We start from the raw sequence: 72,089 nt of genomic DNA on the forward strand, positions 1-72,089 counted from the left end.
TTCCGTCCCTCTTCCCCTTTTCCTTCCCTCTTCCTTCTTTTCCTTCTCTCTTCCCTCCATTCCTTCCCTCTTCCCCTTTCATTCTCCCTCTCTTCCTTCCCTCTTCCTCTTCTTTTCTTCCTCCCTTCCTTCCCTCCTCCTCTTCCTTTCTCCCTCCTTTCCTTCCATCTCCTCCTACCATTCTCCCGCTTTTCTTTCCTTCATTCTCCTTCTCTTTCTCTTCCTTCCCTCTTCACCTTCCCTCCTCTCTCTTTTCCTTCCTTTCTTCTCCTTTTCCTTGCCTCTTCCTCCTTTTCTCTCTCTTCCCTCCCTCTTCCTCTTTTTCCTTCTCTTCCCTCTCTCTTCCCTTCCATCCTCCCTCTCTTCCTTCCTTCCTTCCCTTCCATCCTCCCTCTCTTCCTTCCTTCTTCCCCTTCCATCCTCCCTCTCTTCCTTCCTTCTTCCCTCCCTTCCTTCCCTCTTCCCCTCCCTTTCTTCCTGTTTCCCTTCCCTCGTCATTTTTTCCCCAAACCAGTGGCCAGACACAGGAAGCGACCTGCCTCCCATCAGTAAACAGATTCATGTCATGTCCACCACCCTCCCAGTCCTCTTCCTCCTCTTCCTCTTCCTCTTCTTCATCTTCCTCCTTTTCCTCTTCCTCTTCCTTTTCTTCCTCTTCCTCTTTTCCTTCTTCTTTCTCTTCCTATTTTTCCTCTTTTCCTCCACCCTTTTCTCTTCCACTTCCCCTAGATTTTTTGCTACTCTCTCTCTCTCTCTCTCTCATCATATTTTTCTCCCTCCCATCTCCCTCCTCGTGTTCCCATCTCTACATTTCCTCTGTGCTTCCTCTCCTCCTTTCCTCCTCTTCCCTCCTTGTCTCCACTCCTCCTCATCCCTCTTTCTTTCCACTCCTCTTCCCTCTTTCTCTCCACTTCTCCTCTTTCCCTTCTGCACTTGGAAAGAGGAAGCCTCTCTACATTTCCCTCCTCCTCCCTCCCTCCCTTCTCCCTCTCCTCCCTGTCTTCCCCTCCTCCTCTTCCTCTTCCCTTCCTCCTCTTCGTCTTTCTTCTTTCTCTTTTCCTCCTCCTCATCTTTATACAGGATTACATAGGAAAGCAAACAGCAACAGACCTTATGGTCCTTTCGAGGCTGCTTGTTACAGAGAAAACTATGACTACAAGATCTAACTCTACATGCTGAAGGATAAGGATAGTAAAGCAAGAAGGCTCCCCCCACCACCTAACCCTCCAGGAAAAAGTGAGAAAAACCACCATGCAGCATGGAAAAACTGACATGGAAAATTCTCAGGAGAGACTGTAAGGGAAAAGTCACATTCTGTAATACTTTATCTATAAGCTACCCGTTTGAGTAACCTGAAAGAGAAAGTAGTCAAATAAACTAATAACTATGGCACGACATTATAAACCGGTACGTTGAGGCACAGAGCCCAGTGTGGGTGTTTAGGGGTGGTGTGGCAGCCTCGCGTGGTGCTTTTATGGTAGGCAGCAGTCAATCAGGCCCCAGTTCGGTTCACTCCACTGAGCCAAGGAACCCTCCTGTGTGGGACAAGTACACAAGTTTCCTCCTGAAGCAGTGACCCCTTCCCTTCTTTCTCTTCCCTCATCCTTTTCGTCTTTATCTCCTCTCCCTTCCTCTCTTTTTTTCTGTTTCCCTCCTCTTCTTCGTCTTCCTGTCCTCCTCTTCATCTTCCCCCTCTCCATTCCTCCTCCTCCTCCCGCCCCGTTTCTCTTCATCTTGTCCACTTTCCTTGACACCTTTCCTCTCCTCCTTGTTGCTTCCTTCCTTCTTCCTACTCATCCTTCTCTCTTCGTCGTCCCTTCTTCCTCCATCCACCTTCCCCTCCTTCCTCTTACTTCACTCATCTTCCTCTTCTTCCTTCATCCATCTTTCTCTTCTTCCTTCACCCATCTTCCTCTTTGTCCTCCACCCATCTTCCTCTTCTTTCCCTATTATCTTTCTCTTCCTCATCTTCCTTCACCCATCTTCCTCTAACTTCATTCATCTTCCTGTTCCTCTTCTCCTCCCACCTTCCTCTTCCCCTTCTTCCTCTTCCACCTCTTCCTCTTTCCCCCTCTTCCTCTTCTTCATCTTCCTCCACATTCCACCTTCACACAGGAAGCCAGCCGCCTCCAGTCAGTAAACAAATCGCCTCCATGTTACCACGCTCCCAGGCCCCACGCTCCTCTGGGAAGCACGTACTAACAAGACTACAAACACGACGTATCTATTTTTTTCAAGTTATTTTTCCCCTTCAGTCACTCAGGAAGGTCTGTTGTTCCACCAGGCATGCAAGGAACTTTTTTTAATGCAGGGAAGAAGGAATGGAAGCTTGCGAAGTTCTTCCAGGGAAAATTGAAGAGAGAGAGATTCCCTTCCTTCGCTTTGAGATGCCTTGACACTGCGTTTAAAGGGAGAACAGCTGCGTTTAAAAGGACGCTACATTGACACTGCATTTAAAGGGATAATACATTTAAAGGGACATTACATTTAAAGGGATAATAAATTTAAAGGGACAATACATTTAAAGGGATAATACATTTAAAGGGACACTGCATTTAAAGGGATAATACATTTAAAGGGACACTGCATTTTAAGTGACACTACATTTAAAGGGACACTGCATTTAAAGGAACACTGCATTTAAAGGAATTCCAATATTAACAAGTATACAGAGAACTCAGTCTTAGCCGTTACTCCCAGTCCTCCATATATGCAGCAGTTGAACTCTGGAACTGTCCCCCTCTGCCTGTATATCCTACTGCCTTTGACCTCCAGTCTTTCAAACGCAGTGTGTCCAGGCATCTCGAAATGAACAGATCTTGAATGTGGCTCTCTGTTACCTTGTTTTTTTTTTTTCTTGACGGAAACAGTCTTGTGGGCTCCTGGCCTTTGGGTTCTTCTTCCTTGCATTAAAAAAAAAAAAAAAGTAGAAGAATACAGAGCTCAGTGTATTTCTTATTTAAACAGGAAATCACTCCATTTTTTTTTTCTCGACAAATATCCAGCTGACTTTTTCATCTCTCTCTCTCTCTCTCTCTCTCTCTCTCTCTCTCTCTCTCTCTCCTTATATATTTTTTTCCTAATGCATTGCAGTTGGTATAGTGTCAATAAACGTGAGGAAAGAATATTCGTGAGGTATGCGCCATGCCTGACTCCCAGCCTTCAAACTGTGCGATTTATTTTGATCCCTAACACTCTTCCTTCACCGATTTGTTCTGCTGTACACACCTTAATCTTCACCTGTTAATTTTACACACCTTGACATTCACCTGTTAATTTCATACACCTTAACATTTTCTTTTATGCTACTTATCCGTGCTGTCATTTTTAGCCCCTTCACCCTTAGGACCTCAATTGTTGCTCTTGCCAGATGATTTTATTCAGTTAATCGTCTAAGCGAAACCCATATTCTCCCTAACGCCTCTTCCTTAGCGATTTATTTTTAGATACGGCTGGCTATTATCGTTTTGAACATTATTTATGCAGAGGATGGTGATACTGGAATGATTTTAGTAACACCGAAGAAGACGACAAGGTGTAATAAGCAATATAAGTCACTTAATAAAAGGTGTTAGGGAGCGTCATTAACCTACGAGAATACGGGTCCAAGAATTTACCGACGATGATGATGATCATGATGATGATGATGATAAGTGGCAAAAGGAAATGAAATGAGAGGAAGAGGTGGACAGATGATGATGATGATGATGATGAAAAGTAGCAAAAGGAGATGGAGTGAGAGGGAGTGGTAGACAGATGATGATGATGATGATAACGATGAATATTTTCCGCAAAGGTGTAACAGTGTAATAATCCATCCCTCGAAACTCATCACTATGCCCTCTTTCACGGCGAGGTCTTCTGAAAAAAACTGACAGTGGAAATTAGATCACTCGTCCTTTCCTTACTGTATCCTCGCTGCTGTATTTGCTGTATTTTTATCCTGTATAATGCTATGATACAGGAGAGGCCAGCTTGAAGCCTTGTGTGGTGGTGTGTGATCTCTGTAGGCTGATAAAGAGGTGCGGTAGCCGTGCTGGGGCTAATGCGTGTTTGTGGTGGTGGCCCCCTCTTGGTGATGTTATGTGAGACTTACCCTTTACAGCTGACACACACCACAACCACCACCACACACCGCCACCACCACCATTGCCACACACCACCAGTACCACCACCACCACCACCACCACCACCACCAATTCACTCTGTCCTACTCTCGCCCATGGAGTTGTGGGTATCACACTGGTTAGATTAATTCTCTCAGGTCAGCCCGCAGCCGATATGGACGCTCTGAAATTAGCATCCATTAAATACTGTAGCCTTTTCGATCGCATCCATGAAGAGCCTTGAGTTTTAGTTTACAGATGATTGTCCGTTGTCCCTGTGCATTTATTAGTAAGGATGTAATGTAAACTATTTTTATTGTACAGTAAAGGCTACGATAACGATAACGGTGATGTTAATGATGTTCGTGGTGATGACGATATTAGTGGTGGTGGTGATGATATTAGTAGTGGTGGTGGTGGTGATGATGATGATGATGATGATGATGCCAGGATGGTCCTTGCACCACTCCTCTCACCACAAGGGTGTCAAAACACACACACACACACACACACACACACACACACACACACACACACACACACACACACACACACACACACACACACACACACACGAAACAACCCCTTCAGCGCGAAGACGTGTTTAATTTTGATCCCTGCTGCCTGTACGCGATTAATTATTATTTTTTTTTTTACATCGGACATACTTTTAGTAGTTTACCTGCCACAAACAAATCGCCTCCACGTCACCCTTGCGTCATCAGGCCGCCCTTTCTCCATCTCACACCCTTGTAATATATCTCTCCACCCTGTCCCTGCATCTCATCCTCGGTCCTCCCCTCTACCCCCCCCCCCGTCTCCATGTCACCCTGTCCTCTGTCATCAAGCTGCCCTTCCCCCCATCACACACCCCTCTCGTATCATATAGCTCTCCGCCTTATCCCTTCATCTCATCCTCGGTCTTCCTTTCCCCCTCCTCGCCTCTATCCCACGAATACACTCTCCTAGTCAGTCTCTCATTCTCCCCACATGGCTAAACCATCACCTCCAGTTTAAAAGGTCACCAAAACCAAAAAAGAAAAAAAGTTGGGTGGTAACAGTAGCACGGAATATAAAATGTGTCCTGGGAATGAAGGGGTAGTTTGGAAGGACCTATGGTAGTAAAGGGGGGGGGCTTTATTTACCCCTCCCCCCGGTCCAAGCACCCCACCCCCTAAAATGAATGAAGACCCCCATAATACTTTGTTTTTTATTGTGAGAAATCAAACCTCCATCCATCCATCCATGATCCACCCGTCCATCCATCCATCCACCTATCTAGCCATCCATCATCATCCATCCATCATCCACCCATCCATCCGTACATACATACATACATACATACATCCCATCCATCTAACTACCCATCCATCCATTCCATATCCAATCACCCAATCATCCATCTCACCCATTTATCCATCCATCCATCTCACCCATCTATCCATCCATCCATACATATATACATCCCACCCATCTAACTACCCATCCATCCATCCCATATCCACTCATCCATCCATCCATACAAACATGCATACATCCCACCCATCTGTCCATCTATCCCATATCCACTCATCCATCCTTCCGTCCCACCCATCTATCCATCCATCCCATATCCATTCATCCATCCTTCCGTCCCACCCATCTATCCATCCATCCCATATCCATTCATCCATCCTTCCGTCCCATCTATCCAGTCATCCACCCATCCATCACCCAGACCCGTATCGCCCCATCATCAGCATAGGAGACTGGAATCAAGCTCTTCACTTCGTTCCTTGTGGCGTCACTCTGGACTAGCGGAGGGAGCCGTAGTATAGGTGTAGTGGCAGAGGTGTCGTAGTATGAGTGTAGCGGCAGAAGTAGTCGTAGTATAAGTGTAGCAGCAGAGTGTCACATTCCAACGCGTCCCTCTGTCATTACCGGCCAGAGGCGTGAGGTTCCTGTACCAACCCACAACAGGAACGGTGTTTAGGGAGGACTGGACGAGTGGATGGCCAGTGTGGGGGTGAGAGGGTGGGGAGAAGAGAGTGGGGGATGGTCAGCGTGGGGGAGGTGGGGTGAAAGAGTGGGGGATGGTCAGTATGGGGGGAGAGGAGGGGGTGATGGGTCGGAATGTTCAGGTATTTGGAAACTGCTGCCACCAATGTCGTGATATTTGGTGACCATTTATCATTATCTTTCCCAGTTTTATTTTATCTTCGTCATCATCATCATCATCATCATCATCATCATCATCGTGGAGTTCGATTGTGTAGTTAGGGGGTGATTTCTTAGCGTAGGACGAACAAGGGAAGAAAGTGCACATTCTTCTCATATTCCGCATTCATCCTGCAAACAAATTTCAGAGCTATGTGATAGAACCCAGACACAGAATCGCAAACAAGCTTACGACTAATTCCCCGTCGTAACTAAGATTTGTTTTTGTAGGAATTGTGAGAGACAGGGAAAGACTCAAAGAAAGAAAATTTAGTAACCAGCATTTGCGTGCATTGAGAGAGGTGAAATCCGGGAAGCAAAATAAACCACAAGATCAAAGATGAAGGTAGCAGTTTGTATTTACTTCATATAGCAATCAGTTTGGTATATATGATAGGTGGGTGTGAGCTGGGAGCAAGGCAATGAAATGGCGAGGGGCAGGGCGACATGGAGGCGATTTGTTTGTGGCCACCTCTTACGGAATTAAGGCATCTGGCAATGGATAGATAGATAGTTTGGCGAATATTGGCTGGATTTTTTTAGATGCTGTGCTGTAATTGGACGCTTCACGAATCCACCCCACTAGGATTTATCATTCTCTCTCTCTCTCTCTCTCTCTCTCTCTCTCTCTCTCTCTCTCTCTCTCTCTCTCTCTCTCTCTCTCTCTCTCTCTCTCTCTCTCTCTCTCTCTCTCTCTCTCTCTCTCTCTCTCTCTCTCTCTCTCTCTCTCTCTCTCTCTCTCTCTCTCTCTCTCATTTTTTTTTTCTTATTTCCTTTCTTGTTTTGTGTACCGATTTGTTGAGGAAGGAGACAATAGCAATTTGGTAGAATCAGACAAGCAAGGTGAATTGTGTATTGTCGACAAAGTACAATGGTTTACACGAGAGAGAGAGAGAGAGAGAGAGAGAGAGAGAGAGAGAGAGAGAGAGAGAATTTTAGGCAGTCAAGAGCTATGGAAATCGGAAAATTGTTTACCCCCAAAACATTCTAAAAATAGTAGCCCCATCTCACCCTTCATGATCTTCGTCCCTTCCCACTCCCCTACCACCCCACACCCTACACCCCCTTTCCTACGCCCTCCATTCCTTCCCCACCCCCCTCCCACCCCACCTTCGCCACACAAAGAGTACCACAAGGGTAGGCAGGGATTTTGGCCAGTAAGGAATCTGATCCCTAATCCACTGGTGCTAATCCTCCGCTGTAGCCCTCACCTCATCCTCGTCCTCCTTCTCCTCCTCATCCTCGTCCTCCTTCTCCTTCTCCTTCTCTTCTTCTTCGTAATATCTTTTTTTACCTGCGACTTACGGGACATTTTTTTCTTTTTTGCTTTAGTGTTTCCTTCCATCTCTTGTCGAATATGGTCGAGGATGAGAATTCGTAGCCCAAGATTAGTAGCATTTTAAACTGTTGCTACCTTCAGACGATTGAGTGAGAGAGAGAGAGAGAGAGAGAGGGGGGGGAGGAAGGGAGGGAAGGAGAAAGGGGGAGATTCAGGCTGGTGAAAGGGTTAATGGCCACCTCTGTTTCCACTGTCACCTGAAATTCCTAAACTGGAGAATAAATGATTAGGGGAGGTATGTTAATTCTAGGTATGGGGAGGGGAGGGGAGGAGAGGGGAGGGAAGAGGTGGGGAGGGGAGGGGGAGTGTGAGAGGGTGTAGTCTTCCTCCCCACCCCCAGCTATGTATGCTTTATTATGGTTATGTAGGTGTTTTCAAGGTAAGAAATAGGGACAGTCCACCTTGATTAAATTATGGGAGGGGTCCAGGGGGGGCCTTCAGTGTTTGGCGCAGTTTAGGTTAGTCATTTTGCGGAGGTCAGAGATGTCTTTCTGTCTATCTATTGCCAGACCCCTTAATCCCGTAAGGGGTGGCCATAAACAAATCGCCTCCATGTCGCCTAGTCCCCCGCCATTTCATTGCCCTGCTCCCAGTTCACATCCCCCTCTCTCATATACCTCTCCACTCCACCCCCCCCATTTCATCCTTGGCCTCCCCCTCCCTCTCCCCTCCCTCTACCTCACTCACATACACTCTCCTCGTCAGTCTCTCACTCTCCATCCTCCCCATATGGCCAAACCACCTCAGTATGTTTCTCCTAACGCTTCCTATCACATCCACATCCACACTACAGCGATCCTTCAGAGATTCCGCTGCGATTTATTTTGCTTACATCATCTGGAGATAGAGGAAATAAATCACGGAAAAAAATATATAATGGAATGAAAGATGGTAACTGAATTATTACCATGATTTTTTCCTCTCTCTTACGATTTTTGTTAAGCGTAGGAAGGGCCTTTGTTAGGGAGAAGGTAGTTTATCGCACTGACATTGTTCTCATTTTGCTCTGCAGGTGTTTGGGCAGGTAGGAACGATGTGTGTGTGTGTGTGTGTGTGTGTGTGTGTGTGTGTGTGTGTGTGTGTGTGTGTGTGTGTGTGTGTGTGTGTGTGTGTGTGTATGTGTGTGTGTGTCTGTGTGTGTGTGTGTGTGTGTGTGTGTGTGTGTGTGTGTGTGTGTTTGCATATGTGTGTGTGTGTGTGTGTGTGTGTGTGTGTGTGTGTGTGTGTGGAATAATTGTTGTGCATTTAGACAAGGGAAAAAACACAGATATGGGAGGCCATTTTAGTACATAGGTCTTATACAGTATATAGTGTATTGATAGTAGAGGGAGTTAATACAGTACACAGTGTATTAATGTAGTTGATATATGTGGAGACGGATAAATGGGTCGATAGATACATATACGAATAGATAAATATATATTGATATGAACAAGTGGGTTGGCGGAGGGTTAGTGCCCCTCCCCGTGAAACAACAAAGACAAACGTCCACCCCTTATGGGATTATGGCGTCTGGCTATGAATAGATAGATAGATGGAACAGATAGTCAATACATCCCTAACTATGGAGAATATAAACATGATCCAGAAAAGCTAGACAGATATTGCTAGTCAAATTAGTGTTCCAACCTCGTCCCAGTTTCCTTTACAAAGACTGTGTGTGTGTGTTATGGTGAGGCAGGTTTGTCGTGTTGTGGTGAGGCAGGTGTGTGGTGTTGTGGTGAGGCAGGTGTGTGGTGTTGTGGTGAGGCAGGTGTGAGGCAGGCACGGCGTCACCACAAGGCCGTCACACTCACACCTCACTGTCTACCAACGCGCATCACATTTGCCATTGGGTTAGGCAGCATCTGTACTGTCTTGACTTTGGTCGAAAATGCAGTGAAGAAAAAAATAAATCACTTCCAATGAATCAAGTTCAAGATTAATATTATGCCCATTACTTTCCTGTCTGTTGCATAAAATCAAAGAGAATTATATATAGGAAGAGGAACATACCAAGCCTCCCTCAGCCTAGGAATACTGGCTAGCGAGGGAAGGTGGGACGTAGAAGAGGTGAAATATTAGGTGAGTTTTGTTCCTGAATTTACTGTCGCTCAAAGAAGTGTCTGGAAACAGGTGTGTGTGTGTGTGTGTGTGTGTGTGTGTGTGTGTGTGTGTGTGTGTGTGTGTGTGTGTGTGTGTGTGTGTGTGTGTGTGTGTGTGTGTGTGTGTGTTTCGTTATTTGTATTATTATTGTTATTATTATTATTATTGTTATTATTATTATTATTATTATTATTATTATTATTATTGCTTTCATGGGGTTCTCTAATTTACATAGCTTAGTTTATATGTAGCCTAATTCACATATGATAACCCATTCTAGGTTCATCTTCGAAAACCCAAATTGGTAAGAACTGGCAACCCACACCTCCCAATTATCAAAAGAGAGAGTTGACTGTTTTTATATACATACCAAATTAACTTTAATTTCGATTTTTTCTTTTTAATGTACAGTTCCGGACATTATTTTCAGTTCACTTCAGTACGATAATTAAGGAGGTAGAGGACGAGGAATTATGAAACTAATCATCCTATTCTTGGAGTCCAGCCAAAATTTTCTGAATATTGCGTAAAAGTTGCATAATGGTTCGACCAAAAAGTGGGGCGATAATTCTGACCGCATTTGACTAGTAACCAAGGAGACTTAATCGTGATGTTTTGACTAGTAACCAAGGAGACTCAATCCTGGTGGAGTAATTTGACTAGTAACCAAGGAGACTCAATCCTGCTGGTGATTTGACTAGTAACCAAGGAGACTCAGTCCTGGTGGAGTAATTTGACTAGTAACCAAGGAAACTCAATCCTGGTGGAGTAATTTGACTAGTAACCAAGGAAACTCAATCCTGGTAGAGTAATTTGACTAGTAACCAAGGAGACTCAATCCTGGTTGAGTGATCTGACTAGTAACCAAGGAGACTCAATCCTGTTGGTGTGATCTGACTAGTAACCAAGGAGACTCAATCCTGTTGGTGTGATTTGACTAGTAACCAAGGAGACTTAATCCTGTTGGTGTGATTTGACTAGTAACCAAGGAGATTCGATTTTGTCTCATAATTTAGGTTCACCGAATTTCCTACAACCATGACCAAGGCCCGTATGCTCGTCAGTCAAGGTAGCTCCCTAACACCTTTTCCTAAGCGATTTATTTTGCTTATTACACCTTACTGCCCTATTCTGTGTAATGTAAATCCTTCTAACATCGCCATACTCCACATAAACAACGTATAAAAGGATATTTAACCAGCCATAGCCAACAATAAATCGCAAAGGCAGAGGTGTTTGGGAGTATTCAAATGAGTGACTCAGTTCTGTTACATGAAAGCAAATAGCCTGTAGTGGTAGTTGCGAGAATTATACATACATACATACATATACATACATACATACACACATACATACATACATACACATACATACATACATACACACATACATACTACATACATATACATACATACACATATACATACATACATACACACATACATACATACATACATACATACATACACTTTCCAAATTGGTTCGTATCAATCATTACCGGATTAATTTTTTTTTTTTTTCATTTTACGCGTCTTTGTCTTTGTTAATTTAGAACGAAAAGAGTTTTATATTTTTCCCTAGTGTTTTCCGGCCATGTTATTTCTAGGAAGGGTGGTGGTGGTGGTGGTGGTAGAGTTGGGGTTATAGTGGTGAAAATGAAGATGGTAGCAGTGAAGATGCTGTGTGTGGTTATGGTGGTGAAGATGGTAACAGTGAAGATGATGTGTGTGGTGATGATGGTGGTGATGATGATGATGGTGGTGGTGGTTCTGGTGGTGATGGTGATGATGATGGTGGTGGTACAGTTAGAGTGATAGTGATGATGGTGAGGATGGTGATGGTGTGGATGGTTATAGTGATGATGGTGGTGGTGGTGGTGATAGAGTGGGTGTGAGAGTGATGATGGTGAGGGTAGTGATGGTGTGGGTGGTTATAGTGTTGATGATGATGATAAGGAGGAGGAGAGGATGATGATGATGAGGAGGAGGAGGAGGAGGTTATAGTGATGATGATGATGATGATAGTGGTGATCAGTGGTAATAAATGTGACGATAGTGGTGATGGTGATGCGAGGTGTGAAGGATGGTGAATGTCAGTGACCAGGGTGATGACAAGTGATAGTGTGTGTGTGTCTGTGTGTGTGTGTGTGTGTGTGTGTGTGTGTGTGGGTGTGGAGGTAGATATCATGTGCAACGGGGTGTACAACAGGTGCAACGTCTCCTCATGTGCACCCACCCCTCTGACACTCTCGCTCACAGTGTTGTTGTTGTTGTCGTTGCTTGTTTTTGGTTGTTGTTATAAACCTGAGACCCAAATGATGTTAAGTGGGAATTATTATCATTATTTATTTATTACATATAGACATAGATGGATAGATAGATAGATAACGGCGGAGAGAAACAGACATAGCCTGTTAGACAGCTAGATAGTTAGACAAATTGTTGGATGTAAACAGATACACTAGTAGATTAAGAGAGATTGACAGACAGGCACTGATAGATGATAGACAAATAGATAAAAGTTAAGCACAATTTATTTAGTGACAATAGAAAGTGAGGCAGGTGTTTTTGTCTTATATAAACACAGGTGGAGGTGACTATTGTACACACTTAACTGCTTTGTTCTGCCATGTGCATCGGAGCGAGTGTGAAAGGTGACGCTCTGCAAAATAAATAACTCGGTAGATAAGAGCTGCACTTGGGAAGAATGCAGTCTGATGTTGTTGCTCTTACAGGTTATAATTCTGAATGTTTAGTGTTCCAATTAGGACTGTAAAGAAAGTACGGTGTTCTAAATTCTGGTGTTTTGCTAATCTGTGTTTTTTTCCTCCTTACAGGCCATGGCAGGTGCTTTATTTTTCATCTTTTAATTATTTTCATACTGAGTTTCGTCTCTGCATGGCCAGCTGATGACGATGACGTGCATTAAGCAGGTTAACTTAATTTGCCGAGCGAGAAGCAGCGATGGTCATATGTTTTCTTAAATGAGAATGACTTTCAATAACAAGATTTGTGCTGTGCGTCATTAGAGCGAGAAGCAAGAGTTATTATTTGCTATATTAAATGATGATGAGAAGCAGTATATATATATTTTGTTTAATTTACTGATAATTGTGCCTATACCGAGAATGATTTAGCTGAATGAATTTTGTCCACATGTTGAAATTCAGTCTGTCAACATACAACAATTTCACTGTGCCGGTATCGTTCTTCTTTACTGATTTTTGCCTATTAAAAACACTTATATTATTTAGTAATGACAACGAATAATTTATTTTACCAAAATAATTCTATTCTTCTGCTGAATGAATGGCACCTCAAGTGATTTATTTTTGTTTTTGTAACTGGTAACGATGACTAACGAAAATGGGATCTGTTTCTGTTCTTAGGTAGTGTGAGGTGTATCGAAGGTGATTTGTTATTAATTAGGAAGAAGGCTTACAATGACTAGATTTATTTTTTATCGATAACAGAGATTCAGATTTTTTTTATGGCTAATAACTTAGTAACCATTTTCTCCTCTTCTTCTTTGACAGAGGGCGGAGTAAGGATGGTGGCGAGACATCCCTTGAGTGAGGGAGACTCGGAGGGCGCATGTTGGTAGGGTCAGGGCGGGCAAGTCCATCTGCTGAAGAGGGGAGGACCCACTGAAGTAAACATGCGTCTCTTCCGCCGCCGCCATAGTGACCCTCGCGTCCAAACCCCCAAAGATGTCAACCCAAAAGGGGAGAAGGGCGTGTCTATCACCTTCTCCGGACTGGTTAAGGGTCAGAATAAGAATACCTCAGCGACAGCAGCCCAAAAGAGCCACGGTAAGAACACTCCTGTGGTGCAGAAGACAGAACCAAAGGATGTGAAAAAGGAGACAACGACTCAGAGTTTTGAGACTGTAACTGCCATGCCAGCACGGGTTTTGGATCCCCCACCTGCAACCCCTGTCACTGCCAACACCACCCCTGCCAACACTTCTACCAACACCTCCTCTATAGCCCCCTGCCAGACCCCTTCTGCCAGTCATCCCACCACAGAAATACCCATCACAGAACCCCACTCTGGCACCAATCCTCCTCCTTCCACTGCGCCCGCAACCACGTCACTGAAAACGCCAATGAAAGGTGAGGCACACTTCATTTTGTGTGGCTTGGGGTGGTGGGAAAGGTGTGTCGGGGTGCTATATGAAAGATGTGCAGCAAAGTGTGGTAGGAAGAATGTGAAGGGTGTTTGACTGTGGTAGAAAAGGTGTATATCTTGACGTGTATTGAAAGATGTATAGTTAGGAGCTAAATTTTGCTGACAGTCTCTGCGAGCATTGTGTCCTTCCCTCCATATCTAACATTCCTCCTCAGACAGAAGAGAGTATCCTTTCTTCGTATACTCTTTTGTTGTGTGGTTCATATTGCAATCTCATAAAAATCATCTGTGTGACACCTTCCATTACAGAAAGAGAAATATCAATGAACTTTTGCTCATGGCTTTATATCAGAGTGTGGTAGAAGGATGTGGTAGGACAGATAACTATAATCCTGTATGTGGTTGTGTGTTAAGAAGGATGTGGTAGGAACTTATCTGATGCGGTAGGGTTGGTGTGGTAGGACTGTCAGCTAAAATCCTGTTCGTTTGTGCTGCTGTGTTGAGAAGGGTGTATTAAGATAGTGTAGGAGAGATGTATGGCAAAGTGTGGTAGCAAAAGTGTAGATGTGGTAGGATGGGTGTGATAGAACAGTGAACTATGGCCTTGTTTGTTGGTGTGATAATGATGTGTTACGGTGCTGTAGGTAGGTGTGGTAGGAGGGATGTGGTAGACCAGTAAGAAGGGTATGTTAAGGTGCAACAGATGTGGTAGGAACTGCCACCTAATTATCATATTTGCATTTATGTACCAGGTCTGGCAACGTGGGGTAGGCGAGTGGGGAGGAAGTTAGAACAGCTTACTCGCTCCCCAAGCAGAGAGAAGGTGGCTGGCTCCAGGTTCTCCAGATCATCTTCCACAAGGTCAGTTTAATCATCCACTATGGTACTGGTGAGGGATGCCTTCCCGTGGTGGCACTGATATAGCCAGGCGGCTCTGCTAGCTGGTTATACCAAACGTCCCTCAGCTCCATTCCTGTCCTCTGCAAGGAGGATGGTGAACTGTAGGAGATGGCACCTTCAATGTGCAGTTTACTTAGCTCACATTCAGATGACCCTGGGACTGCAACAGCACTTGCTTCCTAGACATTAATTCTTTCAACAATTAGGGGACGTATTGCCAGTTTTGATTATAATTGTTTGGCTTTAGCCAGAATTAAGTATAAATGATATATCTGGGCATTTGGGATTGCTGGAATTGCTTACTAACAATCAGATATTTTGTTTGTGACTTCTGTGTGATCATCATCCAATTAGTTTTTGATACAAAAATTGTTTCTACAAGGTCCACGAGTATGCCAAAGTTTCATAGTCCACCAAAGCTTTCTTTCCATGCACATGAGCCTGATACTACAGATTCTCATATATTTTCTTAATAATGATACAAAGATTATCTTTTTTTTTTCTGTTGGACAAAGTTTGTATTGTAGGGGTTAACATTTACTTTGCATTGAGGTAACTGTTCCTGATACATAGCTTACGGCAGTCCAAAGGGTCTGATAAATAACTTCAGAAATCTGTTATAAAGCCTTCACCTATAAGTCCATGATAGGGCTATAATTTCCTCTGTAGATCCATAACATGGCTATGAATTCCTCTCTTAGTCCATGAGTGTAGTAAAGTTTCCTTTGTAGATCCTCAAGTTTGGTACAGTGTCCCCCTAGATCAAGAAATATGACGTTTTTTTTAATCCTGATGGCAACCTTTTCTCTCTAGGTCAATGAGCCTGACACTGCCCTCCTCATCGTCTCACCCCCCTGGCCTGTCATGGGGAGGAGGGTCTGTGCCTGGGACTCCTTCACCGGAGAACCGCAGTGGTGTGGAGGCCAGGCAGCTGTACCGATCATGCTCCGCCTCACAGCTGGGCACGTACCTGGCTGCTGAGGACCCTGCAGCTGGCCTTGACCTCTCCCACACCACCCCCACACACACCCCAACCACCACCACCCCCACAGCCACACCTGCCACACCAACCACTGCCACCACCTACCTCCCTACCAAAACTGTTAGCTGTGAGAATATTTCTTCCTTGGGAGGTGCCAGGGCTTCCTTTCCTCATGCTTTCTTGCGCTCACGTCCTCCAGCCCCCATGCAGCAGCATAAACAGCCACAGCAACAGCAACTACACCAGCAGCAGCAGTTACAGTTACAGCAGCAACACCAGCAGAACTTGCCAAGTGTTTCTCCGATTGACACACCTGGTCGTTCACCTAGTAAGCGTATGGTAACTCTCCGTGACTCTGTTTGTGACGAGAACACAAGGGAACTCATACGACAGAAATTGCGGGCTGTGTCTGAGGAAAACTGTGCTGTGGGTCCGGCGCACAGGGGAATGAATGTCCATCCGCCGGGACATGAACCAACGTCTGGTCCTCTTCAGCCTCGGTCTCGCTCTTTCTCTGCTACAGCCATCACAGAGCCTGATGTAGTGTTTTCCCCTGTGCATCATCCCCCAGACTCCTACCGCCCCACTAGGTACCGCAGCCGCAGTGAGCAGAGATCAGCAACTGTGTATATGAGCAGCAATGAGAGTGGGTATGAGAGCGATGGGTGTGGGGTGCGGCAAGAGTCACCCAAAACACGAGTGAAAAAGACTGAGAGTGATGCAGACTCCGGTGTGAGCACTGAGAGTCACTCCGAGACCAATTCTGACTCTGGATCATTGGCAGGCGCGGAACACTCTGCTTTCGACCACTACACCAAGCTGGACAATTATGCCAAAATAGAGTCTTATGTGAAACCCAGTAATTACCCAAGTGTTGAGGGCTACACCAAGCCCGGTAATCATCCAAACCTCAATAAATACTCGAAGCCCAGTAACTTCCCAGATATTACCAAATACTCAAAACCCGACTACCTGAGTATGGACAGCAGTAGCTACAGTAATCATGACAGTACCGCAGACAAGGAGCTCAAGTGTAAATATAGTGATTACAGTGAGCTTAAAGTGTCAGGGAAATTGAGCGAGGACCTGGCAGGGTGTGGGAGAGTGTCACGGTACTCCCGGCACCGTAGTGAATCTCAGACAACCCCTCCAACACCAAATCTGACTGACGAGGAGAAGTTAGTGCCAGGTCGACCTAGAGGCCCCCGGCGCCTGTCTGACCCACAAGACCTGATAAGTCGCAGGCAAAGGTTCCTGGCCTCACAGTTGGAGCGTCGGACCTCACCTCTAAGCCCCCTGAGAGGTGCGTTAAGTGTCTTCAGGTCCCCAGGGGAGGATGGGGAGTCACAGGGCCACTGGTGGGAGGGCAACACACCCCTCCGAGGTCACCTAAGGGATGCAGTGCTACCGAGGACAATTCCAGATGCCTCGTACTCAACCGCACCACTTTCGCTGCCGGAATCGCTTCATGCCACCACCCCGCGCACGTTCCGGCTGATGCGCCTGGTGAAGGACCACACAGGGGAGTTGGGCATCTACATCACGGCACGCAGGAACTCTCTCGGCGCCACCACTGGATACGTCATCGCCCACATCGAGAAAAATGGCCTCACAGACAGGTATGTTGAGGCTTGGTATTATCATAACTTCACCACCAGTAATAACAACACCAGTTATTTCTGCTTTATTGTCATTCTGATATTGGTTTACTTTATTACCAGAATTATTCACTTTTTCCTCAGTTCACCACTACCACATGGGATAGGAGGCTTCGTAACATTTTTTCCATATTGATTTATTTTTTGCTGATGGTCATGCTTGTAGGTGTGAATGATGTGTGGTAGGTGTGATTGATGTGTGCATGACTGTTGCCTATTTTACATTTATACTTTCTGTGTTTCTAGATCTTCCCTCTCTCCATCTTGAGGTGATAATAAGCATTCGGTTGATGATGATGATGATGATGATGATATTCTCTCTTACTGGTGGTAGGGAGCCTCTTTAACTCCACAAGAAGATGGCCCGTTTGTCTCTACTGTAAAACGTATGTGACTGAGTAAGCTCTGTCGCTGTGTGTGTGTGTGTTTTGGGTGTGATGTATGTTTGCGTCTCACTGATTATTTATAACCGTGTAAAAAGAACATTGTATTAACTATAGTCGTGGAGCAGCATTCGAACATAATTTTCGACTTTGATTACTTTTATAGGGCAGTAACAGGAATATAAAATTAAAGACATATTGCAGTCAAAGGGCTGGAGTGAAAGGAAGTTTACAGTATACAGGTTATACTTTGAGGCGACCATTAAAGTAAATTAGATTGTCTTTTTATTCTAATTTATCTCCTTGCTGTCTTTGGCCTTTTATATTGACCTGAGAGACGCCACGATAGATTTCCTGGTACTAACCCCCTTTCCTTCCTCTGGTGCTCAGATAAGTGGAATTAAATCACTTGGAGGAAGGAAGTTCTTAATAATAAATAAGGGTATTGATGGAGAAGGTCCTTGTCTCACACCAGGGACGAATCATAGAGCTGATTGAAATCGTCCAGCAGCAGTGAAAGGCTTGAAGTGAAAGGGTTTATAAAGGATTCAGATTGTGCTTTGTGAGGACCATTTGCCAGCCTGGAATACATTGTGGTGAAGCGAGATTAGCCTCATGTTGTGACAGGCCAATTACTCACAGCACTGCCTCAGGGGGACCGCATACTGACTACCTTTGGTCCTGGGAACTGCTTACCCACCGATAGCGTGAGATACAGAAGTGGGGTATAGGTTAGGGTGGATAGACAAGGATTGTGGAAAGTGTTAAGAATATATGGAGTAGATGGGAAGTTGTTGAATGCTGTGAAGAGTATGTACGATGGTGCGAAGGCTGCAGTGCGTGTGGATGGTGAACTAAGTGAATTTTTCTCTTTGAAAGTTGGTTTGAAACAAGGATGTGTCATGTCTCCATGGTTGTTCAATCTGTACATGGATGGGGTAATAAAAGAGGTACAAGGTAGGGTAGTGGATGTTGGAGTGGCCATGGTGAGAGAGGATAGAGTTTGGAAACTCCCTGTACTGTTGTTTGCAGATGATACTGTGTTGTTGAGTGAAGACGAAGGGGAGCTGCAAGGCTTGGTGGATGAGTTTGAGAGAGTGTGTAAGAAACGGAACCTAAAGGTGAATGTAGGGAAGAGTAAAGTGATGGTCTTTGAGAGAGGTGAAGTTAGTGAATGTACAGCAAGGTTAGATGGTGAGGAATTGGAAAATGTGAGTACGTTTAAGTATTTGGGTAGTGTGATGAGTAAGGATGGAGGTTTGGAGTGTGAAGTGCTTGAAAGGGTACAGCAGGGAAGAAAGGTTGCTGGTTCCTTGAAAGCAGTGATAAGAAACAGGGAAGTGAGCATGGAAGTGAAAAAGTTACTACATGACAGTATTGTGATACCAACTCTAACGTACGGAAGTGAAGCTTGGACATTGTTGGAAGGACATAAGTCAAGAGTGAGAGCAGTGGAAATGAGTTATTTAAGAGGAGCCTGTGGAGTCACGTGGAGAGACAGGCTGACGAATGAGGATATAAAGGAGCGTTGTGGTGTGGATGTGGATGTGATAGGAAGCGTTATGAGGAACACACTGAGGTGGTTTGGCCATGTGGAGAGGATGGAGGGCGAAAGACTGACGAGGAGAGTGTGTGTGAGTGGGGTGGAGGGGGGGGGGCCGGGGGTGGGATGGAGGGGTGGGGTGGAGAGGTGTGTGAGAGAGGGGGGTGTGAGTTGGGAGCGGGGCGGTGGAGTGGCGGGGGACGGGGCGACTTGGAGGCGATTTGTTTGTGGCCACCCCAAACGGGATTGAGGCGTCTGGCAATAGATAGATAGAAGTTAGCTAGATTAGGTAAGGTAGGTTAGGGTAGGTACTAGGTAAGATTTGATGTGTTGACGTGGAGTTCACTGTAGCTTGGGTTGGGCTGGTTGGGTTGGGTGAGGGTGGGTAGGTTGGGTTGGGGTAAGGGTGGGTAGGTTGGGTTGGGTTGAGGTGGGTTTAGTTGGGTTGGGTTGGGTGGGGAATATGTTGAGTTGGCTTTGTGAGGTTAAATTGGGTTGTGTTGAGTTAGTTTAAGTTAGGGAAGAGTGAGTTTGTTATGGCACTGCCTAGGGAAAGAGGTATTGATGTAAGGGTTAGGTTCAGGTTGGGCTGAGTTAGATTAGGTTAAGCTAGGTACTGAGATGTTGATGTAAGGTTAAGTTAGCATAGTTTGGGTTCGTTTAGGTTAGGTTCTAGTTAGGGTCAGATATAGTGAAGTTTGGTTTACATAATGGTTGGAACAAAAATCATCACCATCATCATCACCATCATCATCATCATCATCATCATCATCATCATCATCATCATCATCGTCAAGCAGAATTAAGATCCATTCATTTTGAGACGCATGGTTACACTGCTTTTGAGAGACTGTAATCGTGTGAAGGGCTGACCTAGCGTGACCAGAGTGACCTAGTGAGGAGGCTTTGGGTCTGTGCGGCCTCGGTCAGTGGTCCTGCGTGTATTGGCCAAGTGTAGCGTGGCTGTGTGTTGCCTCAGAAGCGGTCACTAGGAGGGGGTTGGGTGTTGCGTTAGTGTTACAGAAGTAGTATTGCACACCAATGTTCGGCGTAGTTTTTTTGGGGCGGGAGCCTGGGTGTAGTTAGATAATTTATTGTCGTGAGAGTTTGATTGGACGTAATGACAGTATGATTAGTTAGGATGTAATGATAGTATGATTATAAAGGAATGGAATTTTGTCATGGGTTAGTTACAATGACAAATTTACGTAGCAACGAAATTTTGGTAATGATGGAGGCAGTGATAGTTATAATGAAGGGGGAAGATAGGAGTATTACAGCTCTAGGATAGGAGGAGTATTACGTCTCTAGGAAAGGAGTAATATTACGGCTCTAGGGAAGGATTGCAGGATATCCCCATTCACTATAATTGTGTAGAAACGGAAATTTGGGAGTTATTTAGACTCTGAAATACGAGTAATGGCAGCACAGTCGTTATTTGGTGGTCATTTGTCAAGCATACAATTTGCGAAGGTTAGTGCATTCATGGTTACAAGCCAGTGGAGAAGTGGAGGGCTGTTTGACTTAGGTGGGTTCGATCCTTGCTGGGGTAGGGAACAGTTTCGTTATTAAATTTCGAGAAAGCGAACTGACATGTAAGGAGATCCCCACAAAAATCACCACACCAGTCCTAAGTGAGATAACCTGTGTATGGATGTATGGACGGTGGGTGTCAGTGCCAGAGTGGTGACGTGTGAAGGCAAATGGAGTGCCAAGAGTCGTACGTAAAACCAATAATGACTTAACACAGCCAGCGCCGTGCAAGGCCACCCGAAAGGAAAATTGGATGTGGGCGGGTGACGTTCCTCGTAAAATAGGTAACAATGGACAGCCAAGGAAATTTGGGTGGCAGACCTGAGATGGAGTGAGAGGAAGAGGCAGACGGAGAGCAAGATAAGGTTTGGAGGTTTGCTGGGATTGGATGGAACAGGCTGACAGTCAGTAGGTGAGAGTGGAGAAGTGGGAGAGGCCTTCACCGTGCACTCGACAGACCCAGGGTGTTGTTCATGATGATGATGATGGTGATAGTAATAGTGATGATGATGATGATGATGATACCTCCCCACACAACAAGAGGAAAACCCATACTTTAACAATCCTTCCTCTCCTCCTCTCACGCCATAAACTCTAACCAGTCAGTGGAAGTACTAACGTAGCATCACTTTCGCCAGTACACGAACACAGGCCTCTCTAGATTGCTCACCCAACCTGTACTGGATCCCCCTCCCTTCCCCACGTCCTGTCTTGCTCAATCTTGCTCGTAATTGCCAGTTATGAGGTGGAAGTTGGTAGTGAGGGAGTGAGAGGAGCGCTGGGATGGTGCGTGTGGGAGGGGGTGGTGATGTATGCTGTGGTTTATATTCTTCTTTGAGTTGTTGTGATGTGGTAAGATTTGGGGTTTGTATTGACGTGTTCAGTTTGGTGATGTATGGTGTATTTATCTTTATCTATCTATCCATCTGTCTATCTGTCTGTTTATTTTTTGCTTTGTACAGATTATATCATTAAGCTTAGAGACAGCTTATCGAACTGAAGGGGTTAAGGATAGGCCCGTATCAAGCTCTTCTTTACTGGGGAACTTAACAACGCTTAGTATAATCGCTTAGCTGTAATAATAATAATAATAATAATAATAATAATAATAATAATAGTTAAGATGCTTACCCTTTTAGCTCATGGACTTCATTTTTATTTTAGTCTTGCTGTTACGAGACGATTATATCCAAATTGAGAGAGATTTATTAGTAAAGGGATTAATTAAAGCGAGATCAATCCAAAGTGAGAGATTTAGTTGTAAAGGGATTAATGAAAACTAGAGTAATCCCTCCGTTTTGAAAATCCTTCCTGAGGTGAAAAAAAAAATCTTGGGATAGCATAGGCCTAAAAAAAAAGGCCTTATCGTATTGAAAGGGTTAAGGTGTAATAAGAAAAATAAATCGCCTAGGATATGGTGTTAAGGAGGATCCCAGTGTTATGGTGAAATATGGTGTTGAGATGTTATGGGGTGTTAAGTTTTGATGGTGCTGGACTTTGACGAGGAGTGTGATGTGGTGTTGTGTGTATGGTGTTGTGTGTATGGTGTTGAGTCATTGTGGTAGATGGTGAAATTAAACACAGCAAAAATTGATTGCCTTCTGTAATGACGCACGTGTAGTTGATGGGTGTAAGTCTGTCATATTTCTCTCTCTCTCTCTCTCTCTCTCTCTCTCTCTCTCACACACACACACACACACACACACACACACACACACACACACACACACACACACACACACACACACACACACACACTCACACACATTTACATTCTGAAAAAGATGCCTCAAAATTACGTTCATTGTGGTAATAAAAACAAAACAGTATCAGAATTTTCATTTAGCTTTCTTTTTCTTTAATATCATTCTTAGCTGGGATGTCACTAAGCTGAGACTAATTTTACGCCAACAGGGACGGCCGTTTTCGTGTGGGCGACGAGATTATCAATGTGAATGGACGAAGACTGAGAGGCGTGACGCTAGACGAAGCCAGACACATCCTGCGCAGTACCCCGAAGGAGGTGGACATCGTTATAGCCAGAGAAGTAGATGTCCACCACCACCGCGAGTACTCAGCCCCCTACCCCAACCACCACCACACTACCACTGAAGTTGAAGCAGCCCAGAGACTAAGTGAGGCATGTGGAGAACTTTATGCCACAGACAAGACCTTCAGGAACGAGCTAATGGCGACTGAAGATGATCTCAGATTAAGGCAGACTCACTTGAACAGGTACTCAGAGCGAAGTTTGCCCAGGAGAAGGGGGTCCTACTCTGATTATGATGATTACACAGACTACACAACCTTGGCACCGTTTGAGTCATACCTGCCTGGGTATGATGCTTCGAGGGCAACTGTTTCTGTCTCTGGTCCAGTGTCGGTAACCGTACCCCTGCCGGATAGCCCTGCCTCCCTGCCGTCCACCCTCCAGGCCTCACTGTCCTCTCCAACTACCACTACCGACACAACTACCAGTACATCAAATCAGACAAGGCACGTGCACCCATCCAGGAAAGGGTACTTACCTCGCTACATAAATGGAGAAGCCAGATACTCCTCAACCCACGATGTTAGAAAACCAGCGGATGTGCGTTACTCCTCAGCCAGTGACGTGCGACTGTGTGGGGATAAGGCCTTCCTCACAGACATTTACACATCCAAATTAATCCACGTGGAGCCAGAGGATTCCCAAAAGAGTGATAGCAACTCAAGCATGATCCCTCGGCTTCAGTCAGCACCCCATAAGCAGGTTGTTGTTGAGGTGCAGTCGACCCCCTCCACGCCAAACAGGAAGTCTCCACGAGGCAACAAGCAGTGTCCATCTTCGTCTCAGCGGTTTTCCTGCCCTCCTGGGTCCTCTAAGCTGCCTACACCGTCCCGTTCAGAACCACGGGGCCTTAGCTCAACGCTCCCTCGACGTCCGAAGAGCCTGGCCATGTCCGTCCAGACCGTGGCTTTTGAGAAAGGGCGTGGTAGGAAGTCTCTCGGGTTCTCCATAGTCGGGGGGCGAGACTCTCCCAAGGGCTCCATGGGCATCTTCGTAAAGACCATCTTCCCCAATGGACAGGCGGCAGAGGAGAACAAGCTGAAAAATGGTGAGTAATATGACAACATTTTTTTTATATTCGCTGGACACTTACACTTACTGATGTTCACTTTGCATCGTTCACAGTTCTCTTCTGTAATTCATTTCCTTTTTTGTTTTTTTACTTTTTTTGCTTTTTTTTTTTTATTCCTCATGGATCCTACCCATCCCATTTATTAGTGCAATTGGGTTAGAAGAAATTATTATTATTATGAATCTTTTCTCTCTCTCTCTTTTTTTTTTTTTTTTTTTGTAATATTCCAACGTCAAAGAGCAAAGTAGTTCTTCCACTTTCGTACTTTCTCTTTCTAAGTTGCATAGTCTTAGTCTACTATGTTGATTTGGAAGTGTTCGGACGATGATTATGATGATGATGACGACAGAGCAGAACGTATAGTGTTCTTTTGTTGTTCTGCTGCACTGCTGTATTGAATCTCTCTGTGTATTTGACTGATACAGCATCACGCCTTTAGTGCACTGAAAATCTCTCTTTTATCCTGTGTTTCGTAACTCGTGAAATGCATTGCGAGGCCAGTCATTGCTACGTATTCGACTGTTGTATTGTTAGCTTGTACTGAAACCAGGTAAGTGGCTCAGGGCTGTCTGTCTCACGAATAACAGCTGTTGTTGATGGTGTTCCCGCTGTTGTTGCTTTCCATTCCCTGTATCTCCGTCTGTGTATTGAACTGTCTCTCTGTCTCTGTTATCTGTCTGTCAGTCAATATCTGTACCCTTTGTCTATCTATCTAGCTATCTTCGTATGTCTGTCTACCTGTCCAACTGTCTGTAGTTTGTATACATCTTTATATAGCCATCTGTCTGTGTGTCTGTCTTTGTCGTTGTGCATCTGTCTGTCTCTGTCAGTTCGTCTCTGTCCCTGTCTCTCTCTCTCTCTCTCTCTCTCTCTCTCTCTCTCTCTCTCTCGTTGTCCACATTGTCTAATCTATTTATGTATCTATCTGTCACTATCCATCCATTCATCAGTCTATTACCCAACGCCGCTTCCTGTGAGGGGTGACTTAAGACAAAGAGACCTGGAGGCGTTTCTGTCGGTACTGTGAGAGGGTCCCTCCTCTTCCCACGCCACACCGCGTCACCCTCCCTCATGTGAACTGTTAATTGCCCGCCTCATACCCGGCCGTTTAGCAGTGGAAATAGGCTTTTGTCATCATCATCATCATTTTCTTCATCAGCATACAAAAGCTTCATCATCATCATCATCATTTTCTTCATCAACATGTACAAGCTTATCATCATCATCATCATCATCATCATCATCATTATTTTCTTCATCAGCATGTACAAGCTTATCATCATCATCATCATTTTCTTCATCAGCATGTACAAGCTTATCATCATCATCATCATCATCATCATCATCATCATCATCATCATCATCATTTTCTTCATCAGCATACAAAAACTCCATCATCATCATCATCATCATTGTGAATATGCAGCCAACGAAAGAGCAGATGATATGGAATTAACACTTTATTTTAAACTTGATTCCCGAAGTAGTGATTATCAGGCAGGTGTTTGTGTAGCGCATCTGTAAATCAAAACACGCTTGAAACTGTTTGACACATAATTAGGCTTTTTCGGGTGTTTTTATCGGTGTGTGGGCCTTTCCTGGATCCTACCTCACACTGTTTTAGAAGGGAATAAGGGTGGATGATGATGATGATGATGATGGTGATGGTGATGGTGATGTCCTGTTTGTTATGAGTGTTTGTACTTCTTCGTAACAAGCATCATATTACAGTGCTAATTTCATCTTACAGCTCAACATTCAGGACTGAGAGATGGCAAATTTAGGCCAAGCAAAAGTGAGGAGAGTTTATGGCTGGAGAGAGAGAGAGAGAGAGAGGAAATCGAAGGCCGACCAAAATAAACAGTTGACATATCCTTTCGTGGTCGTCATCTCGCCCTTTCCTAGGCCGACTCTGTTCCCAAACGTGTCATTTTCCCCACCATCCGTACCGTAATCACCACCATTATCTTCTCCACCATCACCACCAACCACTGTTATTATGAGCAAGAATGGTGGTGATGATGGTAGTGATGGTAGTGGGGAAATAGGCAGGTGGAAGGGTTGACATAACTTTGACATTCATTCCACGTCACTTGTTCCCTTCCCAGCCTCTCTCCTCTCTACAGGTCTGTGCGTTGTTGCTGTTCTGGTCTTGGTTGGGTCCAGTGATGATGATGATGATGATGATGATGGTGGTGGTTTTACGTCTTTGATGACAGGTGTTTGGATGATGTGGGCAAGTTGATGGATGCTTGAGTGATGACGATGGTTCTTTGGATGTTTGGATGATGATGAGTAGTGAAGAAGGAGAACAGATGTATGATTGATGATGATGATGATGAGACTATGAATGAGACTTATAAGAGTGTGTTTGTAGGTGTGAGAGCAATTGTGGAAGGGAGAGGAGGTGATGATGATGATGATGAGACACAGTGAAACAATGAAACTTTTAAATCGAAGCAGTGAGACAAAGTGAAGCATCAAATGAGGTTGTAAATGAAGTGAACGTGAGGCAAAGTGAAGCATAAAATGAGATTGTAAGTGAAGTAAACGCCTCAAGTTTTTCTTTTAGGTATGGAGGCAAAGTTAAGTCCTGAGGTGAAGGGTCGTGCCCCCTGAGGCCACCGTGAAATAGATGTAAGCGTGCCAATTACAGGTAATGGGTCAGGCCAGGTGGAGGGAGAGGCCAAGGGGGCGGTGGTTATGAGGTGATTACATTGTTAACTCTGCGCCACGTGAGGAAGGGCATTTATCTTGTACCCATCCCAGAAACAATCTTTTTTTTAATATAAGTGCTCAGTAATTTTCTTACCCATCCCACAAACGATCTTAAATATATACCTAAATTCTCAGTATTAATCTTCATTTATCTTTTACTCATCTCAGAAACACTTTTTTTTTTTTTTCTGTATACGTAAATTCTCGGCATTTTTCTCACCCATCCTACAAAATTCTCAGTATTAATCTTATCAAATGTGACTCAGTTTTATGTCCCTATGCTCTTGATGAAGGAAGAATTGATTTTCGTCCCATCCTTGAAACTTCATTTGGGGCTGTTGCTTTCTTGCTGGCTTGTGAATGGGATGTGGTGGTAAGGACTGTCAGTATGGCGTCAGCTTCATTATTGATTGATTGATTGTTTTTTTTCTGTCAGTGAAGGCATTATCGAACCCCTCCAGGTTTTTTTGTGCGTTCCTGTTAGATGATGTCTTTGTTTCTTTCTTTTTTGTGCTGTCTACTGATTTTTCCTTTTTTTTTATTTTCTTTTTTTTTATTATTTTCCTTCCCCTTTTTCGGTTTGATCACGTCTTTGTTTCCTTCTTTTTTTGTGCTTTATATTAATTGTTTCCCCTTTTTTAAATTTTCTTTTTTCTTTTCTACATTTTTTTTTGTCACGTCTTTGTTTCTTTCTTTTTGTGCTTCTATTTTTTTTTTTCTTTAAGTAGAGGGTTGGGGTACAGGATTCATTAACCTCCCCCCCCCCTCCAAATGAAGGAAATCGTCTGGAGGGAAGAAGGATGAAGTATATATAAGAAGAAGTGTGTGTGTGTGTGTGTGTGTGTGTGTGTGTGTGTGTGTGTGTGTGTGTGTCAGGTATAACTAACACTTATGGTCATTTGCTTTACCTCTCCAGCGTAGGGGCGTCTTTCTTATTTTATTTTTATTATTTTCAGACAATTTTATTCAGCTGAAGAAAGGCCTCCTCGCCTCCTTTTCCTCCTCCACCCATTTTCTCTTCTACTTTCCTCCTCCTCCTCCCATTTTCCTCTTCTCACTTACCTCCTCCTCCTCCTCCCATTTTCCTCCTACTCCTATTTTTCCTTCTCCCCTTTTCCTCCTCCTCCCAGTCTTCCTCCACTTCCTTCCCTACTCCCCCTCCCCTCTTCCTCTTCCCAGTAATAGGGTAAACTATTTTGTCAATCAATTTCCGTAACTCACCTGTACAGCAAAGAGTGGCAGGTACACGTGTCTCTCACCTATTAGGGATTTGGCAGTGACCAGAGGAACGTGGCCGTGTACACTTTCTCCCTATTACCCCCCCTATTTGTGCTATAGTGTGTGTGTGTGTGTAGTAAGCCAGCCGACCGTCGCACCGCCTCATGGGGCTAGGCTTGAAGGAGTGCTGCAGGGAAGAGAGAGGGAGGGGGGGGAGGGAGGATGAGTAAGGGAAGGAGAGGGGGAGAGAGAGAGGGGGGGTAGGGGAAGGAGAGGGAAGAAAAATAGAAGGTAGGAAACTACAGAAAGAGGTAGGGAAGGAGAATGGAAGGAAAGGAAAGTAGGTAGAGGTAAGGAAGGAAGGAAAGTAGAGAGGTAAGGAAGGAGAATGGACGGAAGGAGAGTAGAGAGAGAAGTAGGGATGGGGAGGGAAGGAGAGGGAAGGAGAATGAAGGGAAGGAAAGTGAAATTGTACAAAAGAAACTGAGCAATATATTTACCGATCTTTTTTAGGCTGTTGGCTGTAGGGTACCAAGTCTTTGTGTCGAGAACAAGGATTAAAAAGGGGAGGAGGGAAAAGAGGAAGGAAGGTGAGGAGACGAGGGGAGGGGAGGGGAAAAGGAGGGGGGAGAAAGCCGGAAGAGGACATGAGGGGATTGAATAATGAAGGAAATGAGGATAGGAGAGAAGAAGGGAAGGAGAGGAAGACGACCAAAAGTTTGCTTCACAGGAGTGGGGTAAATGGGACCCAAAGGAAGGCTGGAGGCAGGCTCAGAGGGAGGGGAAATTGAGAGGGAGGGAAAATTGGGAGGGAGGGGAAGTTGGGATAGAGGTAATGTAGCAGTGCTTATAGCCACGTGTTCAGGTAAATGTGAACCCAGTGGAGTGCAGGCTGAAAATGCCCTTCGTCTCTGTCTTACATTTTTAGGCATAAGGAGGATCTAAAGGACGTTTGTATAACCGGGCAGCTCCACCGGCCAGTTATATCGATGCCACCACGAGAAGGGTCTCTAGCAGCGAGAGGGAGGTGGAAGGAAGACAGAGGCGGAAAGGAAAGAGAGGAGGGGAGAGGAGAGGCAGCGACTGGGTATGCATTTAGGGGGAAGCTGGAAGGCAGAAGGGGAAGGAGGGAGGAAAGCAGCAGAGAAGAGGAAAAGGAGAGGAAAAAAGGAGGACGGATGATGGAAGAGACAAGAAAGGAGATGGGAGGGGAAGGGGAAGAGATGAGAGGAGAGGGGAGGAGAAGAAGGGAGAGAGAAGGGGAGAAGAGAGGGAGGGGAAGGGGGGAGAATAAGAAGAGAGGAGAGGAAAGGAATGGGGAAGAGAAGAAAATAGAGGAGGAAGGATAGAGGAGGGCAAGAGAGGAGAGGGATGTGAGGGATAGGTGAGAGGAGAGGAAAGGGAGGGACGACTACGGGCTGCCTATAGAGTGAGCCTGAAAGAGGGCTGGAGGCGGGCAAAGGGGAGGGGAAATTGGAGAGGGGGGGGAGGGAAGCGAGAAAAGGAGGGGAAATGGAAGGAGAGGAGAAGTAAGGATGGAGCTAGGAAAATGTACACAGAGTTAGGGTAAATTTGGAGGGAGAAGAAAATATAACTAGGGGAGAGAGGAACTGTGAGAGGGAAGGGAGGAGATGGAAGAAGAGAGGAAAAAGGAGAGGAGAGAAGAAGAAAAAAAAGGTAGGAGAGGAGAGGAAATTGTGAGGAGGCTAGGAGAGAGAGAGAGAGAGAGAGAGAGAGAGAGAGAGAGAGAGAGAGAGAGAGAGATGAGAAGAAAAGGAGAGGTAGGGAGAGAGGAGAGGAGAGACAGGGACGAGGTTAGGGAAACGCACGTAGCTAGGGGAAAGTTAGGGAGAGAGAGGGAGAGAGGAAGGATGCCGGGTAAGACAGATACAGTTATAGGAAATTGAGATGGAGTCATAGGAAGCGGAGGAGGAGGAAGGAATAATTTTAGAGGAGGAGGAGAGGTTAGGGGAGGTGAGGTGGGGTCGGATGGGGTGAAGAGAGGAGAGGAGAAGTTCGTGTAGGAAAAGAGAGAGGGTGTTTGTTAGGTAAGGTGAAAGATAAGAGAAAATCAGAGAAGATGAGGAGAGGAGAGGTTTGAATGGAGAAGAGAGGAGAGGGAAGAGGAGGAAAAGTGAGGCGAGATAAGGAAACAAAAGAAGATTGGAGGAAGGATGATGATAATGAGGTGGTGAAAGATGGCGAGAGGAAAGCTGAAGGTAGATGAACTGAGGTGAAGGGAGAATGTAAGATGGAGAGAGAGAGATTGTAAGGTGAAGCGGAAAAGAGAGGCAGGATGGATAAAATGGTGATCTGAGAGAGAGAGAGAGAGAGAGAGAGAGAGAGAGAGGTTGAGTAACTGCAACTCAGACAACCCTCAATTAAGATTTCATTTCCTTTTTCTTTTTTTCTTTTTTCCTGCCGAGTCTCAAGTGGGTGATTTCTGCGGCATCCTCTGGCCCTTGTTTTCCTTTGTGTTGCTATTTGTTCTTTTTACGCGGTCATTTGTTTGGTTTACGCGGTTGTTCATTTCACGCGGCTGTTCATTTTACGCGTCTGTTCCCATTACGCGTCTGTTTGTTTATTTTACGCTGCTGTTTGTTCATTGTAAGCGACTTCGTTTTATGCTGATATTTCTCTTTATGCTATTACATGTTCTTTTACGATGTTATTTGTCCTGCGACCTAATTGTAGCAATTACCTGATATGTCTGTCTAACCGTAACACTGGAACTATTGCTATTTAACCTCATGTGTTTTGTTATCATTTTTACTCGTCCAAGTGCTAAAGAGGGACGCCTTCATGTGGTGGCACCGGTATTACCAGACGGGTCCACTACCAGGTTAGACAGACGTCCCTCTACTAACCCCCTATCCCCCGAAAGGAGGATGGTGGTTTACAACAGGGGGCAGTTTAGGCGTGAAGTTAAAATGGTTCCGTTTCAGATAAGCCTGAGGTTGCAAATACTACTGCTACTACCACTACTACTACTACCACCAGGCGATTTTGGAGGGATTACATATTCTTCAGTAATCCTACACTGCTATGGTAGTAGTAGTAGTAGTAGTAGTGGTAATAGTAGTAGTAGTAGTAGTAATAATAGCAGTAGTAGTAATAGTAATAGTAGTAGCAGTAATAGCAGTGGTAGTGGTAATAGTAGTAGTAGCAGCAGTAGCATCAACCTGAGGCTAATTTGACACATGGTACCTATTTAACTACACACATACGTCACCTCCTGCAGTCCACCATCCTCCTTTCGGGGGATAGGGGGGTAGTAGAGGGACGTGTGTATAACCTGGCAGTGGATCCGCCTGGTTATATCAGTGCCACCACGTGAAAGCGTCCCTCTCCATGTGTGGGGTTCATTCTGACTAGTGACTTAACATCTAGTCTTATATTACAGCCTGGAGAGAGAGAGAGAGAGAGAGAGAGAGAGAGAGAGAGAATTCTGTGTCTGGATGTTTGTGCCGTGCGAGTATGTGTATCCGTGTGTGTGTCTGTAAGTGTATTTGTATGTGTACGTAATTGGTGCCTGTGTACGCATGTGTGTGTGAATTTGTGTATGTGACTAGAGGCCTAAGGGAGACTAAACAAATGAGGCAGGTGTACAGGGGGGGGGTAGGGAGGTAGTTAAGGAGAGAGTCTAATGACCATGCATAGGCCAGTTAGGGGTGGTTAGGAGGGGGAGGGGGATGGGTAGGGGGTGAAGTAGGGGAGGGGGGAGTGGGAAAGGGGGGAAGTATCGGAGGGGGTCCACAGGTAGTCAGTTATTGCTACAAACGGACGATTTCATTCAGTTTAAGAGGCTCGTCTCCTTGAAGGGGGTTAATGGAAACTGTGTCTATCCCCAGCTTCGAGAAATGGTCCTGAGCTGAATATAATCGGTCTGAAGAGGAGCTAAGGGTGGTAGGAGGGGTGAGGGGAAGGGGAAAGGAGGGGGGGAGGGTTTTAAATTACGTCATCAGAGCGAAGTGGTTGGTGGTGGAGAGGTGGGATGAAGTGACGAGGGGAGGAGGAAGGGATGGGGTTGCTGGTGGGTAAGGAGGAGGGATGGTTGTGGGTAAGGAGGAGGAGAGGGATGATGTGGGTAAGGGGTAGGGGAAGATGATGTTGGGTAAGGGGTAGGGAGAGGGAGGGAGAATGAAGGGATGAGAGCTGGGGGTAGGGGGAGAAGATTGTGGGTAAGGAGGGGAGGATGATGATATAGGGGAGGGGGTTGATGGTGGGAGAGGGGGAGGGGGTAGGAGTGAGAAAGCTAATGTGCGCTAAAGGGTTAATGGTGTGAGGGGGGAAGTAGTGGTTACTTTCGTTCATGGTTCTGGCGACAGTAATTGTGCCACACTTTCTTTGACACAGACAAATACCACTGTTTTGTCCTCCGTCTGACACTCCTTTACTTCTTGTCTGACACCTTTTGGCCAGACACAAGCCACGTTCTGTCCTTTACTTGACACTTACTCTGACACTTTCTTTTAGTCAGGTATGTCACTGTTCTGTCTTATAGCTGACAGTTTAATTACTTTCTCTAGTAATACTTCTTTGTTACACCTGATAATTTCTCAACCCAACACTTTTTCTTTTCTTGTTCTTTCTTTTCTCCACAGCAATCATTCTTAACCAACCATTTTCTCTCGTTCTTTAATAATACTTCTAGCCAGACATAAGATCTCAGCTTGATAACTTTATTTAAAACACCTATCTTTACTAAAATTCTTCTCTCCTTTACTAACACTTCTAGCCAGACACACGATCTCAACCCAACACATTACTTTAAGCACCTATTCTTTACTGAGACTCTTCATTCGGTCTTTACTAAACACTTTCACGGAGTCCCACGTCACGGAATACCTGACACACACCTGGGAGATGAGCTAATTAATTTTTAGAGTCTGTTTGGAATTTTCAAACTTCCAAAAATTTTCAAGGTAAAAAAAAAAAATGGTTATGTTTCTGGAATGACTATGAGAGGTCTTGTCTAAGCTGTAAAAGGATGAAGAGAGAGAGAGAGAGAGAGAGAGAGAGAGAGAATAGTCATTATCGTACTTTTTTCAACCTACTACCAGGTGACTATAATATTCAGTTTAGTCGTGATCTTTTCAACTGGAGAGGTGAGTTAGAGATTAGAGAGAGGGTAGAGGTGAGATAGAGATTAGAGAGAGGGTAGAGAGAGGCTTCATTAACGGCTTCACTATTTGCGTGCCCTTTTACCCTGAAAGAAATCGTCTGTTTACATCAAAAATAGAAAGCATTGACGTAGTAGTTCTGAAAGGCTAAGAATTGAGGGGATGAAGGTGCAGGTGTAGGTAATAACACAGGTGAGCCTCATTAGCGACAATTATTTTCCTGCAATTAAAGCAAGGTGTAGTTTCTCTCCGTCCTGCTAAATGCGCTCCCAAAAGTGGCATTCAGGCTAAACACACATTAAATATTCTTTTCGTAAGTGACTGTCGGGAATGGCGAGGTTACTACCAATCCACGTCTGTCTTTAAGATTTTACTTAAGACAATTTTAGTACGTGAGAAGTTTTAACTTATTCTCCATGCTATCATACTTGCGTTTTTTTTTTTTTTTCACTTCCATTTCTCACTGCCCCACTCACGCCCACACCAGCAGACAGGGCCGTCCCAACAGCACGTGATATGCCACCAGGTGCGTTTCCGGTGCGCCGCCCCCGGTTCAGTAGGTATTAATTCTGAGAGAGAGAGAGAGAGAGAGAGAGAGAGAAGCATAAAAAAAAAATCGTGATAGCAAGAAAAAAGTAGCCCAGGTTTCTCTCTCTCTCTCTCTCTCTCTCTCTCTCTCTCTCTCTCTCTCTCTCTCTCTCTCTCTCTCTCTCTTTCTCTCTCTCTCTCTCTTTGTGTGTGTGTGTGTGTGTGTGTGTGTGTGTGTGTGTGTGTGTGTGTGTGTGTCCCTCTCATGAAGCGGTGTCAGGCAGGGGGAGTCACGGTGGCCCGGTGGCTCTCTCTCCTGCTGTCGATTAGCCAACAGCGGGAGAGAGACGCCTGGAGGGAATTTTTCAGTAGGTAGTGTGTGTTCCTCTCCCTCCAGACGATTTTCCTCATCTGGCCGGGTGTCTAGATAAATAGATAGATAGATAGGTATGTAGGTAGGTAGAAAGACAGATAGATAGGTGGATAGATAGATAGACAGGTAGGCAGGTAGAAAGATAAATGAATGGATGAATGGATGGAGAGATAGATAGATAGATAGATAAGTAGAGAGGTAGGTAGTTTTTGTAGGTTGATAGATAGATAGGTAGGTAGGTTGTAGGTAGATTGATAGAGATAAATATATATATATATATATAGATAGATAGATAGATAGATAGATAGGTAGGTGGGTATAGAAGGATGAATGGATGGATGGGTAGATAGATAGATAAATAAATAGATAGGTAGGTAGATAGTACAAGGAATTCCTGTTTATTCAGTGTTGGGGAGAAAGACAGGTGAACTGTAATGTCATTGTGTGTGTGTGTGTGTGTGTGTGTGTGTGGTTTTTGTTTGTGTCTGTTTTTTACTGTTTGTGTGTGTCATTGTGTGTTTATGTCTGTTTTTTTTTTTGTGTGTCCTTGTGTGTGTGTGTATGTGTATGTGTGTGTGTGTGTGTGTGTGTGTGTGTGTGTGTGTGTGTGTTTTTTGCTGTTTGTGTGTGTCTTTGTGTGTTTATGTCTGTGTTTTTTTGTGTCTTTGTGTGTGTGTGTGTGTGTGTGTGTGTGTGTGTGTGTGTGTGTGTGTGTGTGTGTGTGTGTGTGTGTGTAACCTTGGTCAGCGAAGGGGATTGTGCCGGAAGTAGGGGGTGAGGGGGCGAGAGGTGGGGTCAGGTTGTGGTTGCCTCTGAGTACCTTATACCCCCCACACACCACCCCTGTCACGCACACCACAACACCACACCATTTTGATACCACCACAGCACCACAAAGCACCATTAACACCACCACAGCACTTTATTCCGCCACATCTCACCTCCAGAATCACTCAAACACACACCACACCACCACCACACCACAGCAAGCAGTTTTAATACCACACCACAAAAGGACAATACCATAATCCCACATTCCACCTTAGACATGCACACCTCAAGGCGGCTGTCCATGCTGCTCGATCTCTGGCAGCTTCCCTATTTAGTCCCTTATTCCTTGGGTCTCGTTCAGTGTCCTCATCCCAGGTCTTTTTCGGTGTGCCTCTCGCAACCCCATCCCTAACGTTAACACCTCTCCCTTCCTGCACCCAGTTATCATCCACCATCATCACCACATGCCCAAACCATCTCAGTCTACCCCTCCTCATCACAACACCAATACACTCCAGTCCCATCCTACCTCTCCACATGCCCAAACCATCTCAGTCTACCCCTCCTCATCACAACACCAATACACTCCAGTCCCCTCCTACCTCTCCACATCTCAGTCTACCCCTCCTCAACACGGTCAACACCAATACACTCCAGTCCCATCCTACCTCTCCACATGCCCAAACCATCTCAGTCTACCTCTCCTCATCACAGCACCAATACACTCCAGTCCCATCCTACCTCTCCACATGCCCAAACCATCTCAGTCTACCTCTCCTCATCACAACACCAATACACTCCAGTCCCAGCCTACCTCTCAGCTCTTCCAAACCATCATAACAACGCCGTAACACCACCACATTTACCACATATATACACCACAATACCACATCTTTATAACATCACATCAGCACCGTAGCACCATTCTGCTTCATATTCATAGTTTTCCTCATCACCATAACACCATACACCACAGCACCACCTCTTACACACCATAATTCCACACCCCGATACCATAACACCACACCATAGCATCACGAATCACACCACACATCACCCAGGCCATGCGCACCACAATACACCACACACAATAATACCACACAGCATACCACACCACACCACATTCGACCACATCACGCCACACTCCATCTCACCTCACACCACACCACACTTTCCATAACACCACAACGTACCACCACACCTATATATCAAGAACCAAGTCAACACCACAACACACCACATCACCATATTCCCTTCAGAACAATGATTTTTTAATGTTTTATGTGTGTGTGTGTGTCTGTGTGTGTGTGTGTGTGTGTGAGAGGGAGAGAGAGTTGGAGAAATATATTTGAGATGAAGGCTGTGGTTGTGTGCAAGAAGCGTGAAAGGGTAATTTAGTGAGTGAGAGTGTGGGAGAGAGTGAGTGTGGGATTGTGTGTGTCAGAGAGAGAGAGAGAAAGAGAGAAAATAAGTGTAGTAAAGTGAGTGTGTGTGTGTGTGTGTGTGTGTGTGTGTGTGTGTGTGTGTGTGTGTGTGTGTGTGTGTGTGTGAGGAAACAGGTTGGTGAATATGTATGTTGAAGAAAGCATTATTGAGACTAACTCACACACACACACACACACACACACACACACACACACACACACACACACACACACAGGGAGAGAGAGAACATAAGCATACAAACACATACTCCACATGCAGTATCTCTCTCTCTCTGTCTCTCTCTCTCTCTCTGTCTCGTGCAGTGATGCGTAAACCTCTTGCATGGTTTGGCGTGCATGAAATGGTGTGGAAAAAACTCATGCATAACCCCTTTCTTAACAATATCATGCACTATCTTATCTGTTATGGTGCTAGTCACGAAGAAGTGCTGTGGATAGGATTTAGAGCCCGTATTCTCGTCGGGTAAGGAGGCTCCCTAACACCTCTTCCTTAGCGATTTATTTTTGAACAAGGCTGGCTGATATCCTTTTGTACCTATGCAGAGTGTGGCGATGTTGGAAGGATGTATGTAACATAGAAGAGGATAGTACGGTGAAAATAAGCAGACCAAATCGCACAGGAGAAGGTGTTAGGGAGCTTCCATTCCCGACGAGTGACGTGGGCCATTGAGATACGTGAAATAAGGTGCAAAAGGACGAATATGTATGGTTAATTAAAACGGATGAATCATAGTACTTACACTTTCATTTCAGTATCTCACAGTCCACGTCACTCACACTACATCCTCCACTGATTATTATTATTATTATTATTATTATTATTATTATTATTATTTGATGCGAGGAAGAAGGAACCCACGCGCGGAAGCCCGCAAGACTGTTCCCCCCAGCCCTTTACGTGTGTGCTGGGGTGGGTGGGTTAGGTGTGGGTTGATGGGAGGGAGTTGAAGGGGCGGGTTAGAGGTGGTTGTTGAGGGTGGGGAGAGGTGATGGGAAGGGGTGCGTGGGAAGGGCGAAGAGGGAGGGTAGGGTGAGGAAGTAGGGGTGCTTGTGAAGGAAGGTGAAGGGAGTAGAGTTGAGTGGTGTGGGTGAAGGGGGAGGGTAGGGTTAAGGGTCAGGAGTGAGTGGGGAGGGAGGTAGGATGGGAGGTTAGAGGTGAAGGGGGAGAACGGGAAGGGTGAGGAGGTAGGGGTGAGTGGGGAGGGATTGGAGGGAAGGATGGGTGAGGGTAGAGGTGAGTGGGGAGGGAGGGTAGGGGGAGGGGGTGGGTGGGGTGCGTGTTGGGGAGGGAAGGGGGGGGAGTGTATGAACTCAAATCACCAAGTTCACGATCTCCAGGGGAACCTTTTGAGCAGGGTGGTGAGAGAGAGAGAGAGAGTGTGTGTGTGTGTGTGTGTCTAAGTATGACAGTGTGACTTGAGATATATATGAGGTGTGGCAGTGTGGGGTGTGGTAGTGTATGTAAGTGCACAGTGACGTCAGGTTTCCACACATACATACATACACATACACACATGCATACATTCATAGATACATATACATACATACATACATACATACAGGTCATTATGTACGTCCACTCCTGCGTTAGTTATTGCAGTTATTTACGTAGCCTACATAGATCCTGGTGTGATTTGAGGTGGTGGTTTATTTGTATCGTTATTTTCCCTGTGATTGCCTGTGATTTCTCGCCACCAGTGTGTGTTATTTTGAAGATTTAGTTTTTACTGCGAGGCGCTGCAGCTGCGAATTTCTTTTTTTGCGTGTGTATGCGTGCGTGTGTCATTGTCGTGGTTAACAGTGTGTGTGTGTGTGTGTGTGTGTGTGTGTGTGTGTGTGTGTGTGTGTGTGTGTGTTTTGATTTATAGTTTCTAATGCAGCTGTTCCTTGTGTGATTATTTTTTTATGAGTGTGTGTGTGTGTGTGTGTGTGTGTGTGTGTGTGTGTGTGTGGCGAGGAGGTAGGTAAGAGAAGGGTAGGGAAGTATACAGACAGGAAGGAAGGAAGGAAGGAAGGCAGGCAGGTAGGTAGGAAGGCAGGTAGGGCGGAAGGAGGAGGCAGGCGTGCGTGGAGTGACTGACGGCAACCATCATCATCATAAACATCATCATCAACATCAACGTCATCATAATCATCATCATCAACATCATCACCATCATCATCATAATCATCATCATCATATCTTTCTTTTTCTTTCCTGTTCAATCTCTGACACCTTAATTCCTTTTTATCTACCGTATAAATACTTAAAAATTAACCAATAGATATGTTATTTACTCTCCTTTGGGCGTCGCTTCGCCTGTTCCATCCAATCCCAGGAAATACTTCAAATTGTATATCTCCAATTTTTCTCTGTCTGCATCTCGCTTTCTCATTGATAGGAGCCGAAATTTTATGCATTCTCGTGTGGTTTTAGAGAGAGAGAGAGAGAGAGAGAGGAAAGTAGCGAGGCATCCGTGCGTGTAGTGATTGGTGAGCATCTTGGAAAATCTGGAATCTTGTTTTTTTGTCGCCCTTGTTTTGTCTACGGAGAAAGTGGAGTGTGTGTGTGTGTGTGTGTGTGTGTGTGTGTGTGTGTGTGTGTCCAATCCGTCACTTCCGTCGTCGCTGGCCCGTGTCCTCGTGACGTGGTATCTCGCATCGTCGACACCTGCTGCATCTTGGCGTCTCGCGTGGCCTCGTTCTCGTGGTGGTACACACACACACACACACACACACACACACACACACACAGACCGTCAGTACGATACACAATGAAATGGGCCACACATTCATTCACACGCTATTCAAGCCCCTGGAATCCTGGCTCCACCTCAGAAGCCTGCATAATCTCTCTCTCTCTCTCTCTCTCTCTCTCTCTCTCTCTCTCATATACGTACGATAATGGAAATAAATAACACCGTGTTGAAGGAGGTAAGATGCGAAAGAAAGAGGAAAAAGAAAACGGATTACAAACATCAGGATTTCAAAATTTTGGCGGGAGACTCGACTATTTAACGCCATCCGAAATTTAATGGTTAATGGAGAAAGTTTCCAGTGACTAAAGAAAGACTGTTTTTTCCTTGTCTTTCCCTCTTTTTTTCAATAACTTCCGAGGTTAATCAAGGCCACTGGAGGAAAATTAGGGAAAGCAAATTAGACTCAGATTACGTGACCGGATGTGCGTGTTCTTTAGGGATTTATTTTAAGGATTTATTTTAGGGATTTTTGGGGTATATTCTTTAGGGATTTATAAAAAGAAGTGTATTTCGATGCGATATTGAGCGACGAAAATAATGCGTGGAAGAAAGAAGTGAGTTTTGGCCAGATGGAAGTGAGCTTTTGGCCTAATGGAAGTGAGCTTTTGGCCAGATGGAAGTGAGCTTTTGGCCTAATGGAAGTGAGCTTTTGGCCAGATGGAAATGAAATGAGTGTCAGACAAGTGTGATACCTGTTGGCACGTGACACGCCGTGAACATCGTGCCCTCCGGGTTAATGTTCCGCTTGACACCACCGCCAGCAGGTGAGGGGGAAGACGCTGACTCCCTCACCACACTACCACCACCACCACACACCACCATCACCATCATCACCACTACACACTACCACCACTTACACCAGCATTACTACACACTACCACACACCACCGACACCAGCACCACTACACATTACCACACACCACCATCACACATCCATACACCACCACCACCACCACATCCCACTCTCATCATTCTCTCTCTACGTTCTGAATGTGTTGGAGTTGTCCCTCTCATGTCGGGGTTCACCATTCCGCTATAGTGATGTATTTTAGATGCGGGAGCGTCTGTAGGAGCGGCCCGGTCAGTAATACACAACCTAAAGATTCTCGCAAGCAGTGTTTCATTTGAGTGAAGCCTCGTATGATGCTTCACTTCAGCGAAACCTCATGTAATCCCGCATTTATGTGTTTCTTCAGCGTCTGTCTGTCACTACACGAATTTGTTTAACGTCGGAAGGATCTAGAGCTGCGGATGGGTTAGTGAAAGCAATATGCACTTCCTCTGGTTCGAATTATTGCCTCTGGGTGAAACAGTGTCGTCTGAAAAGGAAAAGTTGAGTGACACCGTACTCTTCTCCATCCACGTCCTGCATCACTACACACCGCTTCACACACACACTCTCTCTCTCTCTCTCTCTCTCTCTCTCTCTCTCTCACCCACGGCCCTTTCTCACGCCCATCCTGACCTTAACTCATCTCGTCCCCCTTCCGTTTCTCTCTCTCTCTCTCTCTCTCTCTCTCTCTCAGCAGGTGTTGCGTCACGGTATCGCTCCCAGAAAAAGGAGAGAGAGAGAGAGAGAGAGAGAGAGAGAGAGGAGTATGTGTGTTAATGACAAGGATGATGATATATGTGTGCATGTACAAGTGTGTGTGGGATAATTATGGTTCACACACACACACACACACACACACACACACAGCGAAATATATTGACACGTGTACCATATCCCCTTTCGATTTATATCACTCAGACGAAGAATTTTGGCGAATACCTGACGTTTTGAATTACCTGAGCGAAATGTTTAGACATGAGCGAAATATTTAGATGAGCGAAATAAACGAGCGAAATATTCAGACATGAGCGAAATATTCAGACATGAGCAAAATACTTAGATGAACGAAATATTTAGACGAGCGAAGTATTTAGACGAGCGAAGTATTTAGACATGAGCGAAATGTTTAGACATGAGCGAAGTATTTAGACATGAGCGAAATGTTTAGACATGAGCGAAGTATTTAGACATGAGCGAAATGTTTAGACATGAGCGAAGTATTTAGACATGAGCGAAATGTTTAGACATGAGCGAAGTATTTAGACATGAGCGAAATGTTTAGACATGAGCGAAGTATTTAGACGAGCGAAATGTTTAGACATGAGCGAAGTATTTAGACACAGGTGGCTTAGTTAATGAAAGACGATGTATATTTTTTTTTCCATTGACCTGAACGATATATTTTGGTATGTGTTAAATATTAGATTATTTTTAGAAGCGAAATATTTTGGTTTTCGTATTTGTTCGTTCGGTCTAGATTTTTTTCGTTTTCATTCTCTCTCTCTCTCTCTCTCACCCGGGCAGTTGAAATGTTATGGGGTTAAATGCCTGGAGAGAGAGAGAGAGAGAGAGAGAGGTGCATGATAAGATTACTTGCTCTTTTCTACACACACACACACACACACACACACACACACACACACACACACACACACGAGCAGGAAATAAGAGGGGGAGGGGAGGAGGGGGTCACTGCCAAGGACAAAACCCACGGGAAACTCTCTCTCTCTCTCTCTCTCTCTCTCTCTCTCTCTCTCTCTCTCTCTCTCTCTCTCTCTCTCATTTTTTCAGTTTTTCTCCCATCACTTCATTCATCTCACTTTTCCTCAGTCTTCCCTCTTCCTTCTTCTTCTTCTTCTTCTTCTTCTTCCTCTTTCTTCTTCTTCTTCTTCTTCCTCTTTCTTCTTCTTCTTCTTCTTCCTCTTTCTTCTTCTTCTTCTTCTTCTTATCCTTTACTCCAGCCAACCGTAGAGAGAGAGAGAGAGAGAGAGAGGACAGACTCTTAATCCTCCCTCCCAGTCTTCATTTCTTTACCTCCCTCTTTATCAACAGAGAGAGAGAGAGAGAGAGAGAGAGAGTTTTGCTCGGCTTAGTCTTTTATTTTGTCATGTCTTGTGTTCTTTGTCTTTTCTCTCCTTTCTCCATCTCTTCTTTTATCATCATCATATCATCATCATCATCATCATCATTCTCCCCGTCAGCCTCCTCCCCCTCCTCCTCTTTGTCATCGTCATCATCGTCATCATCATCATCATCGTCTCCTCCTCCTCCCGATCATCGTCGTCGTCGTCGTCGTCGTCCTCCTCCTCCTCCTCCTCCTCCTCCTCCTCCTCCTCCTCTCCTCCTCCTCCTCCTCCTCCTCCTCCTCCTCCTCCTCCTCTGCAGCCAACCGCGAAGCCTTTTAGCTAAACACCGTAAAATCTCTTCCTAAGCGATTTATTTTGTCATACATTTTACCGCCCTCATCTGTGTGGCATAGATCCTTCCAGTGTCGCCATGTTCTGCAAAAATAGCGTACAAAGGATGTTAACCAGCCATATCCAGAAATAAATCACTAAGGAAGAGGTGTTAGGGAGAAAGTCAGGATAGGGCCTTGTGATGGGCGCTAAGCATGACTGATGACGCTTTGAATGTGTGTGTGTGTGTGTGAGAGAGAGAGAGAGAGAGAGACTGACTAAAGTGCTGGACACATTCGAAATTCCCTCCTTTCCTGATAAATTTGAAGATAAAGCCAAAATGAAGGGTCGATCATTTTGAGGTATCTGAATACATAGACCTCCATCCTTCCCTCACTTCTCTCCATCCTCTTTCCCTCCTCCTTAAATAGTAGTAGTAGTAGTAGTAGTAGTAGTAGTAGTAGTAGTAATTGGTCCAGAGATTAGTAGTATTAGAGGACGGGAAGGTTTAGTAGTGAGGATAGTAATGGTGAGGAAATTTGAAGTGAATATTTGATACTGTTTTCTGTCTCTTCTTTTCGAGGGTATTATCTCGCCACCTCCAGGCGTAATGAGAGAGAGAGGGAGAGGGAGGGAGAGAGAGAGGGAGGGAGGGAGGGAGGGGGAGAGGCAGGAAAGAGGATAAGAGAGGAAGGAAGGAAGGAAGGAAATATGAAAGAGTGATATGGAAGGAGAGAAGAAGCCGGAGAATAGAGAGAGGGAGAGAGAGAGAGAGAGAGATAAAAATGAGTGTGTACAGGTTAATGTAGGCTGAATCTAAACCCTCCCTCTCGAAAAACCTCAGGGAGCTTAAGGAAATCGTCTTCAGGTAGCTAAATCAAGGTGGAAATTGACACCAGGTTAATTGGGTCTATGGATTACCTGGAGAAATTAGACTGGGAGGATTAAGGAAGGAGTTTGTATAGTTGTGAGTAAAAGATGGAAGAGGAGCATAAGACAGTATGGATCAGTTGGATCAAGGATTGTGTGGGTAAAGTTGAAAGTTGGAATACAAATGTGGGCGATTGTGTGTGTGTATGCACCAACGCAAGATCGTGCTAGAAGAGTGAGAGAAGAGTTCTGGACAAATGTAGAAGTGTGCATGGAAAAGTTTGGAAGGAATGAGAGAGTGTTTTTGATTGGTGATATGAATGGTAAAGTTGGGAATGTGAAGGTGGATGGAATAGTTGGTGAGTGGGGTGTGCCTGCTGAGATAGATGAGAATGGCAGTGCGTTAGTGGACATTTGTGCTGGGAGGGGGTTGGTGATAGCCAATACCCTCTTCAGGCATAAAAGGATCCACAGGTATACATGGCGAGTAATGAGAAGGGTGGGTGGTGAACTGAATGAAAGGAAGGCAATGATTGATTATATGTGTGTCGATGAAAGGATGCGAAGATGTATATTGGATGCAAGAGTTTATAGAGGTTGGGGGAGTGGACTTTCTGACCACTACTTGGTGGTGGCCAGAATTAGAATGCAAGTAAGATGGAGGAACAGAAGAAGGGAAAGACAAGAGGAAGGAGTAGTTGCAAGGAGAGTGGAAAGGTTACAAGAGGATGAGAAAAAGGCAGAGTATAAGAGAGAAGTGGAGGAACGATTGGGCAAATATGAATTGGAGCAGATGGGGGACGTGGAAGGTGTGTGTAGAATATTTACAGAAGAAATATGTGCAGCATGTGATGTGGTGTGTGGAAGGAAGAGAAGACGGAGGGGGGTGCAAGGAACAGCGTGGTGGACTGAAGAGGTGAAACAGGCTGTGGCACAAAAGAAGAAAGCATACAATGAATGGATGAGGAATAGGGGCGTGGAAGAGGTTGAGAGGCGGAAGAGAGAGTTATATGTAGAAAGAAAGAGAGAGGTGAAAAGATTAGTAAGAGAGAGTAAGAAGAGAGTGGATGAGGAATTTGGAAGGAATTTGAGTGTAAAGTGGAGGGACTGTAAGAAAATGTTCTGGAGAGAGGTGAAAAGAGTAAGACAGGGTGGAAGTGAAGTTAGCAGGGAAGTGAAAGATAAAAATGGTAGATTACTAGTGGAGAAGGGAGAAAAAGTGAGCAGATGGAGAGAACACTTTAAGGAATTGTTGAACGTGGAGGATGGAAGTAATGCGAGTATAAGTGGCTGGGGAATGGCTGGGAGAAGGAGGGAGGTGAGAAGACAGGAAGAAATCAGTAGGATAGAAGTTGTGGAAGCAATGAAGAAAGTTAAATCAGGGAAAGCCCCAGGAATTGATGGAGTGTGTGGTGAAATGCTGAAGCATGGGGGAGAGATAGTAGTAGAATGGATGTGGAAGATGTGCAGATTGGCCTGGGAGGAAGGTAGAGTCCCGGAGGATTGGAAGTCAGGTATAATTATTCCCTTGTACAAAGGAAAAGGGGAAAAAGAAGTGTGTGGTAATCATAGGGGCATTTGTCTTCTTAGTATAATAGGAAAAGTGTATGGTAGGATACTTATTGACAGAGTTAGAGAAAGAACAGAGGAATTAGTTGGAGAAGAACAGGGAGGCTTTAGGAAGGGAAGAGGTTGTGTAGATCAGATATTCATTCTCAGATCTTTAGTGGAAAAGTTTCTAGAGAAGGGAAAGAAGTTGTATGCGGCTTTCATGGATTTGGAGAAAGCATATGACAGGGTGGATAGACTAGGATTGTGGAAAGTGTTAAGAATATATGGAGTAGATGGGAAGTTGTTGAATGCTGTGAAGAGTATGTACGATGGTGCGAAGGCTGCAGTGCGTGTGGATGGTGAACTAAGTGAATTTTTCTCTTTGAAAGTTGGGTTGAAACAGGGATGTGTCATGTCTCCATGGTTGTTCAATCTGTACATGGATGGGGTAATAAAAGAGGAACAAGGTAGGGTAGTGGATGTTGGAGTGGCCCTGGTGAGAGAGAATAGTGTTTGGAAACTCCCTGTGCTGTTGTTTGCAGATGATACTGTGTTGTTGAGTGAAGATGAAGGGGAGCTGCAAGGCTTGGTGGATGAGTTTGGGAGAGTGTGTAAGAAACGGAATCTAAAGGTGAATGTAGGGAAGAGTAAAGTGATGGTCTTTGAGAGAGGTGAAGTCAGTGAATGTACAGCGAGGTTGGATGGTGAGGAATTGGAAAATGTGAGTACGTTTAAGTACTTGGGTAGTGTGATGAGTAAGGATGGAAGTTTGGAGGGTGAAGTGCTTGAAAGGGTACAGCAGGGAAGAAAGGTTGCTGGTTCTTTGAAAGCAGTGATAAGAAACAGGGAAGTGAGCATGGAAGTGAAAAAGTTACTACATGACAGTATTGTGATACCAACTCTAACGTACGGAAGTGAAGCTTGGACGTTGTTGGAAGGACACAAGTCAAGAGTGAGAGCAGTGGAAATGAGTTATTTAAGAGGAGCCTGTGGAGTCACATGGAGAGACAGGCTGACGAATGAGGATATAAAGGAGCGTTGTGGTGTTGATGTGGATGTGATAGGAAGCGTTATAAGGAACATACTGAGGTGGTTTGGCCATGTGGAGAGGATGGAGGGTGAAAGACTGACGAAGAGAGTGTATGTGAGTGAGGTGGAGGGGGAAAGAGGGAGGGGGAGGCCGAGGATGAGATGGAGGGATGGGGTGGAGAGGTATATGAGAGAGGGGGGTGTGAGTTGGGAGCAGGGCAGTGAAATGGCGGGGGACAGGGTGACTTGGAGGCGATTTGTTTGTGGCCACCCCAAACGGGATTGAGGCGTCTGGCAATAGATAGATAGATAGATAGATAGGATTAAGGATGGCAGTGGTCAGCGGATTTATAGGGAGGGATTAGGAACGGATTAAATTGCTTCGTTTTTTCATCGTTGTTTGTTGTAGCTGGATTAATATTTCTCCTCTCTCTCTCTCTCTCTCTCTCTCTCTCTCTCTCTCTCTCTCTCTTGTAATGGAGCACGGAAGAAATAAAATAGCAGGGAAGTTGAGAAGGAAAAGAAGGAGGAAGGAAGAGGGAAGAGGGAAAGACGAAAGAGGAGGAGGAGGAAGGAAGAGAGAAATAAGGAAGAGGGAAGAGGGAAAGAAGGAGGAGGAGGAGGAGGAGGAAGGAAGAGAAAAATAAGGAAGAGGAAGAGTCGTGGGGGATAGGAGAGAATGAAGACGAATAGAAGGTACAGGAAGAGAAGTAGTGTGGAAAAGAGGAAGAGGAGGAGGAAGAGGAAGAGGAGTCGTGCAGTACAGAAGCCAGAGGTCAGCCTTTATGCCTGGCTTCGAACTCAAGACCTGTCATTAACGCTGCTACCTGCCTTACCACCGCGTCACCACCCCGCCAGTACTGAGAGAGAGAGAGAGAAGTGACTGGACTGGAGAAAACTACTTCAATTCGAGTACCTATTTGTTGGTCTCGATCATTCCAAGTTTGTTTAGTTCCTGTGTGTACGCCGCATTTACGTCTCTTCTTCCAGTGGGGGTGCCATAGAAAGCTCCACATCACCCCGTTATATGGTTACCACCCAGCGTTGTAAATGGTTTCTTGGGCTACATGAAACCATTAGGCTTGTCACTCGTACAGAACTACCTGAAGTAAAACGAAGAGTAGTAAGAAGAGGCAGAGGGGAAATGAAGAAGTAGGAAGAGAAGAGGGTAGACACAGAAACAGACTGATAAATGCGGTGGAAGAAGTAGGCAGCACTACATCAAGTGAGTGGATGATAGTCTCCACCACCTACGAAAGCGGTTAATATGAGTAGAATATTATAACGCCTTTACTTTAACCTAACAAAGATCCCTAACCTCTTTTAGCTCGGTTAATGGCCAGGTGTAGTCAGACTGGAGGGTTGATTTTGACCAGTAACCAAGGAGACTCATTCTTGTCACAAAGGCTCATGGAACATAATGCAATCACAGCTTAATTTCCAAGTAATAGGAGTGGCCCAGTTCCGTCAAATGAAAACAAATTTTAGTATGTAAGTGTGATTCATCCTTATAACGTAGACATCGTTGGAGGCCTTTTTATCTGGGCTACCCCTCACAGGATGCGGCGTCAGGGAGTTGTTAAATTGACCGTTTTGGTAGATGAAGTGAGTGGATGGTGAGACGAGGATGAGGATGAGTGAGTTACTGAAAATGCGTGAGTGAGTGAGGTTGCGAGAGAGAGAGAGAGAGAGAGAGAGAGAGAGAGAGAGAGAGAGAGAGAGAGAGAGAGAGAGAAATGAGTGAGGATGACGTGAAAGTGAGGGTAAGAAGATGAGAGCGAGGAGTGTAGCTACGTATGGAGAGAGCAGGAGAGTGAGGATGAGGTGAGAGTATATCAGTATGAGTGAGGATGAGGGAGAGGGAAGGCATGAGCGAAGGTGAGTATGAAGAGTGAGAAAAGCGATAGGAAGGTGAGTATGAGTAGTGAAGGTGAAGGAAGGTGAGTGAGAAATGCGAGGTGGGGGTCAGGGTGGGCACTAGGGAGGGGGTTGTGAGGTGTGTGTGTGTGTGTGTGTGTGTGTGTGAGAGAGAGAGAGAGAGAGAGACTAAAAGGGCATCTCGAAAAACTCAAACATTACTACATTGATATCCATGAGAGACTATCATTGTACACAGCCGCCCTCTCTTTCCACTTTGATTAGTGAGTGAGTGAGTGAGGTAGGTAAGACATAGGTAGATAGTTGAGTGAGTGAGTAAGGTAGGCAAGGCATAGGTAGATAGTTGAGTGAGTGAGTGAGTGGGGTAGGCAAGACATAGGTAGATAGTTGAGTGAGTGAGGTAGGTAAGGCATAGGTAGATAGTTGAGTGAGTGAGGTAGGTAAGACATAGGTAGATAGTTGAGTGAGTGAGGTAGGTAAGGCATAGGTAGATAGTTGAGTGAGTGAGGTAGGTAAGACATAGGTAGGCAGTTGAGTGAGTGAGTAAGGTAAGGCATAGGTAGATAGTTGAGTGACTGAGGTAGGCAAGACATAGGTAGAGAGTTGAGTGAGGTAGGCAAGACATAGGTAGATAGTTGAGTGAGTGAGTGAGTGAAGTAGGCAAGACATAGGTAGATAGTTGAGTGAGTGAGTGAGTGAAGTAGGCAAGACATAGGTAGATAGTTGATCGAGTGAGTGAGGTAGGCAAGACATAGGTAGATAGTTGAGTGAGTGAGTGAGGTAGGCAAGACATAGGTAGATAGTTGAGTGAGAGTGAGGCAGGCAAGACATAGGTAGATAGTTGAGTGAGTGAGTGAAGTAGGCAAGACATAGGTAGACAGTTGAGTGAGTGAGTGAGGTAGGCAAGGCATAGGTAGATAGTTGAGTGAGTGAGGTAGGTAAGGCATAGGTAGATAGTTGAGTGAGTGAGTGAGGTAGGTAAGACATAGGTAGATAGTTGAGTGAGTGAGTGAGGTAGGTAAGGCATAGGTAGATAGTTGAGTGAGTGAGTGAGGTAGGTAAGACATAGGTAGATAGTTGAGTGAGTGAGTGAGGTAGGTAAGACATAGGTAGATAGTTGAGTGAGTGAGTTGGGGGAGGGGTGCGTGGGACAGGTTCCGGAGTGAAAGGTGAAAAATGATCCTTTGATGCTTTTGCGTTACCAATACCGGAACATTAGTGGCGGTATTTGTGTGTGTGTGTGTGTGTGTGTGAGAGAGAGAGAGAGAGAGAGAGAGAGAAGCCTTACAATTACTGATAGACTAAGAATAATGAGCATTGGTGATTGAGCTTGCTGAGAATTGATGATGGAGGGTGTTGAGAATGATGATGATGATAGGATTTTGAGAATGATGATGATAGGATGTTGAGAATGATGATGATGGGATGTTGAGAATGATGATGATGGGATGTTGAGAATGATGATGATGGGATGTTGAGAATGATGATGATAGATGATGTTGAGAATGATGATGATAGGATGTTGAGAATGATGATGATGGGATGTTGAGAATGATGATGATGATAGAGGATGTTGAGAATGATGATGATGAGATGTTGAGAATGATGATGATGAGATGTTGAGAATGATGATGATAGATGATGTTGAGAATGATGATGATAGGATGTTGAGAATGATGATGATGGGATGTTGAGAATGATGATGATGATGAGATGTTGAGAATGATGATGATATGTTGAGAATAATGATGACAGGATGTTGAGAATGATGATGGTAGCGATGGTGGTGATGATGATGATGGTGATGGTGATGATTATGATGATGATAGTGATGTGGAAAATGTGATGCTGTGAAGGACCAGATTGTAGTGTTGATGGTGATGGTGGAAGGTGACTTGTTATTAATGTCAGATGATGATGGGAGGTGATGATGGTAATGATGGGGTGTGTAGTGGGGGACAGGTAGGGTGTTTGGGGGGGGGAGGGTGTAGAGAATGGGGAGGGAACGGAATGTAGTGAAGGGGAGTTAACATCATCATCACCATCATCATCATCATCATCACATCATCATCATCATCATCACATCATCATCATCATCATCATCTTTGTTACTGTCATCATCATCATCATTATCATCATCATCATCACCTTTATCTTCATTATCCTCATCATCATCATCACATTATCATTACCATCATCACCACCACCGTCTTTCATCATCATTTTATTTTTTATTTTTTTGTCATTACACCACAGTATTACCTTGATTTCTCTCTCTCTCTCTCTCTCTCTCTCTCTCTCTCAAGAAAAGAGAATATCGACCACTTCAGTACGAGGACCTTTGTTTCAATATTACTGCCACTCGAGAAATTTTCCAAACTCCTAGCAGCTCAGGTGATGGCCAGGTGTAGTCAGATTGGACGATTGATTTGACTAGTAACCAAGGAGATGGCAAGAATCTAACCCTTCCATCTTTTTTTCACAGGTGAGTAGAGGAAGGAAAAACAAATTAAATAAAAAAATCAGTGAAGGAGTTTGTAATAAAAGTGAAAATGATAAGGAGGTGATACTGAGATTAAGATGTAGATGAGAAGTGACCTAAGTAAGGAATTTAATCTAGAGACTGTGGTATAAGTTTGTGTGTGTGTGGGTGTGGGTGTTTCAGCCTGAGAGGGAAAATCATCGACTGAGAAAAAGAAAGTGGCAGAGTGTGATTTTGTGTGTGAGTGTGTGTGTGTTGCAATGCCTGATAAACAGCATCAGGTGAGATTAAAGAAAGTTGTAATTTGCGTCATAAGCAGGGCATTTTCTCCATCTCGTGGCCACTAGACGGAAAAAGTGAAAGTTGTGTGTGTGTGTGTGTGTGTGTGTGTGTGTGTGTGTGTGTGTGTGTGTGTGTGTGTGTGTGTGGCAGTGGACCGCGACAGAGAGGAACTTTGTGGTAATGTATATGGTCACGGAACCTTGCACGTAGTTAAGGTAATGGTGGACGATTCGAATATTTTGGTGGCAGGTATTGTGGTCAGGAGTCCTTAAGTCCACTCGGAGACACTGTACGCATGTGTGCAGAACAGAGTGGATGTCCAGGATCAGCGCTTCCCATCACACGGCGTCCAGTGCCACCTTCTTCTTTATCGAATTTACACACAGTTGGTCTCTCCCTAGCAGTCGACGTGCCTATCACCAACAGTGGACGTGAACCAGCTGATGACTTGCAGTGGGCATTGCAGTCCTCACCCTGCAAGAGCAAGAGGCCTCTGCAGGAAGACAGAGGAGGAGTTCAAGATGGCAAGACACACCACCTTGTTTTGTTATACACTTTATGCTCAAGTTTGTGGCCACTGACTGTGTATAACTATGCGTTGCCGAAGGAGGGGTGTAGCAAGACCCACCACCTCTGTTTTTGCTCTCTGTACTCTCAGCCACAGCCAGGGATACTCTCTGTAGAGAATTAGGGGACTATGGAGTTTTGGACGGTGACGGTGAGCGTAGACGTCCAAGAATGAGTCTGGGGGCATTCCGCGCTTGGCTTTCCACGACACGGGAGCAGCAGTAAATTTGGATGTCCACGGCAGATTTGGACATCCGTGGCAAGTTTGATGTCCACGGCAGATTTGGACATCCACGGCAAGTTTGGACATCCACGGGTCCCCATCGGATAGTGGCTTTATAGTGGCTGAGGCGGAAGGTGGATTGCCCTGAGATCATCCCAACTCACACAGGTCAAGGCAGGTCAGAGGATGGAAGGAAGAATTGTACACACAAAAAACAATTTCAGTACAGTATGTTTAAGTGTTCCAGTTTGACCATTTCATTAACCTCATTGTCGACTCACCATGAATATGTAAAAAATTGGGCATTTTTCCCTAATAAACGCTGTGCTCACATAAAAACAATTATTATTATTATTATTATTATTATTAAAACAGACTAGAAAGCTTCAACATAGGACATTTTGTACTTGAACACCTTATTATATCACAGGTAAGGGACACTAATTTAACATGGAGCGACGGGCCAACGATGACTCCAGATTTTCAGTTGTATACGAGGAAGTAAGGCCTGGAAATCTCATGGAAGTTAGCCCTGGAAAGTGAGTTAGGTCCTGGAAATTTTAAGACTCCAGTGTGATAGTCTTACGGCCTGCCAAACCCCTTCTGGAAGTCTTAAAGTCATGGATGTGGAGATGGACACGCAGGACCTGTTTCGTTCATGTCTCATACACATGTGGATTTCTCTCTCTCTCTCTCTCTCTCTCTCTCTCTCTCTCTCTCTCTCTCTCTCTCTCTCTCTCTCTCTTTCTCTCTCTCTCTCTCTAAAACTCCGCGACGTGCCATAAGGGTCATTTTTGGCCCAGGTGTCATAGACAATGCGACCTTAACAACAGGAGGCCAATTATCTCGTTCACTCACTCGTAGTACCGCACTTTAGCCCTTACTCTCTCTCTCTCTCTCTCTGCACCTGTCTTGGCTCTCTCTCTCTCACTCCTTTAATCATTCTCTCTCTCTCTCTCTCTCTCTCTCTCTCTCTCTCTCTCTCTCTCTCGTTCCTTTCTCTTCCCTTTCCCTCACTTTCCTGTAATCATTTCCTTTCTCTCCCCCTCCCCTCCCCTCCCCTCAATCTTGTCCCGGCCATGGTCCCGGCTCACCTCCTCCCTTTGTCTAATCCCTGGTTTTACTTTTTCCTTGTTTTCCTTCCTTGTGTCACCATTGTCTTGTCATCTTGTCTTTCTCACCTTTCTATGTTTTCTTTGTTTTCGTGTTTTTGCAGCATGTCATACTCCTTCGCTGTGTTTTTCTTTCTCTCTCTCTCTCGCTCTCTCCCTCTCTCTCTCTCTCTCTCATTCTTTTTCATATTTTTACTGATTATTATAATTATTATTATTATTATTATTTCATTGCATGCATATAATTTTTCGTTTCCTTCCCCTCCTCCCCTCCCCTCCCCTCCGCCCTCCCCTCCTCTCCCCCCTCCCCTCCCCTCCCCTCCCCTTCCACATCCCCTCCCCTCCCCTTCCACATCCCTCCCCTCCCCTCCCCTCCCTGCAGTGAGTGTGAGAAGAATGTAGATAGAAACAGAGAGAGAGAGAGAGAAATTGGGAGGAAGTAGGGAGAGGGGTAGGGGAGAGAGAGAAAGGGGAGGGAGGTAGGAGAGAAGTCTAAAGAGAGCAGTGGAGGGGAAAAAAGAGGGAGGGGGTAGAGTGGGGGAGGGAGGGGGAGGGGAGGAGAGAGGGAGGGAAGGAATAATGGAAGCTGTTGAGAGAGAGAGAGAGGAGGGGGGAAGGGGAATGGGTATTTGGAAAGGTGAGAGGAAGGAGAAAGGAAGAGAGGGAGAGGGAGAGAGAGAGAGGAGGGGGGAAGGGGAATAGGTATTTGGAAAGGTGAGAGGAGGAGAAAGAAAGAGAGAGGGAGAGAGAGAGGGTGATGGCTCTCCCAGGGAACGGTTCACTGCTGTCCCTTTGTCTACTATCTTTTTTTTTTTTTTTTCCTTTCCTGGGGCTCCTTCAGGGGGAGGGGGGGTTCACACGCCCTTGATGCGCCCCTCCCTTCCTCCTTTCTTCCCTCCCCCCTCCCTCCCTCCTCCACTCCCTCCCTCCTCCTTTTCTTCTTTCTCTCCCTCCCTCCCATTTTCTTTCCCCTTCGTTGTATTCTGTCTTCCTTCCTTCCTACCTTCTTTCTTTCCTCCCTTTCTACCTCCTTTCTTCCCTTTTCTCTCCATTCCTCCGTGTTGTTTTTCTTCCATCAGTCTTTCTCTCCCTCCTTCCTTCCTTCCTTTCCTCTCTTCCTTTCTTTCCTTTCTTTCTTCCTGCCTTCTTTCCTTCCTTTCTTTCCTTCCTCCCTTTCTTTCCTTCATTCCTTCCTTCCTTTTTACCTTCCTCCCTTCCTTCCTTCCTCCCTTTCTTTCCTTCCTCCTTTTCTTTCCTTCCTTCTTTCCTTCCTCCCTTCTTTCCTTCTTTCCATCCTTTCATCCTTCCTTCCTTCTTTCCTCCCTTTCTTTCCTTCCTTCCTTCTTACCTTCCTCCCTTTCCTGCTTTCCTTCCTTCCTTCTTTCCTTCCTCCCTTTCTTTCCTTCCGTCCTTCCTTCCTCCCTTTCCTTCCTTCTTTCCTTCCTTCCTTCCTTCCTTCCATTTCCTTCGTGTCATTTCTTTTATTTTTTTCTTTCTTTGAGGACACACAAAATCAGACGATGTGAAAATCATCTATCAAACCTTATCATTGTTTATCTATCTGTTTATCTAGTTATCTATCTACTTTTTCCTTCCTGCTGTTCCATTTTCTTGTCATCATTTTTTTATGCAAGAAAGAAGGAACCCAAGGCCAGGAACCTACAAAATTAATCCCCCCAAGAAAAAATCAAAACAAGATACCTCAGCTTTAGATGTTTTTTGACTCATTTTTTTTCATTTTTCTCCCGTTCCGTCCTTAATTTTTTTCTATACATTTTTTAATTTTCATTCTAATTTTTTTCATTTTTTTTCATTTTTTCATTTTTTCATTTTTCCATTTTTTCATTTTTTCATTTTTCCATTTTTTCATTTTTCCATTTTTTCATTTTTCCATTTTTTCATTTTTTCATTTTTCCATTTTTTCATTTTTCCATTTTTTCATTTTTTCATTTTTTCATTTTTTTCATTTTTTCATTTTTCCATTTTTCCATTTTTTCATTTTGTCATTTTTTCATTTTTCCATTTTTCCATTTTTTTCATTTTTTCATTTTTCCATTTATTCATTTTTCGTTATTTTTTCATTTTTTGTTTTTCATTTTTCATTTTTTTAATTTTCCTCCGTACTGTCCTTTCATTTTTCTCGGTACCGTCTTTTCATTTTCTCATTTCCTTTTTTTTTTTTTTTTTTTTTCTCTGTACCGTCCTTTAATCAGTTTTTTTCCACCGTATCGTTGTCTCATTTTTCATTTTTTTTCAGTTTTTTCCACAGTATCGTCCTTTCATTTTTGTTTATTTTTTAATTTTCATTTTTTTCATAGTTTTCAATTTTTTTTTCGTCCAACCATCCTTTCATTTTTTCATTTTTTCATTTTTTTTCTTTGCCATCCTTTCATTCTTTCATTTTTTCATTTTTTTTTCTCTACCATCCTTTCATTCTTTCATTTTTTTCATTTTCATTTGTTCATTTCTCTGCACCGTCATTTCAGTTTTTTCAGTTTTTTCCGCAGTACAATTCTCTCATTTTTTCATTTTCATTTTTTCCACAGTACAGTTTCACTTTTTCATTTTTTCCCCCGTACCGTCCTTTCATTTTTATTTCTTATTTTTTCAAAAATCATTTTTTCATTGTTTTCAATTTTTTTTCCTCCGTGTCCTTTCATTTTTTTCATTTTTTTTTCATTGTTTTCGTTTTTTTTTTCGTCCGTGTCGTCCTTTCATTTTTTTCATTTTTTTCGATTTTTTTCTCTGCCATACTTTCATTTTTTCATTTTTTTCGATTTTTTTCTCTGCCATACTTTCATTTTTTTCATTTTTTTCGATTTTTTTCTCTGCCATACTTTCATTTTTTCATTTTTTTCGATTTTTTTCTCTACCATACTTTCATTTTTTCATTTTTTTCGATTTTTTTCTCTACCATACTTTCATTTTTTCATTTTTTTCGATTTTTTTCTCTACCATACTTTCATTTTTTCATTTTTTTCGATTTTTTTCTCTGCCATACTTTCATTTTTTCATTTTTTCTTTTTATTTTTTTCTCCCATCCTTTCATTTTTTCTGCGCCATCCTTTCATTTTTTTTTTTTTTTCATTTTTTTCGATTTTTTCTCTGTACCGTTGATTAATTTTTTCATTTTTTGTGGGTACTGTTCTTTCATTTTTTCATTTTCATTTTTTCTCTTGCAGGTGACGAGATTTTGGCGGTGAATGGGGAGTCGCTGGCCGGCCTGAGTCACGCTGAGGCCATCCAGGTGTTTAAGTCAATTAGGGCGGGAAAGGTGATCATGCACATTGGCCGACGATGTAGCTCCAGGTGAGTGAGAGAGGGAGTGAGCGAGTGAGAGGGAGTGAGAGAGAGAGGGAGAGAGAGAGAGAGTTGAAGCTATCCAGGTGTTTACGTCAATTAGGGCAGGAAAGGTGAATATGCATATTGGGCGGCGATCTAGCTCCAGGTGAGTGAGAGAGGGAGTCGGCGAGTGAGAGGGAGGTTAGAGAGAGAGAGTGGGAGGGAGAGTTAGTGAGAGAGAGAGAGGAGAGATAGACAGACAGACAGACAGACAGGGAGAGAGATAGCAGCAGAGATAGAGACAGACAGACAGAGAGGAACAGGGATAGGGCTAGAGACAGACAAGGAGAGAGAGAGAGAGAGAGAGAGAAAGCTGAGACATCTAGGTGTTTAAATCTCCATTGAAGTTTTATAGTGAGAGAATTAGAGAAAGTGAGAGAGAGGATGGGAAGGATGGACGGGGGGGGGGAAGGATAGATGGGAGAGAGCGAGGGAAGGGGGAGAGAGGGAGGGGAAGAGGGAGGATGAGAGATAAAATTAGTACTGTTACAGATACGTGAGTGAGGAAAAGTGAATGAAGGAAAGAGGGGGTGAAGGAGCATGAGAGGGAGAGGGAGGAAGAGAGAGAGAGGGAGGGAAGGTGGGGGGATAGAAGAGGGAGGGAAGGAGGGATGATATAAGGAGGAAAGGAGAGAGGGAGGGAAGATGGGAGATAAAATACTGTTACAGACAAACTCTTTCCTGTTTCGCCTCCACAACACAAACCATATATGCCAATAATATTCTCTTCTTTGCCCTCTCGCTTAGCCTGACGTCTTCTTTGATTTATTTATTTATTTATTTGTGTATTTACTTATTTATTTATTTAATTATTTATTTTTACCTCATGTACACGATTATATTAAATTTATGAAAAACCTTATAAACTGGAAGAATTAATGCGACTCCTATAATTTGTCTATCTATCTATTGCCAGACGCCTTAATCCCGTAAGGGGTGGCCACAAACAAATCGCCTCCATGTCGCCCTGTCCCCCGCCATTTCACTGCCCTGCTCCCAGCTCACACACACCCTCTCTCATATACCTCTCCACTCCATCCCCCATCGCATCCTTGGCCTCCCCCCGCCCTCTCCCCCCCTCCACCTCACTCACATACACTCTCCTCGTCAGTCTCTCACTCTCCATCCTCTCCACATGGCCAAACCACCTCAGTGTCGTTAGAAAGGTTAATGAGTTGTTAGTAAGTGTCAAAAACGGGAAAGTATTGGTAACATTTCGAGTAACCAAAGGGAAAGTGAAGAAAGCTCCTTAACACCTCTTCCTTAGCGATTTATTTTTGTGCACGACTGGCTAATTTCCTTTTCTGCTTTGTTTATGCTGAGGTTGGTGATATTAAATTGATTAAAGTGACGCAGCAGAGGACGGCAACGTGTAATAAGCAAACTAAATCGCTTAGGAGGAGGTGCTAGGGAACTTTAGACTCGGGAGGCGGAGACCCAACACGAGGCGGCAATACTGATGAAGCAATGCACTGGGAATATGTAAGGGGGGGGGGGATACGGAAGTTCAAAGCCTGTGTGGACTTAGTAGGCTCCCTGGCACCTGTTTCTTATTAGCTTACCTCTGGCACGTTCAGATTATATGCACGTTATGTATAATGAAGAGAGATTATAACGGGGTGGCCACAAACAAATCGCCTCCACGTCGCCCTGTCCCCCTCCATCTCACTGCCCTCCCCCCCAGTCCACACACCCCTTTCTCACATGTAGTGTGTGTGTGTGTGTGTGTGTGTGTGTATATATATATATATATATATATATATATATATATATATATATATATATATATATATATATATAAATAAGTAGGAACTAAAAAACAAAACGAATATTGAAATTTTGTGTTTAAGTAAAAAATGAAAGTACTAAGGGAGAGGTGTTGGGAGCCTTCTCAGACCAAGGGAAAGCGGCCTCAGGTGAATAAAGATGACAGGAAGACCCAGGTGTCGTTAACCCCGCTGCAGAGGGACGCCTTCACATGGTGGCACTGAGGGGGTAGGGTGGTGGAGCTGCCCGGGTATACAAACGTCCCTCAGTGCCCTCCCTATCCCCCGAAAGGAGTATGGGGGGCTGCGGAATAGGGGTAACTTCAGCCTGCAGTCCACTGGGTTCACGCTTACATGGCCCGGAGGTTGCTACTACTACTACTACTACTACAACAACTACTACTACTACTACAACTACTACTACTACTATTATTATTATTATTATTGTTGTTTTTATATTTACCACTACTACTACTACTACACTACTCCAATTACCACTACTACTACTACAACACTACAAAAACAAGTACAGCAACTACTGGTATTATTATTATTATTATTATTATTATTATTATTATTATTAACCTTACTTCTCACTTCCCCCTACATCACAGTACCACCTCAATGAAAAAAAAATGAAACTTTGCCTAAATATATATTAATAAAAGACTATATTGACTCTTTTCTACTTCTATCTTAGTTTTATATATTTAAAAAATAATCAAAAATATAATTGGTAATAATTCTTTGACTTTTTTTTTCTTTTTCAGATCCTCAAAATCCAAGTCTTGTGATGAGCTGGACAAGATGAATTAAAGGATTTGTGTGTGTGTGTGTGTGTGTGTGTGTGTGTGTGTGTGTGTGTGTGAGAGAGAGAGAGAGAGAGAGAGAGAGAGAGAGAGAGAGAGAGAGAGAAATACAAGCAATACAATTCACCTTCACTTACCCTAAATATATATATACAAAATGAGAGAGAGAGAGAGAGAGAGAGAGAGTGGCTGTAATTCTGTAGCACCACTGTATTCCTGTACCAACCATACTGATAAGCAATAATGTAACAAAATAAACACTTTAAAATGATAATAATAATACTTGAAGACAGGTTGGGGAAATAATGTTTATATCAATATTTTAATTATGATTCGGACGCCATTTTTGTCACCTCTTCAGTCCCATGACGCATTTTTTTTTTTTTTTGCTGGTTTTTAGATGATTTTGTGTCTGTCTGTCTGTCTATCTATCCATCTGTCTGTCTGTCTGTCTGTCTGTCTGTCTCTCTCTCTCTCTCTCTCTCTCTCTCTCTCTCTCTCTCTCTCTAGTTGTCTTTCGTCAGACGCCTTAATCCCACAAGGGGTGGCCACAAACAGATCGCCTCCATGTCATCCTGTCCCCTGCCATTTTATTGCTCTCCCTCCAACTTACCCCCTCTCCCTTTCTCATATACCTCTCCACTCCATCACTCCGCCTCATCCTCGGTCTCCCTCTCCCTCTACCCCGCTTCACCTCACTCACATACACTCTCCAGTTCGAAAAGTCACCCGGAAGAAGAAGAGGTTAATGGTGATCCACACACACACACACACACACACACACACACACACACACACACACACACACACACACACACACACACTGACTCGTACCTTAGCCTGTAAGGGGAGAAGGGACCGCTCCTCACCGCACCGCACCGCACGAGGGTCAACTGCGCAGTGGATTCCAGCGACATCTGCAGCAGGGCCCGACAGCAGAGCCGGTTTACCCCTGCCACATCATAATGAATTGTTAAAAAATCAAAGAATAAAATCGTCTGAAGGCAAAATGAATAAATAAATAAATAAATACAAAACGTCATGGCATTGAAGGGAATAATAATAATGGACTGTTGCTGCCTTAATCACCAAACATTATATTATTATTATTATTATTATTATTATTATTATTATTATCTTTGTGTATATAATGTAATATAGTGTTTGTTATGATACAGTGTAGGGATTTGTACTATACCTTTTAATGTAGTGTAGATTAGCACCCAATGTAGATCAGCCTCTTCAGTACGATGGTTTGTTCCTGAATAACATCGGATAGCGGAAGCAAGACTATCGCTAAACGGAGGTCATAGTAAAGTGGATTAATTTTTATCACTTTGTTAATTATACCTTCCATGTCTATTATTATTATTATTATTATTATTATTATTATTATTATTATTATTATCAACCTAAAGTTAATAAAAGTCACAATGAACTTAATTATTATTAGTATCATCACTATTATTATTATTATTATTAATTATTATTATGATCATGACCATTATTATTATTATTATTATTATTATTATTATTATTTTTATTATTATCATTACCATTATTATTATTATTATTATTGTATTATCATTACCATTATTATTATTATTATTATTATTATTATACTCCCTCAAGCTCTAAAACCATCAGATTGGAGCAAGAATGAAACATGCCATCGTACTGAAGGGGTTAATTAGTTTTCTCACCTGCACACACCTGGTCAATCATGCCTTCCATTTTCTATACCTTTTTATATATATATTTTTACTATATATATTCTAGTCTCTTTTTTATCTTTTTTTTTTTATATCCCTACACCAATAAAATTTTCTTCCTTTTTTGAGTTGTATATTATCCTTAAAATATATTGTAATGTGACGTGTGTTTATCTATCTGTCTATCTATCTATCTATCTGTGTGTGTGTAGATGGATAGATAGACAAATATATCTATCCTTCATTCCCGAGATGTTTTATGATGTGGCTCGTGTTATCTATCTATCTGTCTATCTATCTATCTGTGTGTGTAGATAGGTTGATAGATAGACATAATTATATATCTTGTACTGATAAAATCTATTTCTCTAACTCCCCCCTCTTCCTCCCCACACTTCGCCCCTCCCCTCTTCTTTCCTCCCCCTTCCTCTTTCCTCCCCTTACCCTCTTCTCCTCTCCCCCTCTACCTCTTCCTTTCCCTTCTCAACCATCCACATTCACTCTCTCTCTCTCTCCCCCCAGCCTAATCATACCCCCCCTCCCTTCCATCCTTTCTTTTCCCCTCCTCCCTCCCCCTCCCCTTCCTCCTTTTCCTTCCCTTCCCCTCCCCTCCCTCCCTTCACCCCTCCCTCCCTCCCTCTACCTAGACTCTTTCTATAACACCGGCCATCTGGTGTTTCCTCCTCCCTCCCCCTCCCCTCCCCTCCCCTCCTCCCCCTCCCTCTCTCCCTCCTCTCCCCTCCCTTCTCCCTCCTTTTTTCCTTCCCTCCACCTTCCCTTCTCTCCCTCTTTTCCTTCCTTCTCACCCTTTCTTCATTCACTCTCTCTCTCTCTCTCTCTCTCTCTCTCTCTCTCTCTCTCTCTCTCTCTCACACACACACACACACACACACCGCATTTTATTTCAGGCAACCTAAGATGATGATGATGATGATGATTCTGATGATAATGGTGATGATGATGATGGTGGTGATGATGATGATAATGGTGATGATGATGATGGTAGTGATAATGATGATGGTGATGATGATGGTCTAAATGTTTTATGCAGGCAGGTAAGGAGTTAATTAGTTTGCTTACCTTGATGTAGTTACCAAGCAATTTTAATAAACTCAGGGATTGTGTCTTGCAAGGAAGGAGTGGCTGCCCATCCTCACTCTCCATCTCAAAAAGTCTAAGGTTAAATAAGACGTACAGGAATAATAAAAATAAGAAACAGAACGTCTTTAGGGTGAAGTGTATGTTACCAGGTGTTAATTATCTCCAGATGTAAATTATTCCAGGTGTAAATTATCTCCCAGTAAGAAAGTTTTACTACTTATGGATTAGTGTATCTCTCTCTCTCTCTCTCTCTCTCTCTCTCTCTCACACACACACACACACACAGACACACACACACATGCTCTCTCACACACACACACACAGACACACACACACATGCAGTACTAGTTTATGCATACAACCTTCTCACACATCACTTTCTCCCATACATACATAAGCTTTCTTTCTTTCACACACACACACACACACACACACACACACTACTGCCAAGCGACTGTACTCACCTGTCACCTTCTCATTCCCTATAGTTACCGATATGGCAATAACTCAGATATTCTCAACTCAAATACCGTCAAGATATATTTCTATCATTCTTAGTCCTTCTCAGAATTTCCTCTATACTGTTCAAGAAATTAATCATATTCTTGTCTACTGCTTAGGAGGGTTTCTATGACCCCTTCATTTGTGATATATATTGTGTTTTGTATCGTAGGTTTGTGTGTGTGTGTGTGTGTGTGTGTTTGATAGCGTCACCGTCTGTATGAATAACACACATGTAAATATTAACTTGTTTGTCGCCAGAAACGTATATTTATGGAGGGTAAAGAGACAACGAAGAGAGAGAGAGAGTTTATTTTTGTAAACCCCAGAAATTTTATTCATCAAAGAGTCCCGTGGAAGTTAAAGAAATCTCATCTTTTTACCACAAAAATAAATAAATAAAAAAACATCTGGGATAACAAGAATACAGTAAAAAAAAAGAAAAGAAAAAAGAAAGAAAAATCGTATCTAAACTCATAACTGGCAAAGGTAAAATGATTCAATGAGACACTTGCGATTCACGAAACGGTGATTCAAAACAAAGTGTTCGAAAAGGCTGTCTTGTCGGAACAGTGGCGCCGTCTGGATCTCCGTGCAACTGTCAACCAGAGGCACGCGTGATTTTTTTTTTTTTTTTTCTATGTTGTTATTGCTGTTTTTAGGAGATTTAATCATCATGGGAAATATCTTTGGAACTGGAATGAATTGATATATCCTTCAATGACGTTTTCACTAAGCGAGATCTTCATTGAGCTAAATCGTTTAAAAGTAGCAAGAATACACTTTTTCAAAACGCATCACCTGATCCGTAGGCTACAAAGTGAATATCATGCTGGACTATTACTAGTGTATCTGAATCTCTTAAAACGTGATAATTAATACGGTATTGCATGTAAAATTACGGTGAACACAATGTTTTGTACTGTGCGTAGCCGATGACAATAGCGACAACCAACGCGACGGAGATAAGCTGTTAATCATCTCAAGCTCGGGACAACCGTAGTATTTTAATCCAGCTAACGGCATATGATTTTATTTACTCGGAAGTCAAAGGAGTCTGAGTGTCAATAAAAACAGCCTCGAAGCATCACCAATTCGTCGGCCAGAGATAATTTGCAACATATCGTAATTATTAGACCCAGTGCAGGACGGACAATTCGGAAGAAGGGACGCTGCGGGCATCGTGATTTTAATTCGTGAAGGTCCCCCTCAGTAGCAAAATACGACCGGAGGAGGGAAGTCTGTCGTGAGAGTGATCTCGTTGATGGTGTTGCAATGGCCAAGTTTGTGAGTGTCTATATATGCAGTCGGTATGAACAGGGTGCGAACAATTGTAGAAGCTAGTGAAGGGACTTACAACCAGCATCCACTTTAATTATCGACATGGGAGTCTCGGTACGGGATAACAGAAGCCCAGAGGAATACGCAACCATCGAGAAACCACATCATCATCCAACGGTAAGCATCCCAATATTTACGCTAATTTTTAGGCCTATTCGCACAGGCTTATATATGAATGTGATAATCCTTAAGGAGACATAGGACGATCTTATTTTACAGTTTTATTTTTTCTTTATCTTGTGGTGCGCGAAGACAGACGGACGCTATCTTAGAACACCATTATTGAACTAAGTCACCCTTGTCAGTGCTTATTTACACAAACCAAACCTAAATTTTCGTAACAGAACCCTATCTTATTTATCCTAACCCAGCCTAACCTATTTTATGCTAACCTAACCAAACATCCTTACCTAACCTCTCCCTTGTATTATCATATTTGTTTATTGATGGATCCACTTCATGCTCGAAAACTCACTTCCATATACCTTTCCAAAGTCACAATAATTTCAGACGTAGGTAAAAATTATCAATACTTTTTAAGGTGATTCTATTTCTCCATAAGGATGACCACAAGTATCACAAAACCAAACATAACGAGATTCAACATAACCATGAAAGCACACACCTTTTTTTCTCCCTCTTTTCTGTGGGTATAATTAGAGGATGTCAAGGTTAGGGCCAGAGTATTCGGTTTTCATGATTTGAGGTTATGTCAAGTTTGGTTCGGCTGTAGTATTTTTTTGATATATTACAAACTGGTATTATTCCCATTTCATACCGGTGCCATAATAATTCCGGATATTTTTCGGTGTTTTATAGTTAGCTCACCTATCCTTGTATGACACTTCAGTAAAATAGTTTCGGCCAAAAACGCAATTATGAGACTTTGATCCGTTTTTCAGCATTTTAGACAATTGTAAAACACTTTTTTGTGGCATTTTTCTCAGTTTTTATTTTACTCTTGAAGATAACCTAACCTAACCAGACCTAAGCCAACCCAACCTAACCAAACTAACCTAACCTAACCTTCAAGAATATAATAAAAATAATTTGCGACGAAAATTCAGTAAAGAAAAGTGAGAATTGTCAAAAAAATATCGGATCAAAATCTCGTAATTGTGTTTTTGGCAGAAACCATAATGATGACACTTGGAAATCAGTAATAACAGATGAAGCACTTGTTAATAAGACATGATTTCTGCATCTGGTTTTGCGTCCGCCACTGCGCATGCGCGGCGTCAGTATTTATAAACAAAGGTATGATTCATGGGATTATTTCTTGCAAGCCTATTTATTTATGCAGCGTTAGGTGGTAATAATAATCAGGGAATCTGGGTTAGTTAGGTTAGCATGCACATCGTCGGCGTCAAAGGCAGAACCGAGCACATACGACGAATTCATGTGCTGTTTACAAGTGCTATATTTTCGTTACTAATGATTTCCTACAGAAGTACCGTAGAAGAATGCGTTGGTACGGGTGAGAGTTAACTACAAAACACTCCCAAGATTAAGCGAATTGACTGTGGAGGGAAAGTGAAGTATTACCAAATTTTACCCGCAAACCATCTCGACACCAAATATAGTGCATAGGCCTAGCTACTTGTTTTTTCTTCTTTTTAACGTATGGGCCGAAGCAAGTAATTTCTGTGGTTTAGATTGTCTTTTTGTGTAATATTGATAAGATTATGTAACATTTTTATGAATGGGGGACACCTGTTATCTGGTATATGTTTTTTTTTGCTTATTTTTTTCCGTTTCGTCTGTTCATCTTCGGGAACGTACTCAAAAATTTACATGTGGCCAGTAGGCAAGATAGGACTGCTTGAAGGAGAGATACTGCAAGGAGAGAGAAGATATTTTTTGGTGCTTCTTAGAATATTTAACTCCTTGCCTAAGTTTGTCGTTATTATTATTATTATTATTATTATTATTATTATTATTATTATTATTTTACTCGTGGTATGTTCAGGCGATATCATTTACCCTGAGTGAGATTTATTGTTCTAGAAATGGTGAATTTTCGGAATTACACATAACTGACACTAAGTTTAATACACCCACCACTTAGTTTATGTAGTTCTAAATAATTTCCCTTTAATTACGTCCGTGTGTCCATTTGCGGTACGTATTTGCAGTATACAGGAATTGAGCTAAGCTCGCTTTGTCCTGTCTCCATATCTACATTTACCAGTATCTAGTGTAGTTTTAAACACACGAATGTTTTTTGCCTGCACCACCTGTTCGTCTAAGTATTTCCAAATTCTTATGCTTCTGTTCGGGTAACTGAACTTTTTAAGATCATTAAGACATCTACTTTTCCTCAACTTGAAGTCGTGACCTCTTCTTCCATCATCCAACACAAAAAGATCCTCTCTATCCACCTTTCTAGTTCTTTTACATTTCTAAATAGCAAGTCGCCTCTTTCCCTTCTCTCACACAGTGTTGGTAACTTCAGTTTTTCCTCGCTCTCCTCGTAAATCAGTTCCCTAACTTCCCTTAAGCACGGTATAATCCTTGTTGCCATCCATTGAACCCTCTCTGGTTTATCAATATGCTTCTTCAGTGAGGTGACCATACCACAGTCGCATATTCTAGCCTTGGTCGTATCATGGTCACTATCAACTCCCTCAGCATTTCCTGATCCATATAATTAAAAGCCACTCTCATGTTGGTCAGTAATCCGTAAGTGCCTCCAGTGATTCTGTATATATGCTTTTCTGGTGACAAGTCATCCTGCATAATTAATCACTCCCGTGTGTGTGTGTGTGTGTGTGTGTGTGTGTGTGTGTGTGTGTGTGTGTGTGTGTTAAATTTTGCCCAACTCTTAAGCTGTAATTTAATCCCACATTCTCCCTAATCATGAAAGTCCTTGGCTAGTCAAAAACTTTAATAAAAGGGGAGTTGCTGTTCTCTCTCTCTCTCTCTCTTTCTCACACACACACACACACACACACACACACACACACACACACACACACACACACACACACACACACACACACACACACACACACACACACACACACACACTCCATGAAGGGCATAAAGAGGACATCCGAGTCAAAATGGCGATTCAAAAAAAACTTCGGCTTTTGGGTTTTAAATTGAAAAAAAGGCAAAGGGTCTTTTTTTTTTTTTTTTACTCAGTTTTTTTATATTTCGGGTCACAGGTCATCAGAAAATCGTATGGATGGTTCCTGAAGTATATAATTAACAGAGTATAAAGTTAACATCAACTGTCCCATGAAGCATTCACCATGCATAAATGATTTCCTTTCTCGCTAGGCTAAGGTCATCCGAATCATCAAAATAATCGCATGGTTAGTTACTGAGATAGCTACACAATGAAAAAGAGAGAGAGAGAGAGAGAGAGAGAGAGAGAGAGAGAGAGAGAAATGGCGGGGGAGGGGGCGACATGGAGGCGATTTGTTTGTGGCCACCCATTATGGGATTAAGGCGTCTGGCAATACATAGATAGGCAGATTAACCTCAAAGTATATATACGGTACCCCATTTGCTCTAACTTGGCCAAAAATTACCCTTTCTCCATCTTCATCACCGAGTTGCAGTAATAGATTAACACAGGAATATGATGCTGTTGAAGGGATGTACAGTAGTGCTAAAGTATTGTCTTATTCAGCCACTGAGCCACGTGAAATATGCTGCAAAAGGACTTAAATCTGGACCAGGCCAAGGTAAAATGACCGTAACACTCTCTCTTGATTGATTTATTCTAGTTTCGAGGGCTTCATGGATTAGTTATAGCTTAAGTTACAATAGATTAAAATAAGATGGATGTTCATGCACTGCCCTCAGCCCTGTCCCCCAAGTCTGATCTCTCTAGGCATTTTTTTTTTTTTTTTTTTTTTAAGCTCTGCCTGTCTCTTTTTCCGTCCCTGTTCCCGCCTCTGCCCATGTCTGTCTGTATGTCTCCGTCTGTGCTGTGGGTATCATGTCTGTCTGTCTGGGTCTGCCCGTCTGTGCCTGTCCCTGTCTGTCTGTTTCTGTCTCTGTCTTTGTCTGTCTGTGCTATGGGTATCATGTCAGTCATTCTCTGTGTCTGTCTGAGTCTGTCCGTCTGTATCTATCCATGTCTGTCTGTTTCTCTCTCTTTCCATGTCTATCTGACTCTCTCATCCCTCTGCCCCTCCGTCTAGGCCTACTGCCTCATCGTTATCAGCGTAAGTCTTAGCTACACGACATTACTCTTGGTCAAAGGTATGATTACACTGACCTACCTACTTACCTCTTGGCTCCGCATGGCCTCTTACGTGACAATGTGTGGGTGTGGAGTCATGGTGTGGAGTTTGATACGAAAAAGTGTTAGTGGAGTTGGTGAAGTGTGTGTGTGTGTGTGTGTGTGTGTGTGTGTGTGTGTGTGGAGTAGGTACAAGTGAAGACTGATAGTTCTGGATGATTTTTGAGTCAAGTTTTTAGGTGTGTGGAGTTCTGAGGTTTGGAGTAGATTAGAAGTGGATAACTGCAATGTAGAAAGTGCTGAGTGGAATATAATAGAAGTATTATTATTATCATTATTATTATTATTATTATTATTATTATTATTACAGGTATTATTATTTGCTAAGTCTCGTGGCGTGTGCAGTGTCAGGTAGTTGTGGGGTCGAGTGTCTGTGGGTGTAAGGTAGCTGTGGAAATTGTAGGATCAGAATTTTGTTTTGCAGTGAATGACAGCTGTTCAGAAAGCCACTGTCTCTCAAACACATCTCTGCTTACATCACCTCACATCACATCACCCAGACACATACATCACCACACCACACAGTACCTCACCACTTTCCACGTCTCAGCGTCATCCTACAAGTAAGAGACAGGACAGAGGTGAGGGGGAACATCATAACATCATCATCTCCTCCTCCACACGCTTCCTCACATAACATCATATCAACATCATAGGCCTACCTCACTTCACCTACCGCCAAGAGTGAGTGAGAGGACAGAGAGAAAACCCCAGGCAGTAAAGTAATACCACCTTCTCACCCCACACCAGATCACATCACACCATGTCCACCCACATCACACCACCTCATACTGTCTCATACTAAATCATACCATACAACAGGATCTATTGGAATGAGTACCGTAAGAAAGACTGGACAGAGACAGTAATACCACACCACATCACGCCATACCATACCACACCACACCACACCACAGCCCACCACACCACACCACACCCCACCCCACCCCACCCCACCCCACCCCACCCCACCCCACCCCACCCCACCCCACCCCACCCCACCCCACCCCACCACACCACACCACACCACGCCATACCATACCACACAACACCACACACAGCACATATACCACATCATCTCACATCATATCCACCAAGACAGTGAGACAGCGAGACAGGACAGAGAGAGAGAGGCCCCCTCCCTCCTCCCACCCCACCTGCGGCTATCATACATCTCCCCCTGGCCTGAGGGTGACCTAGGACATGAAGTATTACCCTCCCCTGACCTCTGACCCCAGTAGCCAGGGACACCGGCAGATGGAGCGTGGAAGAGCTGCGACGTGACCAGCTGTCACCTCGATCAGTGTATAAGCAGGAGGATTTATTGGATTTGTGATGTGAGTGGCAGGATTTACAGCATACTTAGATAGGATTCTCTCTCTCTCTCTCTCTCTCTCTCTCTCTCTCCCCTTTGTATATATGTTTAGGGTAAGCTAAGGTGAAGTGTCTTTCTCCTGTATTGCTTCTCTCTCTCTCTCTCTCTCTCTCTCTCTCTCTCTCAAAAAAGTAAAAAAAAGAAAGAACCAAAGACAGAGAGCCAACACAAATTCCTCCTTCTTAATACATCTCAACATAAGAACAGCCCAAGCATGATAGCAGAGAGGAAAATTAACAAACAGCACCCACCCTCTTCACTCTCAGGTGTGTTACGTCTCAGGTGCTCTGTACTCGCCTTTACGGGTCTTGTAATTAGGTCTAAGGCTTTGATTAGACGCAGGTACTTGCTGATATCGCCTACGTCGCGCGGAAAACAGACCACACCACATAATACATATACCTTACCACACCACACCACACATCACGTACCAGCTACATAGGCTATACCACACCACATTATATTGTACAGTACATATAAGATACCACACCACACCACACCACATCACATATACATATACCGCACCACACCACATCACATCACATCATACCACATCACATAGTACATATACCACACATCCACATCACATAGTACATACATGACACCACACCACATCACATAGTACATATATCACCACACCACATCACATAGTACATAAAGGCCTACAACACCACACCACACCACACCACACCACACCACATAGAACATATACCACACCACACCACATCACTTTCCACCAAGACACTGATACGGAAGAGAGAGTGGTAGGCTACCCGTAACACTAAAAGAAATGATGAGAGTTTGTTCACATCGTCCCATTGTTCATTTCACTGTGGCTCCGTCCAGTTCATCTATCTATCTGTATCTGTCTATCCATCTATCTATCTATCTAGGCTATCTATCTATGTGTCATCAAGTGTTGTGACCCAGAATAAGTTTTGTCTTGTCACATCGTCCCATTGTTTATTTCTTCGTGCCTCCGTCCAGTCCATCTGTCTATCTGTCTGTCTATTTGTCTATCTATCTATCTATCTATCTATCTGTCATCAAGCGTTGTGACTCAGTAAGTTTTCCTCAACCTTCTCTCGTCTTGTTCTTCCTAAATTAAATACAATCGTCTTGTAGCATAATAAGTAAAGTTAAATGATATACTCGGGCTGAAAGGGCTAAAAGGAAGAACTCTACCTTGCTTCTACGGCCGGGCTGAAAAATAAGTGCAGTAGCTCCCTAACACCTTTCCCTAAGCGATTTATGTTGCTTATGACGCCTTTGTGTAGCGAAGTTGTAGACGGCGACTTAGACCAGAAGAGAAACATGCAGTGAATTCTTTTTGATTAACCCTCTCTCTCTCTCTCTCTCTCTCTCTTTCCCCGTATTCTTTGTTTTTTTCCGGAAGTTTAGCAAGGGGAGTATTCTAAATTAAAATCCTATGGAGAAGTCAAATAAATAAACACATAAATAAATAAATAAAATAAATAAAAATAAAATGTTCTCTCCAGACTGAAGTAAAGACTGAACATATATATATATTTTTTTTCAGAGAGCTACCCTTCCTTCAAGAAAATCACCCTCCATCTTAATTCTCGTTTTCTTCTTCACTTTAACTAGATTTTTTATTTATTGATGTCGCCTGTGTTATTCTAGAAAGGGGTGAGAGAGAGAGAGAGAGAGAGAGAGAGAGAGAGAGAGAGAGAGAGAGAACTGGAGGAATTAAGGATAAGCCAAAGAAGAGAGAGAGAGAGAGAGAGAGAGAGAGAGAGAGAGAGAGAGAGAGAGAGAGAGGTAAGAAAAGCACAAGAAATCTTAATTCCCAGTCTGAATAGCCAGTGAGATGGAATTATAGCCAGTGAGAGGGAATTATAGCCAGTGAGAGGGAATTATAGCCAGTGAGAGGGAATTATAGCCAGTGAGATGGAATTATAGCCAGTGAGATGGAATTATAGCCAGTGAGAGGGAATTATAGCCCATGAGAGGGAATTATAGCCAGTGAGAGGGAATTATAGCCAGTGGAGAGGAAATATAGCCCATGGGAGGGAATTACAGCCAGTGAGAGGGTATTATAGCCAGAGAGAGGGCATTATAGCCAGTGAGAGGGAATTATAGCCCATGGGAAGGAAATATAGCCTATGGGAGGGAATTATAGCCAGTGAGAGGGAATTATAGCCAGTGAGAGGGGACATAATGTAAGGCTGGGCAATTATATATCTCCATGGTGTTGAATTCTGTACATAGTGTGTGTGTGTGTGTGTGTGTGTGTGTGTGTGTGTGTGTGTGTGTGACGGACTGCCCCTTCGTGACTGTCCTGCCTTTGTTGTGGGCAGGGCAGGGCAGGGCAGCGTCATCTGGCAGCCATACACACACACACACACACACACACACACACACACACGGCTCCCCAGATACAAGCAGCAAGTATGTATCAACCCTATTACATATACCCCTTGTTACTGTAAGGCTTGCATGAAAAAGATAAATGAAACTGCAGTACGTAATTTTGGTGTGGGCGGTGGGAATGCTACAGGCTAAAGATGAGTGGAGTTAGCAGATAGGAACAGTTTTTTATCTTCCAGCCTCGAATCTGTATCTTTTCAGTGATTGCTTGAGCCGTAGAGGGGGTTCAAAGTTGCATAGAACCAGATCCGGATAACACTGAGGCTGGTGAAGATGTGGTGATCCATCTTTGGCCAAAAACTTGCTGCATGAGTTGTGTGTGTAGGCGCCTGTTCACACGTCACAACATATCCTTAGAGGGTGTTTAGAGAGTGCTGTGACGCAACGCCTGAACTTTGACCTTGATCTGTGACTTTGACCTTTGAGCAATCTCTACCATCATCAGATCTCCTCGTACTATCTTAGCACACAATGTATGAGCGAATTTTTATTGAAATGGAATGGAACATTCATGAGGTACCGTATTTTATTAACCCATAGAGACATCCATACGTACATAAATATACGACTACTGTTACATACATAGAAACCGAGCCGATCACCACAGATATATGCTCCTTCAGCGACGCCAATTGGTAGGACTTTTTTCAGATTCTTAAAATATACCTTGAACACAAATGAAGGAAAATTCATGTATTACCCAGGAAAAATATGTGACCTTTTAACTCTAGAAAAAGACGACATTTACTCTTTCAGCCGAAGGACGTCTTTATATATATATATATATATATATATATATATATATATATATATATATATATATATATATATATATATATATATATATATATATATTGCTGAAGTTAGATTATTAAATAAACCACAGCAAAGCCGTCAGTGGTCGTGTTAGTATGTCCACAACGGGGTAGTTCCCTGGAGTTAGACACGTTCGCACCCTGTCGCAGTCCTCTCCATGATAGACTGACATACAAACAGCCACTCCAGCAATGCAAGTTTTTATGCACTTTTTTGGCTTAATTAAATGCCCTCCACTCTTATACCCTTGCGTGAAACACTGGGTGGAGTCGGGTCACTTCCCCAATGACGAAAAGTAATGCTCCTCGCCACTTCTGATCAGCTGCTGTCAGGATAGTGCATGAAATGATCGTGTATAGCAAAGTGTGCTGAATCCGACCGCTACAATACAGCCTTGAGCAAAAGCTTCATGATAGTCCTTTGCCAGCACTGTGCTCTGCCTTCCATGTCTCTCCTTCCTTCCCAGACTACAGGGTATCCTTCCGCCTCACACTTTTTGTCTCCTATTGCTATCACACAAAAATACCTGGTAATTCATGTGACACCATCCATTGCCATTGTGAG

General features: G+C 43.7%; 1 protein-coding gene across 1 annotated transcript; it reads left to right on the plus strand.

Moving 5' to 3' along the window:
- Positions 1-13,383: 13,383 nt before the first annotated feature.
- Positions 13,384-58,037, plus strand: LOC145395189 (uncharacterized). Its single transcript, XM_080268878.1, has 7 exons — positions 13,384-13,840; positions 14,609-14,717; positions 15,570-15,971; positions 16,032-17,357; positions 22,770-23,953; positions 55,296-55,422; positions 57,992-58,037. The coding sequence occupies exons 1-7, from the start codon at positions 13,384-13,386 to the stop codon at positions 58,035-58,037; spliced, it is 3,651 nt and encodes a 1,216-aa protein (XP_080125004.1).
- Positions 58,038-72,089: the final 14,052 nt, after the last annotated feature.

Source organism: Coenobita brevimanus, chromosome 30 (assembly GCF_032717465.1).
Source record: "Coenobita brevimanus isolate Jiangsu-jjx chromosome 30, ASM3271746v2, whole genome shotgun sequence".
Lineage (NCBI taxonomy): Eukaryota > Metazoa > Arthropoda > Malacostraca > Decapoda > Coenobitidae > Coenobita > Coenobita brevimanus.

Bases quoted from the DNA above. Each gene is read 5' to 3' on its own strand.
- LOC145395189 (XM_080268878.1), top strand. From the start codon at position 13,384: ATGCGTCTCTTCCGCCGCCGCCATAGTGACCCTCGCGTCCAAACCCCC. The intron at 13,841-14,608 runs GTGAGGCACACT...TTTATGTACCAG, and splicing joins ACTGAAAACGCCAATGAAAG to GTCTGGCAACGTGGGGTAGG. The intron at 17,358-22,769 runs GTATGTTGAGGC...TTACGCCAACAG, and splicing joins AAAAATGGCCTCACAGACAG to GGACGGCCGTTTTCGTGTGG.